This window comes from Equus caballus, chromosome 5 (genome assembly GCF_041296265.1).
Source record: "Equus caballus isolate H_3958 breed thoroughbred chromosome 5, TB-T2T, whole genome shotgun sequence".
Taxonomy (NCBI): domain Eukaryota; kingdom Metazoa; phylum Chordata; class Mammalia; order Perissodactyla; family Equidae; genus Equus; species Equus caballus.
Window position 1 is genome coordinate 46565483 of NC_091688.1, and position 71139 is coordinate 46636621.

At 45.2% G+C, this 71139-nt stretch overlaps 1 protein-coding gene, 1 long non-coding RNA gene and 3 other non-coding genes across 6 annotated transcripts in view; 2 read left to right on the forward strand and 3 right to left on the reverse strand.

Moving 5' to 3' along the window:
• Positions 1-7156: 7156 nt before the first annotated feature.
• LOC102147865 (putative neuroblastoma breakpoint family member 5) lies at positions 7157-27911 on the reverse strand. 2 transcript variants are annotated; one of them, XM_070267114.1, is made up of 12 exons: positions 27857-27911; positions 26836-27059; positions 24985-26022; positions 23966-24044; positions 23155-23369; positions 22039-22087; positions 21197-21411; positions 20110-20161; positions 19159-19334; positions 17005-17241; positions 14461-14675; positions 7157-11469 (listed from the first exon to the last, which is right to left on the reverse strand). In XM_070267114.1, the coding sequence occupies exons 3-10, from the start codon at positions 25271-25273 to the stop codon at positions 17138-17140; spliced, it is 1179 nt and encodes a 392-aa protein (XP_070123215.1). In that variant the 5' UTR covers positions 25274-26022; positions 26836-27059; positions 27857-27911; the 3' UTR covers positions 7157-11469; positions 14461-14675; positions 17005-17137. The 2 variants fall into 2 exon arrangements, with proteins under 2 accessions (XP_070123215.1, XP_070123216.1); XM_070267115.1 differs by lacking the exon at positions 27857-27911 and having other exon boundaries at positions 26836-27156.
• Positions 27912-49776: 21865 nt separating this feature from the next.
• TRNAQ-CUG (transfer RNA glutamine (anticodon CUG)) lies at positions 49777-49848 on the forward strand. Its single transcript has one exon. It is a non-coding gene; the product is annotated as a tRNA-Gln (tRNA).
• Positions 49849-51394: 1546 nt separating this feature from the next.
• Positions 51395-55549, forward strand: LOC102150405 (uncharacterized). The gene is made up of 4 exons (XR_011438716.1): positions 51395-51675; positions 52175-52239; positions 54476-54749; positions 55217-55549. It is a non-coding gene; the product is annotated as an uncharacterized protein (transcript).
• On the reverse strand, positions 53075-53238 carry LOC111773676 (U1 spliceosomal RNA). The gene has a single exon (XR_002808372.1). It is a non-coding gene; the product is annotated as a U1 spliceosomal RNA (small nuclear RNA).
• Positions 55550-70557: 15008 nt separating the features above from the next.
• The window catches only part of LOC138924092 (uncharacterized), a 4153-nt gene continuing 3571 nt past the window's right edge, over positions 70558-71139 (reverse strand). The window contains exon 4 of the long non-coding RNA XR_011438717.1: positions 70558-70890. This is a non-coding gene — a long non-coding RNA (uncharacterized lncRNA). The remainder of the gene's footprint in view (positions 70891-71139) is intronic.

A 71139-nucleotide genomic window follows, 5' to 3' on the forward strand; every position in this document is an offset into this window, starting at 1 on the left:
AACCCGGACCTGGGCTCTGGGCGACCACCAGTCTGTTCTCCATCACTCTAGTTTCGTCTTTTCAAGAATGTCATACAATGGAATAATATGATATATATGCTATTGAGACGGGCTGCCTTCACTCAGCACCATGATGTCAAGATTCGTCTCAGTTGGTGTGCACATCGACGTCCAGTCCTTTTCGCTGCTGAATAGTACTCTGTCGTGTTGATATACCAGAGGGGGGTCTATTTATTTACCTGTTGAAGGATGTTTGCATTGACTCCAGTTTTTGGCTTTTACAGTAAAACTGCTATAAACATTAGTGCAGATGTTTTTATGTGAACAGTAAATTTCTGTTTCTCTAAGGTTGATGCCCTGGGGTGAGCTTTCTGGGATGAGAAGTGTATCTTTAACTTTATAAGAAACAGCCAAATCTCATCCAGAGGGGCTGTGCCATTTTGCATTCTCACCAGCAATGTATGAACATTCCAGTTGCTCAACATCTGGATACTTGGTATTGTCAGTATTTTTTTTTTTTTTCCCATTTGAGTCATTCTAATAGATGTGTGGTGGTACCTCAGGGTGGTTCTAATTTCTATTACCCTACTGCCTAATGCCGATCGAACATCATTTGTTGAGTTATTTGCCAACATTATATCCTCTTTGCTGAAATGTCTATTCATGTTTTTTGCCTGTTTTGGGGAGAGAGTGGGTTGTTTATTGTTTAGTCTGGAGAGTTCTTTGCATACTCTGGACACAGTTGTCTTAGTCTGCTCATACCACAGACTGGTTGACTTAACAGAAATTTCTTTTCTCATAGTTCTCGAGGCTGGAAGTCAGATATTAGGGTGTCAGCATGGTTAGGTTCTAAGGAGAGCTCTTTTTTCTGTCTTGCAGATGGAACCTTCTCACTGTGTGTTCACATGACCTCCTCTTTGTGGGTGAGGGGTGGTAGGGGAGGCAGAGGAAGACAGAGACATAGAGCTTTCTGGTGTCTCTTCTTTGAAGAGCACTGATCCCGTCATGAGAGCCCCATCCTCATGACGTCATCTAGCCCTAATTACCTCCCAAAAACCCCATCTCCAAATGCCATCACATTTAGAGTTAAGCGTTCAACATAGGAATGTTGAAGGTAGGCACAAAATTTCAGTCCATTGCATTCTGCCCCTGACCCCCCAAAATTCATGTCCCTCTGCTATCAAAAATACATTCATTCCATCCAAATAGCCCCAAAGGCCTTAACTCATTCCAGCATCTCTAAGGTCTAAAGTCCAAAATCTCATCTAAGTATCATTTAAATCATGTATGGATGAGACTAGAGCTACGATTCATCCTGAGGCAAAATTCCTCTCCAGCTGAGAACCTGTGAAACTGGACAGGTATTGTGCTTCCAAAATACAATGATGGGACAGGCATAGGACAGACTTTCCCATACCAATAGAGAAAGACCAAAAATAAACATCTGTGATGCTCTAAAAGATTGGAACGACCTTGAGATTCATGGAAGGCTGCACCCAACAACTGAGGATACACATTCTTTTCAAGTTCACACAGAACATTCCCTAAGACAAACTATAGGCTCAACAATAAAATGTGCCTCAAAAATATTAAAGAATAGGACTCTGAGTGTGTTATTTTCACCATAAGAGAATTAAATTAGAAATTAATAATAGGTATCTGAAAAATTGCCAAATATTTTGAAGTCAGGCAACATGCTTATAAAAACCCTGTAGGTCAAAGAAGAAGTGACGTTGGAAATTAGAAACTCTTTTGAACTGAGAGATGATTGAAAAGCCACATATCAAAACTGATAGGGTGAGGCTGAAGAAGATCTTAGAGGAACATTTCTATCTCTAAATGCTTATATTAGAAAAGAAGAGAGGAATTTGATCAATATTTGGAGCTCCCACTTTGAGAAGATGGGAAAAGTAAAGTGAAATATGCCAAAGTAAGTAGGAGGAAGTACACCATAAAGCAAAACACTGGAATACAGAAAGTGGAAAACACAGAATCAATAAAGAGAATCAACAGAAGCCGAAGGTAGTTCTGCAAAAAGAGTGATAAACTTGACATACCTCTAGCAACACTCATTAAAGACAAGAAAGAGAGGGAGGGAAAGAGAGAGAAATTAACAATATCAGGAAATAAAGACAGGATATCACAGCCCTCAAACCAAGAGGATTATTCTGAGGCTTTGAAACCTAAGTAAGGAACTCCTGCTAGTGTTTGCCCACCTTGATTTTCAAACTTTTTGGGGTCAATGACTCATTTTTACCTTATTTTTTCTCCTTTTTTGAACTGGAATGTCTCTAATTTTTTATCCAATGCCTGTCCCACCAATTGTCTATTGAGAACAGATCTCAAGACGGAGAGGAATTGTGCCCAGGAGCTGTACCTGATAGATTCTATTCAGGAGCCTCAGCAGCACCTGATGTGGACATTGAACTGATGCTGTCATGGGATGAGACTTTAGGAATCTTAAGAAGGTGTGAATGTATTTTGTATTTGGGATCTCTGGGGGCCAAAGGGCACATTGTGGTAGGCAGAATTTCTAGACTGACCTCCCAAATACGTCTCACTCTAATCCCAGAACCTGTGAAGGAGATGAGATATCAGTCCTGTGATTATGATGTTATATGGCACAGTTCTCTTTAGGATGGGGCGATTATCTGGGTGGGCCAGGCCTAATCACATGAGTTCTTAAATGCAGAGAGTTTTCTCTGGGTGGTAGGAGAAGACAAAGCCAGAGACATTCGGAGCATGAGAAGGACTCGATGCCACATTACAGCATAGAGGATCTGAGGAAGGAGAAAGCCACCTGAGAAAGAATGCAGACAGTCTTTAGAAGCAGAGAATGGCTCCTGAATGACAGCCAGCAAGGAAACGGGGACCTCAGTCCTTCAACTGCAAGGAACTGAATTATGCCAATGCAGGAAGGACCTTGGAAAGGGACCCTGAGTCTGGGTGAGAATGTAGCCAGCCATCACCTTGATTTCAGCCCTGAAACCCTTAGCAGAGAACCCAGGCACATCCTCCCAGATTCTGACCTACGGAGTCCACGATAATAAATGGGCATTGTTTTAAACGGCTGCATTTGTGGTCATTTGTTACACAGCAATAGAAAACTAACACAGATGCTCTCTCTATTCTGCTGAGTTTCTGTCATCAGGTACACATAATCTGATGCCGGCAGGAGCAAAAAAAATCTACAACCATAGGGATAGTCCTACCTGCACGTTTGTGTGACTTGTCCTGACCCAGTGCCTCTTGAGGAACACCATGAAAGTCATTTCAAACTCTCAAGGAATGGCTTCACACAAACCTCTGAAAAAATTAAAAAGATGCAGTGCTTAATTCTAAATTGACATTATCTGAGAAGTCATCATCTATTTCTATTTCCTATGTCAAATTTATGCAATCTCCTTGTACACTGGAGCTCACCTGCCAAGATTTTAAAGCAAGGACCACTTACTGGCACAGACAAAATTCTTCCATAACAACAGAAACCTCCAGTCTTATTAAATTTCCCCAAATAAATGAAAGTGACAACAATGCAACCCCTCCACCCGTTGTCATGAAAAATAGGGAAAAAGGGAAAAGACCCATTGTTGAAAGACCCACCTTAACAAATCTTTAAACTTGAAGGCCTTGTTTTCCGATTTTTATTTTTCTCATGCCCAGTCATGTGGGCCTCGCTCCATGGGATGGATGGTTCCCAGTTCACTGGGCTCTCTCTGGGAGGAAGTCAGGTTAACCAAACAACAAGTCTCTCCTGTGAATCAGTCCCTCATCCACAAAATCCAGAATAACATGTGAAGCCAACAAACACTGTCATCCCCAGCAAGCAATGAGTTTGCAGTCCTATTGGTTGCCAGATTATCTAAGAGAACAGAGATGACAGAGATAGCAGATAACAGAGAAAAAAAAAGGTATCCTGGTTTCAGCTTTTCCAGGGTGCCAGTTAGTTGGGCTGCTTGCCCAGAGTCCAATTATATGGTAACTCCTGTGGGCAAATCTCCCAACAGGGGTTGACTGTTGGCAAAAAAAAATTGCAGGTCCTGGTACTATGCATGTTGGCAAGAGGTTGGAGAAAAGAATATTCTCATAAATGGTGAGACTGTGACTTGGTACCACTTCTTTGCAGGGCACTGAGGAGTGAGTTAGCAAAAAGGAGAAATGCACAAGTACTTTGATCAGGCAATTCCATTACAAGGAACCTATCCTAGAGAAGAGTACTAGTGATGAGGGATATATGTGTAAGGGGCTCCCCTCCAGCACTGTTTGTAACCATAAACGTTGAAACCAATTTCATGTCCATCAACTGGGAAACGTTTCAATGCATAATGACCAGTCCACACCATGAAAGGCTATGCAGTCATTTAAGAGAACACGGGAGATAATGAAAATGCTGAGTGATGGACTGACAAGAACTCCTGTATAGTGAGTATTTAGTATGTGCCAGGCACGGGGCTCTGATAAGGTCAAATTTTACCTGAGCCTTGTGATCCTGGAGAATAGGGCAGGTTAAGAAATCCTGGGACCCTTTGTGTCCCAGTCAGTATGGCTGACTGCAAAGAACTGCCCTTTCCACGTGACTCAGATGACACGCGTGGACACCTTCCTTGTCTACTTATGACAAGGCCGGACACAGACCCTCCCATTTCCACTCTTTGCTTCACACATGATCAGCTGAACTGCTGGAGACACTAACCAATTAGAACAAAACCATTGTTAATCCAACTCTGGTTAAGTCTCTCTCCTTCCTCTAAGCCCCGGAATTTTGACCCGTCTGCAGCCTGACCTGAGTGTAGTCTGGTCTCAGGATGGCACATTCCCTGATCTGCTGTCCCATCAAGTCCCCTTTCATCTTACTTGTCCACACGTGGCTCTTCTCCCGTTGCTTACTTCCCCCGTAAAAGGAAGCTCTTTTGTCTGACCCTTGAGACACTTGCAGATCTTATAGTCAAGGCTAGACTACTTTGCATGTAACTTGTTTGGTTAGATTTCAGTTGCAATCTACATTCATTTTTTTTTTTAAGATTTTATTTTTCCTTTTTCTCCCAAAGGCCCCCAGTACATAGTTGTGTATTTTAGTTATGGGTCCTTCTAGTTGTGGCATGTGGGATGCTGCCTCAGCATGGCCTGATGAGCGGTGCCATGTCCACACCCAGGATCCAAACCAGCGAAACCCCAGGCCGCCAAGGCAGAGCACACGAACCCAACCACTCAGCCACAGGGCAGCCCCTCTACATTCATTGTGACGTAGCTATAAAACTAAATGAAATTTTCAGAAATTTCACCTCTTGACATTGAAAACACAATGCAACAAATGAACCCAACTATGTATCCCTGTTGTAGAAGAACCATGTGGATTAGAACTCTTCCAAGAGACTCTCAAACACAATAATTTATCTATACTCCAAGAGAGTGACAAAACCAGAAGCCACTTTCCTCAAGCGTGTTATTAGTGGTGTTGTTGCTATTGTCTGTATTCTTTTGTTTATATAAATGAGGGGAAAAAGTAAATGAGACATTTTGGGATATTCTAATTTTATTACCCCCGGTGTCCTTTAAAACAAAAAATGCTTGGTGTTAGAGAAAGGAGATTCAGGTGAAAGATAGACAGTCGATAAAATCCCGATAGGGGCAGCCCCCATTGCCTAGTGGTTCAGTTTGCCATGTTCGGCTTCAGCCTAACCCGGGTATGGACCTACGCTACGTACCTGCCAGTGGCCATGCTGTGGCAGTGGCTCATATACAAAAGGGGGAAGATTGGAAAGAGATGTTAGCTCAGGGTGAATCTTCTTCAGCAAAAAAAGAAAAAAACCCTGTAGTTCCAAATTAGAATTGGCAGTGTTGGTGAATATACGTGAGTACATGAATACATATGAACATAAATGTGCATTTCCTAGCTCCGTCCACTGGAAACTAATGAATGGCAATGAGTACCTCTAGGATACACAGTTGGATCTGGGAAGACCATTTTGCACAAAAAGAAACCAGAGTTTGTTAAAGAAATGGTTGAGTTGAGGAAGGAGCAGTAAATATTCAAGATGAGATAGAAACACCTTCTCAAACTGATATCAGGAGAGGTCTCAGAGATTATTAGCATGTTATCAAAAGGATTAAGGGGCCAACTTGAACTCACATTCTTTGCTGAAAGGGAGGATAATTGGAGCATCAGTAAGGACCATATTGCAATGGATTGAACTGCTTCCATGTGTCTGAATCCTAGAGTTCATAGCAACCCAGAAAAAGAAAAAGAAAGGAAGCTAACTGGTGACCACCGAGGGTGCTAGGGGACCAGCTCATTAAGGTGCAGGCCTCTTTACAGACTGTTCTGTTCCATAACTAACTAGTTATTTAGGGGAAGTTTCTCTTTCTACAAGTGTCCCAGGTAATAAGACCTGACGATGGAATATCACCAGTTGCTCCACGTCATCACTGAATGGATCTGGGCCTTGCACATGAAGGGCTGCTAACACCATTAGAAGAGGCGCACAGGACGTGATGTGTCCCCGATGGAAGAGCACACACCGCTTTTGAGGAAGTCTTGTCAACTTATCAAACATGAATCTGATCAGTGTCTGCATCTGCGGATCCAACACAGTGGCCACAAGAAACGTGTGGCTATTGAACATTTGGAATGTCACTAGGGGTGCAGAGGAGCCGAATTTTAATTTCACTGAATTTATAACAGTTAAATGTAAACTTACAAACTGAAGACAGGTAAAATGTTATTTTATTAGACCCAACTGTATAACTTTGGGAGAACTATTTCCCTCAACAGTAGCAGTGTACAAGATGAGCCTTTTGTTTTGTTGAGTGCTCATACATGTTAGTTTCCAAGGTGGCTACTAAGTTTTTTTCCTTTTTTTAGAGATTGGCACCTGAGCTAACATCAGGTGCCAATCTTCTTTTTTTCTTCTTCTTCTTCTTCTTCTCCCCCAAGCCCCCCAGTACATAGTTGTGTATTTTGGTTGTAGGTCCTTCTGGTCGTGTGATGTGGGACACCACCTCAGCATGCCCTGATGAGTGATGCCACGTCCGTGCCAGGCTCTAAACCAGCAAAACCCTGGGCCACCAAAGGGGAGCGTGGGAACTTAAGCACTGAGCCAGATAGCCGGCCCTAAATTCACTAAATTACTTTTGGCATTTGGCGCTTGCGTTGTCTTTCTATTAGACAGCACTGTATGGAGGACAGAGGAACGTGTTCAAGTGTATCCGGGTACAAAATCAGCCAAATTCAGACTGCGGGAATGCTACAGAACAAGCACTTCAGTTTCATCACAAATAATTGACAAAAGAGGAGAGAACAAGAGTGAGAGAAAGAGAGAGAGAGTGAGCGAGAGAGAGAATGAGGGAGAAACTGTATATGCAAGAGGCTTAAAGACATATCCAACTGATCATAGTTTGTGGATTTTTTTTGCATATTGACTCAAAGAAGCCAACCTAAAAACAACAATGGGATAATTGAACACTGTCTATTTCATATTAAAGGTTTTAAATTATTTACTGAATAATTGTAATAGTATTATGATAATACTTTCAGAAAGAGTCATCATTTAGGGAAACATTCTATTATAATTACAGATGAACATGATGTGTGGGATTTGCTTTAAATAATATAGGAAAAGGGACGTAAGTGTGGGATTGTATTAAAACAAGTTCAGCCTTCAGGTGATAATTGTTGAAGCTGCTTGATGAAGATGGGGATGTTCTGTTGTAGAATTCCATTTCTGTGTACTATAGAAAGTCTGCGTTTGAAAAGAATGGTAGAGAGTACAGGTCCACCTAGGATGACGGCAGCTGAATTTCTCAGCATTATTTCAAAGGACTAGGAGTTGACATGGAGAGTTGTAAAAGACAAAACCCAGTTCATTCCTCCTGTGTTTTTCTTTCCCGTGTGTCTCCTTTATTCGCCACACAAAACACTTCACCTCTGACGCTTCTGGTCACCAAATGTGTGGGTTTTTTTCCCACACCAAGCAATTCTTCAGGACACCAACTAGGTGTCCCACAATTTCACTCAATTCTGACACTGTCTCCCTGGAGATAGTGTCAAATCCCACAGATAAAGGGCTCAGTCCCACAAGAATGTTCCCACCCCACTCCACATGCCAATTGCATGTAGTAGGTCCGCAGGCTACCCACAACTTCTGTCCCACTTGGCTACAAAGCAGAAGTTCCCACAACCCCTTCCTCAGGTTTGGTTAGCCAATGCAAAGCCACATGAAGACATACATAGGGTGAGGTCCGGAAGGGTCGCGAGTATAGGAGCTTCTGTCCTCGTGGAGTTGGGTTGCCTCACCCTCCTGGTGCGAATATGTACACCACCCTGGAAGACCTCCGAACCCCTGACTACTGGGATGATTTAGAGGCTTCTTCCCATAGGAAAGGTCAATTATTAACTTCATTTTCAGTCCCTGTCCCATCTCTGGAGGGTGGGGTGTGGGCTTAAAATTCCAAGCATCTAATCATGGCTGGGTCTTTCTGGTGGTCACCCCTAGCCAGGAGCCATCCAGGAGACCACCCAGAGTCACCTCAATAGAACAAAAGCTGCTCCTGGTGCTCCTGTCATTTAGGGATTTACAAGGGTTTCAGAGCCCTGTGTCAGGGATGGGGTCAAAGACCAAATATTAGCAAAAGAGATGCTCCTTTCTTATCACTGATGAAACTACCAAGGTTTTAGGAGTTCTGTGCCAGGAACCAGGAGCAAAGAAGATATTTTCCATTATCTCACAAGAGTCCGAAACACCACTCACAACCTTGCACCCAACCCACCAGGGGCCAGAGAACACTGTGGACTCGATTGGCTTTCCCTGAGCCAGGTCTGGGGGCCAAACAGCAAGGGAAGGATCAGCAAAGACCACGCACATAGAGGAGAGGACAACAGGGAGGGCCTGCTCAGGAGGGAACACAGGGAAGTCCTCCACAGAAAGGGACTGTCATAAACTCAGAGCAGGCCTGAGACCAGGGCCACCACAGCTCCGGCTGCTGGGGAATTGAAAGGAAGGGCTTCCACAGTGCAGAGGACCAGAGGTGACAATCTTGGGGAGGTACAATTGCTGGGGCCAGGGAGAGATCTGGAAGAAGACGTAGTGTCTTTGGAGGCTTGTGGTGAAGGAAAGAATGAAGCAAGTGGTAGAAATGAAAGGTCCTACTGGAAGAAAATAGATTCCCCAAATCCAGAAGACACAGCCCGCCTATCCCCAAACCTCACGTCTATTAGATGAATTGCACCAAAGAGAGAGATCCAGACCTAAGAAATGGACTAAGCCAAACAAATCACTCATCCGTTCCTAGAGAGAATGTTTGTTTCTCGTTCAGTAAACCTAAGCATGTTAACGGGAAAATCATGTAGCAGACAGGTGTTCTAAGATGACATAAGGAAAAACCAGAACTAGAGAGTCAAAGAGTTCAGCTCATGAAACAATTCCCCTCAAAAGCAATGAGCAAGCATAGGATCACTATAAAATGACATCCTTAACTGAATGAAATGTTCCTGACAGAGCATTTGTGGATACGAAGAAACAAAACTTCACATAAGAAATACTCAAAAGAGAACTGGGTACAAAACAGGAAATGAGAAGTTAGAATTGGCAGAACCAAGGAAAAAAATGAAGAAAAAGAAAATTCTCTGAAAAAAGGCTAAATGGCAAGGTTCATAAGGGCAACATATTTGTTCAAAATTATAAGAGACATTGAATAAAGAAAGTATCAAGCAGAACAAATGTGAAGAAAAGATATTGAGAAAGGATCAGAGAGAAAATCATAGATACCTGGGAGAAATAGACTGGAATGGTCAACTCCAAGTTCTATCCTCTTAGAACTAAAAGACTTGAAAAAAAGAAAAACAAATTCCTCTCAAGTTCCAGACCTTCCAAAAGTTCCCCACCCCTCAAAGCCAATTCACATACAACTGGGAGAAAATGGATTTACATTCTCCATCTCAACAGAACATACAGAGCAAGACAATATTTTTAAAAAACTGAATAAGAGTCATTGTGGGCAAGTCCTTTACATTCCGCCAAGCTGTCCGTGCATCAGGCAGCAGAACAAGAGAGTTAAACATGCAACCCCCGGGGAGTCCTGATTCCATCATGGGAAGTCTTTTAAGGACCGACTCTACCCAATAAGAGATGACTGAGGAAATTTTATTCATGGGGGAAGCGTTAGCACATAAGTATGAACAGGAGGAACAAGAATATTTCTATTGACTTAAATCCATATCCAACAAAATCAATCCTGAGTATAATGGATTATGCTAATGAATGTAAAAAATTCACGAGTCCACAGTGACAGTCACAACAGAAACTTTAACGGTATGAAAGGGGGAGGGAAAGTTCTTTTCCACAGCACTGTGCCAGCAACTACAAGTATAGAGGAATGACGAAATTAGGAAATCTCCATGTACAAACAGGAATACGATAAGTGACACACAGCAGGGCTCATTAACGATGGTAAAAAATTTTAGAGAAAGATCTTTAGAGAAGAGGATATTCATACACTCTCAAAGTACCACTCACCAAATTGCTAACGATAGAAAGAAAAAAAAAAATGCCTCTTTACAATGAACCGATCTCGTGGGCCCTCCAGAACAAAGTGACCAATGCTAGTCACACAGTAACGGTGGTGGATAAACTGGACATCCTTGGTCTCCAGGGGGCTGTGCTAGGACGCTCACAGCAGAAACTAACTGTATAGTGTTCTTGGCAGAAGGGTGAGTCTGAATTTAATCATGAGGAAATGGTCAGACAACTTCAGAATGTAGACCACTGAGCCAGACGACTGACCTGTCCCCTGCAAACAAGGCCACGTCACCACCACCACAGACAACCACAAAAAGGTGAGGAGATATTTTTGGTCCCAAAGGACTAAAAAAACACAATAACACAATCCTTTCAGTCCTTAGGAACCGAAAATATCTCTTCTCCTCTTTGTCGTCGTCTTTGTGGTGGCACTGACTGTTGGAAGAAAGGCCAGTCGTCTTGTTCAATGGTCTACATTCTGCAGTTGTCTGATAACGACCTCATGATGAAATTCAGCCTGCGCATTCTCAACAAGAACACTGCACGGTTACTGCTGTCTGCTCCTAGCACAGCCCTGGTGGTGGCAAAGAACGTCCGGTTCGACACGTTGTCTTTGCCCACTTGCTCCTGATTCTGGTTACGTAGGGGATGGGAATTGAGAGGAGCGAGGGTTAAGGTCTCTCAGAACCGTGTGTGCATCTAGGCATTGGGCTCCTTCGCGATGTACCACAACTGGAGGCTGAGGGGCTGGGATTGCTCCCATCGAAGCAGGCTTTTGGAGTAAACATCCTGGAGAGTGGTTTGCGGTTGTGATGTGGATTCTCAGCAAAGGATCCCTCTGGTGTTCTGTTTGGGCTGGAACTGGATTGGCTGTTTTAGATGTGTTTCATCCAGTGGGAAAGCGACTTTTCATAATGGGGTTTCTTCTTTTCTTGGTTTCAGAAGTACTTGGTATCTGAGAGAGAGAGCAAAAACAACCCAGTGTGAGTCTTTGTCAGGTCCTGCTGCGAGCTGAGCCTGGAGGGCTGGCTACATGGTGACAGAGGCCAGGAGCAAGCTGAGCTCCTACTGGGAGGAGGAGCTGAAGGGGAAAGTGAGATCCAAAGTTAGAAGAGGCGGCTCCCTAAACTTCCATCCAGTCTGCGGTGCAGGATCCAGGGACCCCTGTCCTCGCCCACCAGGAGCTGGTGACGTCTGAGCTCAGAGCTGCTGCAGAGCCTTAGCCAGATCCCCACCACCCTGTCCTCAGCAGCCACTTCACTCCTGAATCCCCTTCGTCTGGAGCAAAGGGATGGTTGTCTCACACCTCCCAGGGAGGGATGTGCTCAGCATCCATCACACACATTCAGAAACAGACTGCTGTCGGAAGGAGAGGACCCTTGGCAGAGAGGCACGCCCTCTTTCTCTCTCTGTCCCAGTACTCTGAGGAAGAAAGGCAGGCGATGGGAAGAGGTCGGGAATGTAAGAGCCTACAGGGACCTCAGAATATATCCAAATCCAGTTCCACCTTCTACCGATGAGGAGTGGGGATGCCAGGGGGCTCAGGCCTAACTAAAGCCACCTGAGCTGTTATTGACAACCCTGGGGCCAGAACTCAGGCCTCTCCCTTTGTGTCCATTTCGGGGAAGGTGAGAGGAAAGGCTCCAGTCCGGAGGTGTCGACAGGAAGTAGATACTGTTGGGTCACCTTGGCTGGACGAGAGTAAGGCTTTACAGAGAAATATTCTCCGGAGGGACTGAGGAAGAACCCCACAAGGGGAAACTCACAAGGGAATTAGCAAAAAAAACAGCAAGGAGTATAACCATGGATGCACTCCTTTTCCTTCAGTCCTCCTGTGGATTCCACACCAGGATACACCTTAGGGCATTGCTAGGAATATTCTCAAGGTCTAGACCAGAAGGTCTCTGAAGGGGATACATAAGGCAACTGGTTTGACTAGGTTCTCTTCCACCCACCCTTTGATTCCCCCAAAGCACTCCCTCGGGAAAGATTCCTTTTTAGGATTTACGCCAGTGTAAAGAATGGCATAAAGAAGCATAAACCTAACTCTTTTTCCTAACGTTCAATTTATTTACTATTATATTTTCTTTAGGGGAATGAATATAATGGTTCTCTTTGAGGATTTTACTTAATAACAAAAATTGATCAATAGTAAAATTTTCCAAGTGTAGTGCCAAACCCATTGGACTTGATTTCAATTTGATGGAACGTGAACTTCAAGTTTTACATTATAAATTTGAGAGAAGGGCCTGGCGTGGTGACATAGTGGTTAAGTTTGCACCCTCTGCTTGGGTGGCCCGGGGTTCCCGGGTTCAGATCCCAGGCATGGCCAGACACCCCACTCACCAAGCCATTCTGTGGCAGACTCCCACATACAAAATAGAGGAAGATTGGCACAGATGTTAGCTCAGCTACAATCTTCTTCAAGGAAAAAGAGGAAGATCGGCAACAGATGTTAGCCCAGGGCCAATCTTCCTCACCAAAAAAAAAGAAAAGAAAAAAATTAAAGAAAGTACTAAATTCTGTTATTTGTAACAGGGAGGTATTGTTATCTGTAAACTGGGTTTCTATGTAATGTTTATTTCTCATTTTATCTTGCATTCTAAAAAGTTGGAGAAAGTCTTTTCCAAGTAGAGTTCTTCTAAGTCTAATCCATTCATCTACCTCTTTTTCTTCTTGATTTTCTTGCATGTTATATGGATAGTACAGTTGAGAGAGGAATACAATTCCATCAAGGACTCACGGATACTCAGACATTTCAATGAAGCACTGAAATGTTTGGCACATTTCTATGCTGAACCTGAGGTCATAGGAGACAAAGGGTTCTTCTTATCTCTAGCTGCATAAAAACCACTTGTGAGCTTTCTAAAAATACTGAAGCTCAAACCCCACCCCAGAGCATTTAAACGAGAATCTTGAGTTGTGAGGTCAAGGCATTCATCTAAATAAAAGTCCCCAGTTGCTTATTACATGGCAGTACTACTGCCAGCTCCGAGGAGGCCCTGAGGTGGGGACACTCGGTCCCTGGAAGCCCCATGCAGACCAGCCAAAGCCTGCACACCTGGGGCTGAGGGAAAACCCCGACTCCAGGCCAGTCCAGCACTCCCACCCAGGCTCTCAGTGAGGTTTTTTCTTTTTAAAGATTTGCCCTGAGCTAATACCAGTTGCTAATCTTTTTTTGTTTTCTTCTTCTCCTCCTTAAAGCCCCACAGTACATAGTTGTATGTTCTAGTTGTAGGTCCTTCTAGTTCTGCGCTGTGGAACGCTGCCTCAGCATGGCCTGATGAGCAGTGCTAGGTCCGTGCCCAGGATCTGAACCGGGAAAACCCTGGGCTGCTGAAGCAGAGCGCGTGAACTCAACCACTTGGCCATGACCCAGCCACTCGTTCAGTTTTTATAATCGGGGCTCTTTCTCCTCAGTTTCAACACTTCCTATTCACATGGAGAAGTCCAGGGTTAAGGGTTGTCCTAGGTCGGGTTCCCTAACACACACAGGAGGAATATCCATGTGCAAGTGATCCGTTTGGACAACGCTCCCAGAAGAAAGAGGCAGTGGAGTTGGGGAAGCAGGGAAGGGAAGGCAAAGAAGCCAAGAAAGTGTGTGATTTCAGACAAAGGGCAATGTGTTCAGTGGCTCAAAGATGCTCTTGTGATGAGGAGGACCATGGGGCTGGGCTTCCCCTTGGCTAAGAGGAAAGGTGAGAGGGAATATCAGGACAGCGGCAGTGGAAACACAGCAGAGATCAGAGTGCAAACAGGAGACGGAGATGGAAGGGCCTGGCACAGTGGCAGCCCCCATGGAGGACAGAGGTGAGACCAGACAGAGGTAGCACCAGATGTTGAACAGAACAAACAAGGGAGAGAAAAAAGAGCAGGAGACTGAGCTATGAGCTTAGACAGAGAGCACTGAGGAATAAGTGCATCTGAGAGCCCCAGATGGAATCACCTCTGGACCCTAAGCTTGAAGGCCAGGGAATCTGCATGCTACTCTCCACTTGCTGAGCCGCAGTTTTCTTTTGAGAATCCGCGGTTGGATGACAATTGAGGCATCAATGTGGCCAACGACTTGACACCACTGCTTGCTGGCATCCGAACACTCAAGAGCATCACCCTTCAGCGTGGGAGGGGTCTTCATCCTGAGGGATGCGTCCAAACCCAGCTCTGAAAAGAAAACCACAGCCGAGAGGATCCACAGTTATTCACCACCTACAGTGACTTACTCCCCACCCGAGAGGGACATCGAATAAGGAAAGTGGCTCGAACAACAACGGCCATCTGAAAGTCCGTGGGGGTGAGGTGAAGCCAATGCAGACACTGATATTTTCTTTTTTGTCGATCTTTCTTACAGTGCTCAGTGGTGATGAGATGGTCAGGAGGCAAACACACTCCCATTTGCCAAAAGATATCAAGAAAAACAGAATTGATAAAGACAGTGTCTCAGTAGAGAAGACAAAGGGAAGGAAATCACATGGACAGAGGTTGTCCTACTGGCAGGAAGGAGATTGTAGAGATCACGCAGAACCAGAGTGCACGGGAAAACATAGGACAGAAAAAAACGGGGGAGGGTGAAAGCAGGGGAGTTTACAAAACTTGCATATATAGATGTCACATATGTACCCTATAAAAGGTACACACAAAATACACAGACTGTATGACATACAATATAAATACATCTATGCATATGTGTTCTTTTCTCTAATTGAACAGATGAATAAACAGGGGTTTGGAGACATTGAATATGACATTCTAATCACTATTCTGGTCAGTTGAAATTGGAAAAAATTTAGAAGTGCAAGAAGAAGGAGAAACCCTGTGGCGAGAAACCCCGTGGAACACCAGGAGGAGGCGGGTGAGGATAACACAAAGAGCATTAACGGTATCTCCAGAGAAGGATTGCTTGCGTTCCCCCAAATTCCTCTGTGGAAACAGGATCCCCAGTGTGATGGTGTTTGGAGGTGGGGCCTTTGGGCGGCAGGTCCCTCATGAATGGGATTAGTGCCCTCATAAATGAGACCCCACAGAGCTCCCTTATCCCTTCCAGCACGTGAGGGTGGCACGAGAAGACGGTCTCTGTGAACCAGGAAGGGGTCTCTCACCAAACATCGAAGGTGCCAGTGCCGTGATGTTGGACCTCTCAGCCTCCAGAACTCCAATAAATAAATTTCTGCTGTTTCTATGTCACCCAGTCAATGGAATTTTTGTGATAGCAGCCTGAACAGACTAAGAAACTATCCGTGGCCAAACAACCTGGCGTGGAGCCTGGTGTGATGCTCAGGCCCCTGTGGAAAGTGAGCAGGAAAGAGAGCGACTGAGCCAGTGAGGCTGAGTCTTGGCTGGGATTGGGGAAGCCAAGGAGAAGGAAAAGAGAGGCTAGAGGGTGAGAAGACAACTAAATAGCCCAAGATCTGACGGCACTTGTCAGGGCTACGCCTCCCCTGACCCTCACTGAGACTTTCTGTAGGACCTGTCCATGAGCGACAGGGCGCTCCTTGTTGCCCCACCTCCAGTTGAGAACATGGATCTCTCCTCCTTCCTCAGATGACACCATCACCTGAAGGATGAGCACCAGGCAGCTCCAGGGCCCAGGAGGAGATGCTGAGAGCGGTGGAGGGTGAGGAGGAACAAGACCCAGAGGAAATGGATGTCAGGGTTTGGAAGCTCAGTTGTAAGCAACCTCTCAGGATCCTGAGGAGAAAAACACTGAGGACATGGACTTAGAGATGAGTAGAGATGGTGAATTAAATAGAGTATGCTAAAAGAGACTGACTTGTGCACTTTAAGGATGAAGGTGGCCCTTTACATGAAAAAGAGGGAAAAAAAACTGAAGAATAAGGAGGAGACTGAGCCGTGCACCAGTGTTTCCATTGGGACCGATTGTGTCTAAGGCAGTGTTACTGGGGGCACCTAACAGGAAAACTGGCCTGATGATGGATCCTGAAAGGAGAGGGAAAAATGGGCAAACGTGCCTTTCTGAGAGAGAAGGGAAGATGGGGTCCAGAGAGAGTGGAGACCATCAAGACTGCTCTGCATCAGACGGAACAATGCACGTGGAATCATTTTGCAAGTGTTAAAGCACCAGAAAGATACGGGGGTATATTTGACATACTCATAGTTGTTATCAAGCAATTTTTATTGAATCAGACACTGTGGAAATTATGTCCTTAATACTCCCAAGAGTATTAATGCAGTATGAGTAAGAGTATGGAATGCAGACATAATTCTCAGGGGATTCAGATGAGGGAATTGAGATGTAAATACCTAAGAGGATAAACAACCTGGCCAAGGTAAACAACCAGTAAGATGCAAACCCGGGACGTGGGGCAGAGCTGATCCTAAAGCCCAGGCTCTCACCACCTCGCTCTCTCAGAGCATCACGGGTTTCAACCTGACCTGAAGTGAGCATGGAAGAGGCCCCATTGCCACCTTCCCCCACAACTCTGTGACGCCCAACACATGGACTACAGCTCCCTATTCTTCTTTTCTTTCTTACCTTGGAAGAGTGAACCTCGGTTTCCAGAAACACTGTTGGCTGCGAAGCTCCAGATGGTGGAGGAAAGACCAAGCCTGGCTTTGCCATCCCTGCAATGGAACTGGTCCAGCTGCAGCCCCAGATAACTGCTCCCTCAGCTGCTTGGCTCCAGCTGTGCTTGTGAAGTTTGCATCTCTGACCTTTGGAAACTCAAGTTTCCACTCAAAGGCCCTTGCTGACAAGCCTCCCAGGAAGGAGCTGAAACAAGAAGTGGTTTCAGTAGGACCAATCCGAGTTTCCATTTGCTAAGCCCTCCCAGACCACTCATTTCAGAAGTCCCTGCTTGTCAGTGGTCTCAGGAAACAAACTCAGACTTCATGTATATGAAGGAGATGTCGCCATGATGTGTGTCCCTGGGGAGGCCGAGATGGCAGGTGCCCAGGCTACAGTGTCCCTGAAGTGGACAATCACCCACTGGAGTCCAGAGGGCTTTGCATGGGCAGATGAGGTCATGCCTATTACTCTGTTACTGGTAACCTTAGTCCAGGAGCCTACAGAGAAGGTTCTAAAGAGGACTCAGGAGATGGGGGAGAAAGAGTTGCTGATGTCTACCCAGAAGAATATCAGAGGAAGGGAAGAAGTATGGTCCCAAGGCTTCTGTTTCCAGTAAGAAGGGAGTTGGGAAACTGTAGACCAAGTTTGGAATCTTTGCAAAGTTCTGGAGCCTTTTGACCTTCCTTTTCTGTAAGTTTTGGCTGCCCTCCACCCACCCACACATATATACATTCTTTTGCCACTTGGGAGGTGGAGACAGGTAGTAGCAGCTGTAAGTAATGTAGCAGAGGTCTGAGACCCTTATAAGAAACTTAGGGGCCAGAGGTGCTACAGTATGAGGCTTTGTGTGATTCTTCAGGGACGTAATATGGTGCACAGTCCTTATGTTACACACTCTTCTGGGGGGTCTGGGCTTTAGTCCCTAATCAAACATGTTTCTATTTCTTCTGTGAAATGAAAATCTATTCTCAGAAAGAGGGCTAACCAAAGACCTGAAATAGCCTCAGACCAGTCCAGCTCAGGCTAAGGCAGATCATAACCCCCAGGGCCTTCTCCACACCACTGTGGGTTCCCCTTTCTCCTCCCCTCTGCACATCCTCATTGCCACCAATGTTTGTTTTAAATGTTTCGTAAAAATATCGTTTGGGATGGTGTTACCATGTAGATTCCTGACAACACACTCTATGAGACCTCATCATTAACGCCTGGATCCATGAATCTCCCACTGCTTCTCTGATCCTGTCATCTCCACACGATCAAACGTCTGAATAATCTAATCACCCAGGAGTCCTGTTCGCATCATGGTCCAACTCTACACATGCAGACTCCTCCCCATGCCTTTGTAGTCCTTCTGTCCTGTGGCCTCATGTTCTTCTTTGCTCATAAGTAAGACAAGGGTCCTATCAGGCACACTGGTTGTTGACATTTACATGAGATTAGAACACTAAGACGTGACTCGTGCTTGAAGCTCTAACCCACACATGGAAGAAGTCACTGAGCCTACACAAAGGATGAAACCCATGGCCATTTATGGAGGAGGGGAAACCAGATCCAGAGCTTTGGCTTCATTGAAACCAAGCGGCACAGGCAGGATGCGGCATCCAGGATCTCGTTTTTAAATCTTCAGAGGGAGGTAGTCACCCCAGAGGAAGTAGAGAATCAGCTTTGAACCCCAAATCATGAGAACAGAGCTCCAGAATAATTGAGTAAAACTGTTCCACGTGTGGATGGCCAGAGACAAGTGGGAGACACTGCTCAGGAAATGCAATTAGCTAGAACACTGCGGGAGATGAGATGCGTCATCTTAAAGAAAGAGGTCTGACAAATACCTACTGTGACCCTGCTGTAGTGGTGGCTGTGAGGTGGTCATGATCCCTTCTCTCTCCCACCTGGGGAAAAATGGCTTGCAGATGCCACTGAGGGACAGGCTGAGAGGGACATAGCTAGGGATTAGGGTGACAGCACAGCTCCCAAGCCCTCCTGAAATCTGTACTTAAAACTCGGTCCAAGAGCCTGCAGAAAGTATATCTCTCTACCTGGCCAGCCGTGGTGAGCTTAAAAAATATGGAGGCTAACTGGGAGACCACTTGGATTTATCTGCTTTATACAGGGAGTACTCACTGGCTGCCTCCAGAGTCAAGCTGACTTGAGGCTCATCACACGGAAAGGCAGTGCTTCTGAGGGGCTCCCCGGAGGCAGAGAGATCACGAGGACTGGAAGGAGTCAAATTCTGTTCACCTGATGGATCTTGAAGGATTTCCTTCGCAATCTCCTTCTCCTGCAGCTCCCTCTCCAGACTGGTAAGAGAGGGAAGAGAAAAGAAGAGATCAAGAAGGATTAGACACCACAGTATCCCAGCTGGTTCTGATTGAAGGGTAGGGTCCAAGGGACTGGGGCAAAGCCTGGCTGTCCTGGAACAGGAGAGAGGGAGAGAGAGAAAAAAGAGAGTGAGCAGAACATGCTCAGTGCACTGGACAGACAGTGAGATGATGATGGGGCCTGCACTCTCCCTGTAAGGCAGACTCATCACACACGGAGAACCAATACAATGGCTTCCAGTTTGTGAATACATTGTGTTGAACTTACATATGGCAGCCCAGTGAATGCAGGCTTCGGAGGCATTGTGGACTCCCAGAGATCTTGTGCCTTCTAGGCCATTTCTGTCAATACCGTGACCTTTTATTTATTTATTTATTTTTAATTTTGTCTAGATCCTTTCTGGCTATGCTATACCTATGAAGGACCTAAGGCCAACAGTTGGGAAAGCAGACATGCATCTCATCCTTGTTTTAGCCTTCCAAGAGAGAACAAGGGATTTCTTTCAGGGCAGGAAATCCCTGAGACTGCTTAGTTCCCCTTGTCAGACTGAGGCTACAAGTACCACAAAGACAACAGACAACCTCGTTCAAAGGGCTTTGCCATCGTTGCTGGAGTGACTGAAATCAGCACCAGGGGCAGTGCTGGTTCCCCCTGGCATGTGAAACCTGGGGCTATTTGGCCCTCAGGGTCTTTCTTTCAGGTACTCTCCCCACATTTTACCCTTGCTTATTAGCCCTCCTCATTCACTGTTACCTGGGGGTCAGTGATTCTTGTTCTGCCTCATCTTCATCGTCTTCCAGGCTTTCTGCAAACAAAATTCAGAAATGTCCAGACAGAGATGAAATAGTACAGACACAAAGGCCTGCCTGGGCATGGACAGCAATGACCTGTGTATGAGGTCAGGACACACTGAGAGAATTGTACTGACAGCCCCATGTTTGACTTTGAAGGAATGGCCTGGGATGGTCTACTGACCCATCAGGCAAAATGTCCTTGATCTGCTGGATCCCCATCATGGCATGCTCTGAGTTTAACTGGGCAAAGATCAAATATCTTTTGTCTCCAGATCAGCGGGTACTTTTCCAGTTTCCCTCTGGAATTCTCTAGTTCTTTCCTCACTCCTTCCACAGAGCTGGTTCCCAGTCTCAGTGACTCTATGTCCACTCAGAACTCCCACATAGACCCTACTCCTTTCCCTAAAAGGAGGATAAAAAACCCCATGACTCACCCCTCCACACATCCCGGGACTTCAGGGGAACTCCAAATTGTCTTTTACAGCAGAAGAGGGGAAAATTTTCTTTGTGGAAAGTGTTCTATTTCAAATCAACGTATCTGCCCCCACATTTTAGGATTATAACTAAATAAACCCCAAACGGTTAGGAGTATCATCCTTTTCTGAAGTACATTCATGAGCATTCCCTTCTTTAATAGTTACAGCTACCATGCAACACGTCTTTTGACCCATTTTACAGAAATCCCGGAAGGAGAAATCAATCACTCGCCTGTGGTTAGCTCACGCTCAGTCCAGGACTCTTTTCACTCTTACAAGCTGCCTCCTATCACATCCGCCTTTCTGCACTGTGACACCGGGTGGAGGCTGCCTCCTGCCCCAAAGGGCACGGTCCCTCAGGGAGGAAGCAGACTCTTGGAGCACTATGACGTCCCTCTGTGCATTTCTCCCCTCTGCTCCCACCCAGCCAGTCGTGGTCCTGTCATGGCTCCAAGTGCCATGTGGACACCAGGACCGCTGGCGAAAGCATTATGAGGGGAGATGCGGAGGCTCTTGTCAGCCAGGGACCTTGGAGGGGCTCAGTGCAATCAGGGCCTGTGGCCGCCTTACCTGGGCTAAGCTTGCAGACAAGGCGCTCTGCCAGCCTGCATCCCTCAGCCAGTTGTTCTCGGAAGCCCTGTCCCCAGTCTCTGCCAATGTCACTGTGGGTGAGGAGGTCCCTGAGGTGCTGATGGAGGAGGACAGAGACCTCTCTTCCTTCCCGTGACGTCTGGCGTATCTGGGTCAGCTTTCGTGCATGATCATGAATTAGGAAATGGTATTTCCTAAGGTGGGAGGGAAGAGAAATCCTCAGAGTGGAAATGGGGTAATGAGAGATGATAGGGAGTTTGAGAGAGATTTCTGTGAGAATATCCCCAAAAGGCCTTCCAAGTAGAAATCTGCTCATTTTTGGTGGACCACATTTTTTCTTCTTTCCTTTTGCATTTTATACACAGTGACCCAGTAAAAGCATGCTCCTGAGACACTGGAGACTCTAGGAGATCTTGTAACTTCTAGGCCTCCTTCTCTAAAGGTTGAGACAAAATATGAATTTTTATTTAGTCTGATGACTTTCCTTGTCATGAAATACCTGCCAACAAGCTCAGGCCCACATGCAGAGAGCAGGTATGGACCTTACTCTGGGTTTTGACCCTCCGGAGGAGAAGAAGACATCTCTGAAGGGGCAGGACGTCTCTAGGCCTGGTTACCTCACTGTGAGTGAGACAGACTCCACATGCTGCAAAGAACATGGACGATCCAGATGGGGGAAGTGGAGGAGACCAGCACAATCAGCCAGTTTTGCGCCTCCTTGCTTCAGGAAAGCAGCTACTTTTGACCTCTGCGTCTGTTCTTTCCAGAGCCCTCTCTGCATTTGACTTGCACATTACCCTCCTCTGATCCTTCACTGTTACCTGGGGGTCAGTGATCCCAGTTGTTCTTCAGCCTCCTCTTCATGGATTTCTGCAAAGAAATTGAGAAAAGTCCATTTAGACATTAGCTAGTTCCACTTCACCCGTTACAAATGCAGGTGCCTCTCTGGGCCTGGAGACACGAATTATCTCTACATGAGTTCAGAAAGGTGTCATGTTTTGTCTGTAAAGAAATGGGCTGCCGTGGTATTCTGATGGATCAGGCAAAGTGGCCCTGATCTGATGGGTCCCAGGTGGCATGCTCTGGGTGGAACTGAGCAAGGAGTTAAAAATTGATTTTGTTACCCAGATCAAGAGATGCTTCTCCAGGTTTCCTAGGGGCTCCTCCCTCCTGCCACAAGGCTGGTTCCCAAGCTCAGTGACTCTGTGTCTCATCATGCCTTTCACAGAGAACCTCCTCCTTTCTCTCAGGAGAGGAAAAACAATTCTGTCCCACGAGTCTCACATGACTTGGTCCTTCGTGGGGACTTCCACGTCTGCGTCTACCGTTCACCAGGAAAATTCTCTCCTCGTTAAGTGCTAAGTATTCTAGTGTAAACCCACATCCCACTACCAGATTCTACCATACCCAGTACTGAAATCAACCCCAGTGAGTGACTCTAGCATTGTGAAAGTACACTCATAGACATTCCCTATTGGAATGCTACAGCTACCATGCAACACATGTGTTAGTCACGTTAGAGATGAAGAAACTGAAATCCAGGAAGGATACATCCGTCCCTCGCCCACTGTTAGAAAAGACAGAACTCAGGCTGGAGCCTGGGAACGTCCACGCTTAGCTCAGGGCCCTTTTCAGCCTAACTAGCTGCCTCCTATCATGTCTGCCTTTCTGTGCTCTAACACTGGGTGGAGGCTGCCCCCTGTCCCAAGGGCCATGGCCCATCAGGGAGGAAGCAGGCACTTCGAACACTATCACCTCCACCTTGTACGTTTCTCCTCTCTGTGCTCCCACCCAGCCGCTCCTGGTCCTGTCATGACCCCAAGTGTGATGTGGAAACCAGGAGAGATGGCAAAAACATTATGAGGGGAGAAGTGGAGGCTCTTGTGAGCCGGGGACCTTGGAGGGCTCAGCGCAATCAGGGCCTGTGGCCGCCTTACCTGGGCTGAGCTTGCTGACAAGGGCCTGGGACAGCCTGCATCCCTCAGCCAATTGCTCTTGGAAGGCCTGCCCCCAGAGGTTGTTAAGGTCACTGCGGCCCAGGAGGTCCTTGAGGTTCTGATTAAGCAGGACGGATAGCTCTCTTCCTTCCCGTGTCTGTAGGCGTAACTGGGTCAGCTCTCGTGCCTGAACTCGAATTAGAAAATCAAACTCCCTATGGTGGGTTAGAAGGGAAAATGTAGAATTGGAATTGAGTCAAAGGTTCTTAGGACCTCCACAGAGGTTTCTATGAGAACATCCCCCATTTGCCTTCAAAACAGAATTTTGGGACATGTTTGGCAAATGCATAAATATTTTTGAAAGTTACATCAGCGGCCAGGCAATACCAGCTCCCGAGGCATTGCCGACTCCAGCGTTCTTGTACCTTCTAGGCCACCTTCTCTCAGTATTTAACATAATACGATTTTGTGGGGTCTAGTTACCTTCCTTGCTGTGAAATACCTGCCAACGACCTCAGATGAACTCTGCAGAAAGCGGATATGAATCTCACCCTGCCTTTTAACCAACCATCCGTGAGAGGACACGTGATGTCCGTGAGTACAGGAAATCCATGAGAGTAGTTAGTTCACCTTGGTTCAGACTAACTCTACAAGTACCAGAAAGAGACTGCACAACCCCATTAAGAGGGCTATGTCGTTGTTGGTTGAGGGAATGACAGGAGTGCAATCTGCAGGTTTGGGTGACCATCACATCACAGATGTGGTCACCTTTGCACTCTTTGATCTTTCTAGGACCCTCTCCATACTTTACCTGTCCTTTACCCTCCCCTGATCGTTAATTTTGGACAGTGGTTCTCTCTCTTCTACATACTCCTCGTCTTCATGATTTTCTGCAAACAAATTCAGAAATGTCTAGTCAGACATTGACCCAGCCCTGGTAGATCATCACCCCCATATCCTCTGCCCTGAATCGAGCAAACAGTTAAATACGTCTTTTTTCACCAAAGATCACAGGGAGCATGTCAGCAGCCTTCAATAGGTGTTGCTGAAAGAGTCAGCTTGGCCTCAGCAGACACCCTGGTCTTTGGTGAGATAGGTGGGATTATACACCAAGACGAGACTGATGGATGGAATCCATACACCCCACGTCGGAAAGCGTATTTGGTGCTTTTGAGAGGCCAGGATCCTGGGTGATTCATAGAGGTGGGGGCACCAGGGCCCATGCCTTAATTTCAGCGAAAACTCCAGACATGGAAAGACAGAGGTATCTTTGCCTTGTTCCTCAGCTGACTGTTTAGCAAGGACAAGGTATCTCAGAGGTGAGAGAGACCAGAGTCCAGAGCTGAGGAACCATGGTAACAACATCTCCAAAGAGATAGGCAAGACTACCACCCTACTTGGACAGTCATTAATGCTCAGTTCAGGAACTCAATTAGGAAAAAATTACAGGAGAGATCAGAGGGCCCATCTTTATAGAAGGAGCTCATGGAAACTCCTGTTGTGCACAAGCATCAGTGGTGGCTGGAAGTGTGTTATGATCTCTTCAATCTCCCCACTCTGGTTTACCTGGTGTTCACCACCCTGTGCTTGGCATTGGGTCCCAGGGTGACAGAGATTTGATCTGGGACTTGGAAGGGTGTACAGCTACTTGACCCACCCGATGTCTGTGCTTTCAAATGAATCTTAGATTCTGATTCAAACCAAGATGGGCCTCCAAGGTCTGCCATCAAAGAGACATTTCTGTACCTGGACAGAGGTGTGAGCACAAAGAACATGGAGGCTACCTGGGAGACCATTCGGAGCTTGTCCTCTTTACAATAGAGTACTCACGGGCTCGCTCCAGCCAAGAGCAGATTTCATGCTCATCAGATGGGATGGTGGGACTGTCTGGAGGGTGGCAGGAGTCAGACAAGTCATGGTGACTGGAAAGAGTCAAATACTGTTCATCCAAAGAATCCTGACACGTATCATTCATTTCCTCCTCCTCCTGGAGCTCCCTACCGAGCCCAGAGGCACAAACATAACAGAATATTAAACAAGGAAAGACTGGACACTGCAACTTCCCAACTGGCTTTGATTGGAAGACTAAGGGAGAGGTCACAGAAGGTAAAGAGGGCATCCCTTGAAATAGGAAGAATATAACAGTCCTTCTATGACTGCAACTAAGTGAGGCTGCCGTGGTCAGGGGAGGGAGGGCAGCAGGTGCTCACTGCCCTGTCCAGATAACAAGTTAATGAGGAAGGAGACTCAGCTCTCCTCTATGCCACAGTCATGACACAGAGCACACAACGAGAACCACAGGAGTTCCTACAACTCCAAAGCATAACTTCTGTTCCACTTTTCTTACAGAGGCCCAGTGAGTAAAGGCTCCTGGGGCATTGTGGGCTCCCAGACATTTTGTGCCTTCTAGGCCTGTTTCTCTCAATACTGTAATATCACATACACATTTTTGTCTAGCTATATGTCACGCTATGAAATCCTCACCATTAAACAGGCCAAATGTGCAGACTGAAGTTATGTATCTTATCTTAGTTTTCCCCAAATGAGAGAGGACACGTGGTCTCCCTGAGTGCAGGAAATCTCTAAGATTGGTTAGTTTCCCTTGTGTCAAGCTGACTCTAGGTTCCTAAACTTGAGAAATTAATACCAAGTGGAAACTAACAGGACAAGTCTCAAGAAAACAGACAGCATTCTTAAAAGGGGTAATTCGTGGTAGTCTGATGGGATGAAATAGGTCTACTGGTACTTTCTAATTTTCCCTGGATTTGAGATCTTCAGATGTCACCATTGCTTTCACAACCAGGATTATCAGTTACCTGGGGGCTGTTGGCTCATCTCTTTCCTCATCCTTCTGATCTTTTTGAGTTTCTGCAAATAAATTTGGACAGGGCCAGTCATAATAAAAAGTTGCTTCTTGACGCATTACCAACCCAGGGGCCTGTTTAAACACAGGGATGTAAGTCTTCTCAGTGTGAGAACAGGATAGTCTCAGGATATTCCAGGAGGCCACGGGTTGTGTCTTCTGAAAAGTGACCAGGCTTCCTTTCCTGAGTCATAGGGCAGACTGTCTCTGAATTGGCAGATCAATACAACAAGGTTCTCTTCCCTGAACCTGGGCAAAGAGTTCAACATATTCTCCCCGAGGTCATGAGGAGCTCATCTAGTTGCTTTCTGGAAAGGCTGTGGCAAGATTCAGCTCTTACTCCATCAGATATGCTGGCTGCTGTTGGTTTGGATGAAGTTATACACCAAGACTAGACTGATGGATGGAATTTATTCACTCATAAATAGGAAAGAATCTATGGTGCCACCTAGAGAACAGGATTCTTGCTATTCAAAGTGGTGGAGGGTGCCAGGGTTCACACCACGCATTCAGGGAAAATTCCAGACACATTCAAGAGGTGTTTATCTTTTGACACTTAGATGGCTCCCTACTGAGGATAAACCAACTTAGAAGAGACAGAGACTGCTGCTTGGAGCGGAGCAGGCATGGTAACGGGGATGGCAGAGATTTGGCCTGGGACTCGGAAGAGTGTTGAACTACCTGACCCACCTGATGTGTATGCTTAAAACTGAGTCCTAGATTCTGATTCAAACCAAGTTAAGTCTCCAGGGCCAGACTGAAGAGAAGACATATCTTGACCTGGACAGGGATGTGGGGAACATGAATATGGACACTACCTGGGAGACCTGTTGGAGCTTTCTTCTCCTGTTGATGGGAGTACTCAGTAGCTGCAACCAGAGCAGAGAAGTCTTCGTGCTCCTCAGACAAGAAGACATTGGTGCTGGGAGGCTCGTGAGAACCAGACGGGTACTGGTGACTGGAAGAAGTCACAGGGCCTTCATCCACTGACCCCTTCAGGGCTTCATTCACACTCTCTTTTTCCTGTAGCTCTGTGCTCAGGCTAGGGGAAAAAGGATATGATGAAACCAAGAAGGGTTGGATGCCAGAGTCCCAGGTGGTCCTGATTGGTGGTAGAGAGAGTGGTCACAGAAAGTGAGGGACAGTCCCCTCAAAGAGAAAGAAAACAATCCTCCTATGTTGAGAGCATGGTCTGGCTGCCCCTGAGGGCAGGAGAGAGGGGAGTGGGCGCTCAGTAAACTGGCCAGATAGCACTCAATGAGGAAGGAGAATCAACTCTACCTGTATGGTACAGCAATGGCACTCAGCAGACACAGAGAACCAGAACAGTGGCTCAACCGTGTGCAGAAATGGTGTTGAATTTTACATACTGCCACCCAAGGAATACACGTTCCTGACACATTGTAGATGCCCAGAGACCTTGTGCCTTCTAGACTTCTTTCTATCAATATTGTGACGGGACATGATTGTTTTGGTCTAATTACATTTCTTGCTATGAAATGCATGCCAAGAAGCTAAAGTCCACCATGCAGAAAGCACATATCCATCTCATCTTAGGTTTAGCCACAGAGGAGAGAACAGATGGATTCTGTGACTACAACAAATTCCCCGAGACTGGTTAATTTCCCTTACATAAGAATGACAAGTACCACAAAAGCAAATGACAACCTTTTTAGAAGGCTATTTCCTGATTGGTTAAGTGAATGGAATAATTCAACCAGCAGTTTCTGTCACTTTTGCCTTAGAAATCTGTGGCTAGTGTTGACCTCTTGGTCTTTATTTGGGAACCATCCTCTTATTTTACGCATCCTCTTCCAGGGCCTGATCATTCCGGGTTACCTGGGGTCCATTGATGCTTTTTCTTCTTTGTTCTCCTCCTCTGCATGATTTTCTGCAGAAAAATTCAGAAATTCCACATCCAGAAATGTCCAGCAGGCACTAAGGAGTTCCATGCCACCCATTGTAAACACAATGGCCTGTCTAGTCATGAAGACATAAATACCCAAGTACAATTTCAGGATACACTGAGAGAATCGTACTGAAAGGTCTCTTATTTGTATTAAACGAATGCCCTTTCTTGTTTTTACGATCCATCAGACACAGTTTCCCGGATGGCATGCTCTATGTGAAACCGGAAAAAATGTTAGAAATGTCTTTTGTTCCCAAGATCACCATGTACTTGTCCAGATTCTCTCTGGACTTCTACAACTGTATTATTTGTCTTGACATAAAGCTGGCTCTCAGGCACAGTGGGAACTTTCTCTAAAGAGACCATAAACAATCCTCTCAGTCTCCCCTCAAGACGTCTAAGGAGACTTCCAGTTTCTGGTCCAACATGTAAGGATCTTGGAAGTCATCACTCCTGTCCTCACAACAAGAAAATAGCTGAACAAACTGAAAATCAACCACTCTTCTTAGATCCATCAGAGAATGAAGGTCAGAGAGCAAACCACTGCCCCCAAAACTGGAGATACAGACAGGCTAGGCAAACAAAGAGAATTACAACTTATTGACACAGAAACCTAGGCAGGAGCCAGGATCAGAGTAGGAAAACTTAGCATGTAATTGACTTATTGCTGGAGACTCAGTGTGGAGAAGTTTGAGTTAAAAGCATCAGGGGGCCCAGTCGTGGGAGAAACCCAAGAGTTCTGGAGAGTTTTATGTCCAGGAGCCCTATCAGTGTCTCACAGTGAAGACTAGAGAAAAATCTCCTTACGCCTCTGGCAGAGTGAGAGGAAAGTAGCTACTGGCAGATACAGCCAGAGCATTTTGTTTTCTTGACAAAGCCTGCTCTCAAAGAAACTATTTGACCAGAGCCTAACCAACTGGGATTTTACCACATCCCAACTGACCTTGGGGAAAGGAAATACCCAATCCCGGCCCCTCTAGCCTTCCTTTTCCATCGAGGGGAGGAGGAAGGTGAACCCTGAGAAGCTCTTGTGAAGGCCACAGCCCAGTGACACAGGCTGACTCAAAGACTGAGCCCTGATCATAGGACTACAGAATGTTTCCACACACACACACACACCTTACCAGCACATCCTTAGGGATCCTATATGATAACAGGGGAATATAACTGAAAGGATACAACCGAAAGAACTGCAAGTTCTCAGGCCTCATTTAAGCAGAAATCACCAGGGACACTCAAGACAGCTGAGAACACAAAACCAAGAATTCCAGAGGAGATTTAGGCCTCTCACATCTACAGCTACAATAAACAGGAAACCCAGCCTAACCCCTAGCCAGATAAAGACAAAACTTCACACTAAGGCCTACTTACCTCAAATCCTTTACCCAGTATATCATGTTTGGCTTTTAACAAAACATTAAAAGACATACTATGAGACAAAAAAAACACAGTTTGAAGAAAGAAAATAAGCATTAGAACCAGGCTCCAATATGGCAGACATGGTGGAATTACTAGACCAGGAATTTAAAGCAACAGTGATTAATATGCTAACGGCTCCAAAGGGAAAGGTGGACAGCATGCAAGAACATATGGCTAAGGTAAGTAGAAAGATGGGAACTCTAAGAAAGAATCCAAAGGAGATGGTAGAAATGAAAAACACTGGGACAGAAATGAAGAGTGCCTTAGAGGTTCAACAATACTCTGGACACGGCTGAGGAAAGAACCTGCGAGCTTGGACAAATATCAATAGAAATTTCTGAAATTGAAATGCAAAGAGAAAAAAGAATGAAAAGGAAGGGATTATGCAAGAACTAAGGAACAATCACAAGAGGCGTAAATATGTGTAATGTGACTATCAGAAGGAGCACAGAAGAAGTATTTGAAGCAATAATGACTGAGAATTTCCTAAAAAATTTTTTAGTTTTTTCCACCCAAAGGTTTTTTTTTTTTTTAATATTGGCACCTGAGCTAACAACTGTTCCCAATCTTCTGTTTTTCTTCTGCCTTTTCTCCCCAAATCCCCCCAGTACATAGTTGTACATTCTAGTTTGGGTTCTTTTAGTTGTGGCATATGGGATGCCACCTCATTATGGTTTAATGAGGAGTGCCATGTATGCATCCTGGATCTGAATCAGTGAAACCCTGCACTGCCGAGTGGAGCGTGTGAACTTAACCACTTGGCCGTGGGGCCAGCATCCCCTGAAATGAATTATAGACATTGAACCACAGATCCAGGAAGCTCAGAGAATACCAACCAGGAAAATACCAAAATGCACACACCTAGGAAAGAATATCATATTCAAAATGCAGAAAATCAAAGACAAAAGGAAAGCCTAAATGAAGCCAGAGAGAAAAATATCTTACCCAGAGAAGAGTAAGGATAAGAGGTATATCAGACTTCTCTGAAACCATGCAAGCAAGAAGAGAAGGGAGTATAAGAAAAACACCCCACCCACCACGAATTCTGTATCCGGCAAATTATCCTTCATAAGCAAGAGAAAAAGACAACATTCCTAGACAAATAAGAATTGAAGGAATTTGTCACCAGTAGGCCTGCCTTGCAAGAAATGTTAAAAGAAATTCCTCAGAACAAAGGAAAATGATATGTCAGAAACTGGGATCTACACAAAGAAAGGAAGAGCATTTTGAAGCAATGAATTCAAATACAATAATTTATTTGTCTTTTTCTTGATTGATCCAACTGATAACAGTTCAAAACCATAGTAGCAATAATGGATTTGGATAAGCAGCTTATGGATAAGTGAAATGAATGACAGTAATGCTCTAACGGATGGGTGGAATGAATTGGGAATACTGTGTTATTAGGCACTTGTGCTAGCCATGAAACAGTACACTGTTCTTTGAAAGAGCACTTGGATGATTTTTAAATGTACATTGCAAACTCCAGGGCAACCACTGAAAAAGATGAAAGAAAAAATAAAAGTACAGTTGATATGCCAAGAGAGGAGAAAAGAATGGAATCACATAAAATTCTTTTTTACAACCAGAGAAGACAGCAAATGAGTGGAAGACAAAAAAAAAGAAACCAAGAAAAAGAACAATGAATATAAAACAGTAACTAATATGGTAGACATTAATCCAAGTATATCAACAGAAACCTTCCAAGTCAGTGGTCTAACTGCACCAATTAAAAGATAGACTGTCAGAGCGGATGAAAAGATAAGACTTAATTAGACGTTGTGTATAAGAAATCCACTTTAAATAAAAAGGCACAGATATAATAAGAGAAACAGGATGGAGAAAGATATACCACGCTATCACTGATCAAAAGAAAGATGCGGTAGCTCAAACAATTTCAGACAAAGCAGACTTCAGACTGATGAAAATGATCAGGGATAAAGAGGGATATCACGGAACAAAACGGAGTCCATTCTCCGAAGACATAACAGTTTTTAAGTCACACAAGTTTTGAGTCACACAAGACATTATCTTTTCAAGGGTATATACCTGTGCATGAAATCATTGTTCTATATCCATTTTATTAAGGGCTGAAGTTGCTTACAGTTCTGGAAATTATTAAATCTTGATTTGTATAGTTGTCAGAAGTGCTCATGTTGCTGCTTTAATTCCTTGTTTGTAATATGAATGTCTTTCCTCTCCTTTCTGTAACCTGATTTAAACAATCCTTAAAGGACATTAAATTTTTTTTTTAGCTATTTAGAAACTTGAGTATACCAGTCAAAGTAAGTTCCTCTTTGCATGCTAGAAATTCAGTTTTCTTACTGTGCTAAGACCCCCTTTAATTGTAGAAATTGATTAAAGCTGAGAGTTCCTGTGGAGGGACCATGTGTATTCAGATGATCCTTATTTATAAATACTCCACTTTTTGCAGAAATTGACAACATCGCGCCCATAAAGTTCTCTCACTGGAGAGGCAAAATGTGAACAACTTCTCATTGCGACAGTCTCAAGTACCAGGAAAGAATCCACAGCACAACAGGCAATCAAAAAAGATTCACAGGGGCACCCCCGTGGTCTAGCGGTTAAGTTTGTGCAGTCCTCTTCAGCGGCCTGGGGTTCGCTGGTTTGAATCCTGGGCGTGGACCTACACACCGCTCATCAGGCCATGCTGAGGTGGCGTCCCACGTAGAAGAACTACACGGACCTACAACTAGGATATACAACTATGTACTGGGTCTTTGGGGAGAAAAAACAAAAGAGGAAGATTGGCAACAGATGTTAGCTCAGGGCCAATCTTCCTCACAAAAACAAAAAACAAAAGACTCTCAGACTGGATTAGCTGTCATCTACTAACTAACAGGAAAAGGATCCCTGTGAACCACTATTAGCTGTCCAACATATGCAGTAGAATATCTCTGTGTAATGTTCAAACATCCTTCTGTTGTGTCTCCCCCTTTGTTAAGTCAGAAGGGCACCACTCCCCTTATTAGAGTATCACAGATAGATGTATAGAAAGATTGTGGTGTTGGCAAGTAAATGAAGAAAGGGACATTGACAGAGTTGGAAAATAAATTGGAATGTAATTTGGTACCCCTTCAGTGGAAGGCAAATTTGCAGGATATACTAAAATTAGAAGCATGTAAACACTACAATATAGTAATTGCACTTGGGGTGGTCCACACTCTAGAAATACCTGCATAAGTAGCCAAAGATATTTGAACAAGAATGAGGGTTGCATCATTACTTGTAATCATAAAACCATGAAACCAACTTAATTTAAAAAGCAATATGAGGTGCCGGCCTGGTGGAACACCGATCAAGTTCCCACATTCCACTTCGGCTGCCTGGGGTTCGCTGGTTCAGATGCCGGGTTCAGACATGGCACCGCTTGGCAAGCCATGCTGTGGCAGGTGTCCCACATATAAAGTAGTAAAGTGGAGGAAGATGGGCATGGATGTTAGCTCAGGGCCAGTCTTCTTCAGCAAAAAGAGGAGGATTAACAGCAGATGTTAGCTCAGGGCTAATCTTCCTCAAAAAAAAAAAGAGAAAGAATTGCTAGCTCTCCATTGAAAAGTGGACAGGGGTTTTTAAAGGTTGGGGAATGTGGCTGCTTGTAGGGAGGGGGGTCTGTGGCCTTGCTGGTCAGCACTTTCTCACTGGCCTGTGTTTGGGGCTGCTTGCATGGGGGAGGAGGATATAAGAGATTCTGCAGATAAGTGTACTTAGTTTTCTGTCTCCATGGTGGATGGTGGATTCTGGTGCCAGGAAGACAAGGAGTTGGGGTCTGGGAAGCTTTAGTTTCTCGACATTCTCTGGATATTATCAGTTTCCCTGTAATAAACTTCAAGGACTTGTGATTAGCCACAACTTTAGCAGGAGCCCAGCTTGACACTAACCCAGCTTTAACAATTTGTAACTTCTTTGCAGTTGTAAAGCTCAGGGAGTCAAAGGTTAAAGAAACAGATATTTACATATGAGTGTAACTAAAGAGGCAGGGGAAGGGGTGAGTGCTTTTAGTTTTAACTCTATATATGCTTGGTTCAATGTAGGGGAACTGATATCAGGGCCAGTATTAACTAAAAGCCTGTAACAAATCCAATACTAAGGGCCCAGACCCTTCAGGAATGAAGGTTTTGGTCACCTCACCTGGTAAAAAGCAACAACCAGCTGAGGTGCTTGCCAAGGGCAAAGGGAATACGGAATGGGCAGGTGGAAGAAGATAATTATAAATACCAGCTATCACCATGTGGCCAGTTACAGAAACAAGGACTATAACTGTCATGAGAATTTCTTCCTTATCATGTAACATAAGACGTAGTGACTTTCTAACACAGTATCCAAGTTTTGTTCGCTTTATATCATAGTATTTAAGTTATAGGATATCAAAGGGAAGAGTAATATCATCCAAGAACTATGCATCCTTTTCTGGGGAAAAGAGTTAGTGCTTTTCAGCTGTATGCAGGATAGTTGTATCACGTTAGGCAAGAGTATGACCTTGTTATTGCCTTTATTCTGAAATTAAGTATGGTTTTAGGAGACATATATGGGTGTCAAATTGACAAGGGGTGGACTTGTGATGGTTACTTTCATGTGTCAACTTGACTGGGCCATGGTGCCCAGATATTTGGTCAAACATTTTTCTGGATGTTTCTGTGAAGGCGTTTTTTGGATGAGATTAAAATTTAAATCAAAGAACTTTGGGTGAAGCAGGTTGCCCTCCATAATATGAGTAGGCGTCATCAAATCAGCTGGAGGTCTGAATAGAACAGGAAGACTGGCCTCTTCTAGTAAGAGGGAATTCTCCAGCACCTTGCCTTTGGATTTCATCTCCACCATCAGCTGTCCTGGCTCTCCAGCCTGCTAGCCTGCACTGCAGATTTTGGACTTCCCAGGCTTCATAATTGTGTGAGTCAATTCTTTATTACATAGATAGATAGGTCCAATTAGATCTGTTTCTCTGGAGAATGCTGACTACTACTCTTTCTTCCTTTCTTTCCTTCTTTCCTTCCCTTCTTCCTTCCTTCCTTCCTTTCTTCCTCCCTCCCTCCTTCCCTCCCTTCCTTCCTTCACCTTATATTCTCGTTTCATGCATGTTATACTTTTTGTAATTGCCCCACAGCTCTTGGATATTCTGTTCTAGTTTTTCCTTCATTTTTTCTTTCCTTTTCATTTTGAGGAGTTTCTATTGATGTATCTTCAAGCTCATTAATGCTTTCCTGGGCCATATCTACTCCACTGATTAGCCCATCAAAGGCGTTCTTCTTTTCTGTTTCTGATTTATATCACTTCCTTTTGATTCTTTCTTAGACTTTCCATCTCTCCGCTTAAATTACCCATCTGGTCTTGCATGTTGTCCACTTTTTCCATCAGAGCCCTTATAACATTCAGCATAGTTATTTTAAATTCCTGGTCTGAGAATTCCAAGTTTCTGTCATATCTGAGTCTGGTTCTGATACTCGCTTTGCCTCTTCATACTGTCTTTCTTGCATTTTAGCATGTCCTGTAATTTTTTTGTTGAAAGCTGGAAATGATGTATTGGGTAAAAGGAACCAAGGTATATAGGCCTTTAGTGTGAGGTATTATGGTTATCTAGCTAGGAGTTAGGCTGTGTACTGTTTGCTGTAGCTGTAGGTGTCAGAGACTTAAATTTCCTCTAGTGTCCTTGTTTTTGCCTTCCCAGTTGTCTTTGGGTTTTCCTAGAGACTGCTTTAAACGAGTCTGAGCCTTGTCATTCTTTCCATGGCTGTCCCCCATTATTATACAGGAGCCCTAATGATATGGTGGTAAGGTGTTGGGGAAGGGAAGTGCGCTGTAGTCCTATATGAGGTCTTGATCTTTTAGTGGCCTGTGCCCCTGGACTGTGATCTTCACAAGAGCTTCTCAGGTTTTTTACCCCCTTATGTGAAATGGAATGGCTACAGGGGGCTGGAATTGGGTATTTCCTTCCCCTACACTGGTTAGGCTCTGGAAAACTACTTTTCCTTGAGGGCAGCCTTTTAAGAAGGACAGAATGTACTGGGCATATTCGTAAATGGTTACTTTCCCTTCCACCTCCGGAAGCAAGAGGGGGTTTTTCTCTGATCCTCACCCTGACAGTCTCTTGAGAGTCCTAGAGATAAAACTCATGAAAGTATGGGAGCCTCCCTAAAGCTGGGCCCCCAGGAGTTTTTACCTCTCAAGCCATCCCCACTCAGCTCCAGCAAGTGGTCAATTACCCTTTAAGTGTTAATACCCAATGCTGCTGGCTCTAGTGATGTGGTTTCTGATCCAGGCACTTTGTGATTCCTTGTCTCTCCAGTTTTGGGGGTGTTGGCTTGCCTGTGACCTCAATTCTCTGATGGAACTAAGAAGAGTTGTTGATTTTTAGTTTATTCAGCTGTTTTTCAGCTGTTTCTTTCTTTCTTTCTTTCTTTCTTTTTTGCTTGGGGAACATTCACCCTGACCTAATATCTGTTACCACTCTGCCTCTTTTTTTTTCTCCTCCCCAAAGCCCCAGAGCATAGTTGTATATTCCAGTTGCAAGTCCTTCTAGTTCTTGGGTGGGAGCCGCCACTGCAGCATGGCAGCTGACAGAACAGTGCTGTGGTTCTGTGACTGGGAACCGAACCCGAGCCGCCCAAGCAGTGCGAGCTTGGAACTTTAACCACTAGGCCATCAGGGCTGGCTCTATTCAGCTGTTTTCTTGTTGTGAGCGTGGTAGTGATGAGTTTTAAGCTCTTCTTACGTCTGTTTGGAATTCCTGGGTCATTTGTATTTCCTAAACTGTCAATAAATATCACATAAACCCTCAGTTTTATTATTTTTTTTGAGACCCCTCGCGTGGAGTTCTCCATCCTGCTCACATCTGTGATTCCTCTTTAGGCTAACTGCATACCTGTCATCCTGAAGCTTCCTTTCCCTCTTCTATTATTTTGAATCTCCTGTTTCTTGGATGTAATGTCTTCCTTTTTCTTGGTTTTTGCTCTCATTTTACTCTAAGCAAACATCTGTAATATACCCTCACACATGTTTGACAGTTTTTCTGTGAGTAAAATTGTAAATTAAAAGTCGTTTTAGGGGCCGGCCGGTGGTGCAGCAGTTAAGTTCGCAAGTTCCGCTTCTCGGTGGCCCGGGGTTCACCGGTTCGGATCCCGGGTGCAGGCATGGTACTGCTTGGCAAAAGCCATGCTGTGGGAGGTGTCCACACATAAAGTAGAGGAACATGGGCATGGATGTTAGCTCAGGGCCAGTCTTCCCCCGCAAAAAGAGGAGGATTGGCAGTAGTTAGCTCAGGGCTAATCTTCCTCAAAAAGAAAAAAGTAGTTTTACTGGATTTTTCCCCTAACATTAATGTTATCAAGTATTTCAATGACATTCTGAGACCTAACCTTTTCTACAGAGCCTTTTTTTCTCTAGAGGTGGTTAGGATCTTTTCTTAATTCCTGAAGTTCTGGTAGTCCTATCTGATGTATCTTACTGTGGTTCCTTTCTCCTCCTTTGGTTGGGCACACCATCAGCCTTTCAATAAGAGACAGTATGTCTGTAAGGTGCAGGATATTTTCTTATCATGATTAGTGAATAATTTCCTCTCCTTTGTTTTCTCAGCAGGTGAGAGAATCGGTTTCCATTGGTAGTGGTTTATTATACCCTATTCACAAGAAACCATGTTTCTTTCATGAGAAATATTCATTTGCTGTCCTATGGAAATTATTGCCAGATACCAAATTATAAAACATGCACATAGAGTAACACCCCAAAGTCTGAAGAGACAGCAAAGGAGGGATCCCAATAGAGAAGCTCATTTTCACCCTCATTCCCTAATTTTCTAGGAGTTATTTCCAGAAATGCTAACCTATCCCAATACCCTGCCAGAAGAAAGAGAAATGTCATATTTTGTTATAGATAACGAGTTTCAGGATTGTTTCTTTCACACTCTTGAGTCCTTGGAACTTGCTGAAGTCAGTACACTTGTGCACCAGGAGAGAGTGGACAGTGTTTTCTACCTTTCAAGAGATGTGGAAGAGGCTTTTTACTCGGAGCTTTTGTGGACCATCTGTCAGTGCACATTGTGCACTGGAATCTATGATATCACTGCTCCCCCTGACTGCAAATTAGCCTTAATGTGCTTGCCATTAAAGAATAACATCACTACAGGAGCAGTAAAGCAATGTGAGACTCTTCTGGCACCTGCAGCCTCTGCATATTTCAGAAAACAAAATACTTCAAACAATGGATCAAATCTCCCAGCATCTCTGACTCCTAAAATTCAGTTTGGGTGGACATAACCCTTTGAGTTTTATTTCTTCGTTGGAGTTTGAAAAACTTGTTCTAGAAATGAATCAGTTTTTCTTTTATATGCTACATGTACTTTCTCCAATTTTACACTTTCCCTGCAATTGGGTATGCAGTTTTATATGTGCATAGACACATTTTCATATAGTCAAATAATTTTCCTTAAAAAATCTTACCTACAATTTGCTTATGGGCATGTGTCAAAGGTTCATTTCAAGCCTTTCTCAAGAGAAGAAGTTTATAGCTAAGCCAATTCAAATATTTCTGTGTTGATAGATAGAAACTATGAAGAGGTTCATTGCTAATCATCGTTAAACTGAATACAGAAGAAGAATGTCTGGGTAAAGACAATTACATTTCTTGTGAAAATGCTTCAAGGCTATTTGGTTCCATCCCAAATGAATAATCAGCTGAGTAGGGTTTCCAGAAGGAACTCTTAAACTTATTTATTTTACTTAGTATGTATTAATGTTTTATTGCAAATGACAACAAACCAAATACTAATGATCTCAAGCCAAGAAATGGAATTTATTGGTTCTCAGGAGAATCACCCAGAATGCAGAAGCCCCACCAACAAGGCCCAGCACTCTGCAGGACAGTGATGTGTGATGATGTAAGCCACATCCAAAGTCCCAGTCCTGGAGCGAGTTGTCTCTTCCTGGCGGTACCTTAGAACTGACATGGAGAGGATCCTTCGTGAGGTGCCCAAGTGCAGAGAAGGTCATCTGTCAGAGAGTGGACCAGGTTTCCTGGAGGAGGTGGGAGGGAAGGCACCTAGGGTGACAAGGGACCGAGCACCAGGACCCAGGCATCTCCAAACACCAAAAGGACTCAAGGATGCAGGAATAGAGAAATGCAGGAGGGTGAACACTTTCAAGCAAGGCTTCTGGGACCCTTAACTGGATAATGGATTTTCTCCCCATGACTTGCTGCACTTGCAATTTTCCCACCTTACTTGATGCTAACTCCATCTTTTCAAGTGCTCAGGCCAATAAATCTTAGAGTTTTCCTTGACTGATGTTCTTTCTCTCACACTCTACGTCCAATTAGTCAGGGACTCCAGTCTTCCTGAACACTCAGGTGCCAACTCTGATCTGTACAATCTCTTTTTCTGCTCTCTGAAATTTGGTAAACAATTCTGATAAAGGCAAATAGATAAATTCAACTCAGGACCCTGGGTTCACTCAGCCTTTAGGGTTTGACAGCCTTAATCACAGGATCATTGGGCTGGGCCCCCTCTGTGCCTTTTCTTTGGCTCAAAGTGAAGCCTTTTGAAGCCTATCCTCAAGATCAAAGTAGAGGGCTGGACAAGATTCACCAGGCAGGGCTGCTCTTGCTCCTTCCGGAGATTTTTAGGCACTCTTCCTAAATCCTCAAGAATCTAATTTTTCTTTTCCAGACATAAAGCTCTATAGGTTTCTCCCAGCATTAATCAGTGCCAGATCTGGAAGAGATCATCTAGGAGCATTATTCGCTTGGTCCAATACACTTTTCTAGAAATAGTGTGATGACAATTTACCTGGAATCACAACTCTTTTATGAGCATACTTTTTGTTGCCTAAAATATTCCCGTTGTCATTTATTACCTGTGTGACTTACACTCTTTTCTGTATGGTCATGCTTTCCAGCTCAGGGGTGCTTTTCTAATCATAGAACTAGCGATAACAGTGGCCTTGCTAACACTTTTTGCTAACACTTAGCCCCATCACCAGGAAAATGTCATAGGATTTGACAGGTAAAGGATCATAGGACTGTCCCTGTTGCTTGATGTTATGGATTGAATTGTGTCCCCTGCCAAAATCTTATGTTGAAGGCCCAACCTCAATGTGACTGTATTTGGAGGTAGGGCCTTTATGGTGGTGATTATGGTTCAGTGAGGTAATAAGGACGGGGCCCTAATCAAATAGGACTGGTGTCCATATAAGAAGAGGAAGAGACACCAGCGATCTCTCTCCAGGCACAGAGAAAAGCCTCTGCAAGGACAATGAGAGAAGGCAGCCTTCTCCAAATACCAGGAAGAGAGGCCCACCGGGAACTAATTCTACCAGCACCTTGATCTTGGACTTCTGGCCTCCAGAACTGTGAGCAAATAAGTGTCTGTTGTTTAAGCCGCCTAATCTGTAGTCATGCCAGCCCAAGCAGACTAATATAATTGATAATTGGGCTGCGTTCACCTATCTGGCTACATAATGGGAAGTGAAAGTACCTTTAGGAATAAGCACTATCAAATTGGATGGTATAAACATTGTGTCTTTTGCACTGATATTGCCTTCCTTAGTTACATGTACATTTAAGCCTGGGCCTGGGACCACAAGATCAGGCAAAATGAAAAAACCTGGAAGATGGGAAAGATATAAATTTGCATAATTGCATCCTGTCCTCACCTTCACATCTCAGCAACTTTTTCAGTGGAGTCTGCACCTTATATACCTTCAGACTCAATCTGAGTACACAATCATTTAAACAATGAAGCCAATTTTTCCAATTTTCGCCATGACGTGCTTGGAGAAACGAGTATTTCAGTTACCCGGTCCCATTTTCATCGAGAGCACTTCTCTGAGGGTGATAAAGATGTGGTGTGTCCATGTAATATTATGTTTCTTTGTCTTTTCTCCATGCCCAGAGTGTCTTCTTCACTCTGCTAGTCCACATTTGACCACAAACTGGAATCTCAGAAAATCTTAACTGCCTCTGGAAAATCTCACCTAACTTAACCCCAATTGCCAACTTGTACAAACATTACTATGGTAGTCAAGGAGGAAGAGCCCCATTACAATAATTCAGCTAGAGCTGTGGATGATAATTGTGTCAACTGGCCATACCAAGGTTTCTCTTCAGCACTAAGTGTATAGGGCTAGGCTAATTGGCAGGGATCTTCAGGGTGCTCATTACCCCCACCTAAAGCCCTCTTAAGAAGCTGTCATCTGTTAAAGGGATTTATGTGGTGTGCTGAGGGGAAATTAGTCCCAAAGTAGGTGAAAAGATAAGGATTCTATAAAACAGAAGTGTAATTCCATATATGCTTAAGATAGGGAAAGTTGTAAGTAAAAGAAAGTTGTTTCTGCTCTAACAACAAGATAAAAGCTGGGTGACCTACAAAATAATATCTATTTTGAGCCCACCAGAGAGCTGAGGTTGTAAGACCACTGGGTAAACTGAAGTCCAAAGCATCATTAAACCCCTCCAGGGAGGAACATGCACATGAACCACTTCATCTTTGGCAGTAACTGAAAGGGAAAGAGGGTGTCCATGTAAGTTAAGGAGAAAATAACGGAAATTTTAACCATTTCTTAAAGACCAAGTGTGGGCTATCATGATAGCCCCTCTCTCTGAGAGGCCCAGATACTAGGCAAGTTTTTGCCCATTTGCCAGGTTTTCTCCTCAGGCCTCTACCAGAGGCTCACACATATACAAAAAGTGGGGCAGAGCAAGTGACTCCCTCGAGGTCGCCTCAGTGTTGCAGGCATGCAGATCATGATCAGTCACCACTGTGGCAGAGGTACAAAACCTGGTCACTTCTCTCATATGACTTGAAAGTCATCTACCATTGGTGTTGGAGCTAGGAGCCCTGCCAACCTTTGGTCCCATGCATAGGTCAGCTGCTGCTGGGGCAGGGTTAGAAGCAAAAGCTGTTGACCAATGGATAAGGGGCAGGAGACCTGTTCTTGCCCAAGTCTTGCCATGACTGAGTGGCGGAGGCCCATTACCACAAGAGGGAGATCACAGAAACACTGGGGTTCAGGCACGCGTGGCCTTAGCTTGCTACACAGGGCCTGCCTAAGACTGAGGCTAAAACAGGAGAACTGAACCCTCCCTTTTCCTCCATGAGCCTTGGACTGAGAAATGAGCAAAGGCAGTCTAATCTACTTCTAGAGGAGAGGCAAGAATACAGCAAGAGACCCCTCTATGATACAGGCGTATCAGAGCTGAGTGCAGCAGAAATGCCGAGAAAAATCCCTGCAGCACCTCAGATCTCACACTAAGCCCACAGTAAAAGCCATACACTGAAGAAGGAACTAGAAGCCTGTGGTGCACAGCAGCTAACTAGGGCAGCAATAAAATCCAACACCAGCTCAACTGCTTGCTTGATTTATTCAAATACCTGTACTAATGGCCTGACAGAAGAATAGGCACAATTACTTACAGGTGTAAATACTGTTAACATAATTCAATTGTTCTTTTTACACACAGTGTCTAGCATTCAGTCAAAGCTTATAATACACATATACACATAGAAATTACTATTGTCATGAGTTAAAGCAGTCATCAGAATGAGGCACCTAGTAGTTGGACAGGAATTGTAAAATACTGTACATTAACATCTAGAATCTAATGCTGTTCTTCTTAAGCAGGGTGATTGCACTCTTCAGCTGTACATTTGGCAATGCATGGAGACATTTTCAATTGTCATGACTGGAAGGAGTGCTACTGGCATTTAATAGGTTGACTTCAAGGATGCTTCAAAATATCCTGTAATGCAGAGGACAGTTCCCTGCAATAAAGAAGCGTCTGATCAAAAATGTCAAAAAGGCCATTGATTATAAATGCTGAGGGAGCAGAAAAGGTTGACCATGTGCATGAACAGTTGAAGAATTTCATCTGAGAGATGGAAAATATTAAAAAGAAGCAAATGCTAGTAACTTTTTCAATGACTTTAGAGATGAAGAACTTCTTCACCAGACTTACCTACAGAGTGGACACAGCAGAGGAAAGAATTAGTTACCCTAAAGATAGGCAATAAAAATCAACCAAATTATGATGCAAGGGAAAAAAGTTAGTGACAAAAAAGTAGAGAGTGCAAAAGATGTTCACCAACATTATATGGTTCCACGTTTGTATAATTGGAGTTCCGGAAAGAGAAGAGAGAAAATGGGGCAGAAAAAATATTTGAAGAATTCTCCAGAATTAATGAAAGACAAAATAAATCACACATCTAGAAAGCACAAAGAACCCAAAGTACAAAAATAGAAGGAGAACACACTGAGACACGTCCTAATAAAGCTGTGAACACCAAAAAAAAAAGAAAGAAAAAAAGAAAAGAAAGAAAAAAGAAAATCTTGAAGATTGTCACTGAAAAGGAAACATGTAGATGAACAAAAATAAGGTAGACTACAGACTTCTCATCTGAAACTATGCAATCCAGAAGACATTGGAGCAATATTGTGAAAATACTGACCAGAAAAAATAACGTCAACCCAGAATTCTATACCCAGTGAAAATATCTTTCAAAAGTGAGGATGAAAGGAAGACTTTACAGACTAACATGGGCTGAAGGAATCCACTTCCATCAGACCTTCACTATGAGAAACGTTATCAGAAGTTCATCAGCTAGAAGGAACATGATACCAGATAAAAAGTATGGATTTACCCAAGGAAATGATGAGCACAGAGATGGTAATAATGTGCATAAACATGAAAAGCACTTTTTCTTTTTAAAATCTCTTTAAAAGTAATTGACTGGATAAAGCAAAATATTTTAAAGTATAATAGGGGGGTTATACTGAACGTAAAAATGAAATATATGATGGCAACAACAGCAAAAAGGGTGAGACAGAGAGAATGGAAGCATTCTGTTGTAAAATGCTTACCCAGCACAGAGACAAAGAAGGACACTACTTTGTGATATGGAGATCATTTTTCAAGAAGATATACCCATTCTGGGAAGGTATCTAACCCAATAACAGAGCTTCAGATTATGTAAAGCAAAAAATTAATAGAACAGAAAGGAGAATTAGGTAAGTCCAAAATTATGATTGGAGACATCAATGCTCCTATCTCAGTAATGAACAGAACAAGTAATCAGTAAGCATATAGAAGACCTGAACAACACTGTCAACCAGCTTGACTTATGGAATGGCCCATCAGCTACAGAAAAATACATTTTGCACATGAACCATTTACCAAGATAGACCACATTCGGAGTTGTCCAAAAAAAATCTAAAAAATCGTAAAAGGATTGAAATCATGCCAAGTATGTTCTCTGATGACAAAGAAACAACTGGAAACCAATGATGAAAAGTTTTTAGGAAATCTTCAAATACGTGTAAATTAAACATTTCTTAAATAACTACGGTCAAAGATGAACTTGCCTTGTGGTTTTCAAGGAAAATTTTAAAATATTTTGAAGTGAATGAAAAAGAAAGCACAAACTAGCCCAATTTTTCTGATACATTCCCTAGCAGTCTTAGAGGAAAATTAAAGCAGAAAGTGCTTATGTTGAGGGGGAGGGAGGAAGAAAGTTCTCCAATCAAGGATCTATGTGTCCACTTTAGGAGACTGGAAAAAGAAGAGGAAATTAAATCTAAAGCAAGCAGAACAAAATAATAACATGAGAACAGGAAAAATGGAAATGGAATATAGAAAAACAATAGAGATAAAACTAAAAGCCTATTCTTTGAAGAGATTAATAACATTGATTAACATCTAGCTAGATTTCTCCAGAAAAAAAGAGAAACAGCACAAATAATCAACATCAGGAATGTAAAAGGGTAAACTAATAGAGATCCTACAGACCTGCATTGTCCAATACAGTAACCACCAGCCACATGTGACTAATAAGCACTTGAAATGTAGCTAATCTGAGTTGAAATGTGCTGCATGTGTAAAATACATACTAAACTTTGAAGAGTTAACATGAAAAAATATGTAAAATATCTGACTGATAACTTTTATATTGATTACATGCTAAAATGATAATATTTTAGATGTATTGGATTAAATAAAATATGTCGTTAGTTTCATCTGGGTTTCAAAAGGGTTTTCATGTAGCTACTGGAAAAATTATATGTGGCTCATATTATATTTATACTGGACAGGGATGCTGTTGACCTTAAAAAAATAATACTGGAATATCATAAACAGCTTTATGCCAACAAAATCAATGACATGAAATAGACAGATTTGTTGAAAGACATAAACTACCAAAGTTCACTCAAGAAGAAATAGAAAAGAAAAATAGTGCTATATTTATTTTAAAATTTTGATTTGCTGTTAAAAGCCTTCTCACAAAGAAAATTCCAGGCCCAGATTATCGCAGTGGTGAAATCTATCAAACATGCAACCAATTAATAATAACAGCTCTATGCAAACTCTTCCAAAACTAGAAGAGGAAGAAATACTTCCCAATTCATTCTTTGAGGCCAGCATTCTGCTGATACCAAAAGCAGACAAAGACATTACAAGAAAACTACAGATCAATATTCCTCGTAAACGTAGATTCAAAAATTCTAAACGAAATCTTAGCAAATTGAATTCAACAATATATAAAAAGGATAATGGCTCATGTGGAACTTGGGTATATCTCAAGAATGCAAGGTTGGTTTAACATTTAAAAATCAATCACTTTCATTGATTGACATATTGAAAAACAAAAAAATTACATATCTATCATTATATATACATATATAATCATTTCAACAAATGCAGAAGAAGCAGTTGACAAATTACAACATCCACTCCTAATGACAGTTTTCAGCAAACTAAGAAGACAAGGGAAATGCCTCAACCTCATAAAGGATATCTATGAGAAACCTACAGTTAATATTTTACTTAACTGTAAAAGACTAAATGCTATCTGTCTAAGATTAGGAAGAACACAGGGATGTCTGCCCTCACTAATTTAGTCAAGATTTTCCTGAAGTTCTGGCCAGTGCAATCAGGCAGGAAAAAGAAATAAAAGGCACGTAGATTGGAAAGGAAGAAGTAAAACTGCCTTTATTCACAGACAACCTGATCCGCTATGCAGATCGTCCAAAGGAATGCAGAAAACAAAAATCTACTACAACTAGTAACTGGTTTTAGCAAGGCTGCGGGATACACAATCAATATATAAAAATTAATTTTACTTCTATATGCTAGCAACAAACAATCAGAAAATGGAATTCTTTTAAATGCCAGTTACAACAGAGTCAAAATTTAAGAAAACCTATGTGCTAAACCCTACAGAACATTGCCAAGGGAAACTAAAGAAGACTTAAATAAATGGACTGATGTCCTTTGCTCATCGTTCAGAAGACTCAATATTATTACGATGTCAGTTGTCCTCAAATTGATCTATAGAAGCAATGCAATCCCAATCAAAATTCCAGCAAAATTGTTTGTAGAAATTGACAAACAGCTTCTAAAATTCATACGGAAATGCGAAGGACTTAGGAAAACAACTTTGACAAGTGAGAACAAAGTTTGAAGGCTAACACTACCTAACTTCAAGACTTACAGTGCTACAATAATCAAGAAAATGTGATGTTTGCATCAAAGAAGATAAATGAATGCAAGGAAAAGAACAAAGTGTCCTGAAAGAGACCCACACATATAAGGACAACTGATTTTTGAGAAAGGTGCGTAGGCAATTCAGTAGAGAAAGGACAATCTATACAGCAAAGGGTGCTGAAACAACTCTCTGTCTATCTCCCTCTCTATCTCTCTCTCTCTATTTACCTACCTACCTATCCGTGTATCCATCTACCTATGCGTCTATCTGTAAAAAGAACTTTGACCCGTATCTCACAATATATGCAAAAATTAACTCAAGATGGATCATGAACTTAAAAGTATAAACTCTACGATTATAAAACTTCTAGAAGAATGCACAGGAGAAAAATCTTTCTTAACTCCTACACCAAAAACACGATCCATAAAAGAACAAATCGGTAAACTGGACTTCATCAAAGCTGAAACTTTCTGTTCTTTAAGAGACATTGTTAACAGAACGAAAAGACGAGCCACGGACTGGGAGAAAAGATTTTCAAAGCATATGTCTGATGAAAGACTTGTATCCAAAATATATTTTTAGAAAACTCTTAAAAGTCTGTAGCAAGAAAAAAAACCCCACAATATTTAAAGGTGGACAAAAGGTTTGAGCAAATGCTTCACAAAGTAGATATACATGTGTCAAACAAGCACATGTAAAGACACCCAACATCATTAGTCATTAGGGAAATGAAAATTAAAACCACAGTGAAACATCCCACAAACCTACTAGAGGGGCTGACATTTAAAAGAGCGACCGTGCCGAGTGTTGACAACGCTGTCGAGGAACTAGAACTTCCCAACCCTGCTACTGGGAATGTGGCATGGCATAACCACCTGGGAAAACAGTTTGGCAGTTTCTTTAAAAGTTGATCATACACCTAACATAGTGGCTGGACTCCAGCCGTTCCACTCCTACGTGGAGAAAAGAAAGCATACGTCCATGCTAAGACCTGTGCACAGGTATTTCTAGCAGCTTTATTTTTAATAGCCCCAAACTGGAAACAAACGAAATGCCCATCAACGAGCAAAGGGATAAACAAACTGTGGTACAGCCACACGTTGGAATTCTAGCAGTTAAAAGGAATGAACCGTTATTGATACATGCAACGAAATGAATGATTTTCAAGATAATTATGCTCAGTGAAATAAGCCAAATAAAGAAGTCCATGACGTATCATTACATCTATATAAAAGCATTAATATTTTAAACTAATCTCTAGCGACAGAAAGCAGCTGAGTGGCCACCCGGGGAGAAGCAGAGGGAGGCACTACAAAGGCGCGTAAGGTGGCTTCTGGGGTGACGGACATGCTCACCATCTTGGCGGTGATGGTTTCACTGGTGTATATTTATGTCGAAACTTACCAAATGATACATTTTTAATAGGTGCAGTCCATAGGGCGCGTATTACACCTCACGAAGGTAATATTTTCAAGGAATAGGAAATAGATCGGGGTGGGAGAATGCTTTCCTTGAAAAATGTCCTCTCCTTCCTGCTCCCTCCTACTTTCCTTCCTACTACACCATGTTTTTATGTGTGCCTGTTTGGTTTTCTTTGGAACCGACCTTGTCTCGCATCCCCGGTCCCTGCAGCTTCTGCGTCTGTGCGGATCCCTGTGCGCCGTTCCCGAGGTGGCCACGAGGGGGCGAGGTGGTCCCGCCCGAGAACCCAGCGCCTTTTTCTTCCTGGAGTTAGTAGCAGGGAAGGATTCCAGCCGAATCACATTTCCGCAAACTTGGGTGGTCAGATGTAAGTGGTGCTGGAACAGAGGTTCCTTACGTTTAGTCGCTGCCGCCTCGGGGTCGTCCTGGGTCATCCTGAGGCCCACGCTGTCCGGACCCCAAGGAACCGGCTGTGGACGCTCAGTCGCCCCACTTCGGGGCCACCTCACTCAGCCTCCCAAAGACCCGCGAAGAGTCCTGACCAGAGAGAAAAGCATTCGTGCTTCTCGCGTGGGTGGAAACTGTTCCCTCTCCTTCCTCTCAACTGCGGAAACCCATCGCGAAGTTCTGGCGGCGTTCATTCCGGGCGAGGGGAGGAGCAGCGCGGAGGGGCGATCGCGAAGGAAGAAGGAGATGCGGGAGGACCAGAAGGCCGGGGAAAGGGGACGAGGGGAGAGAGAGCCAGGAAGACGGAGAGCCGAGGAGAGAGGGCTGGAGCAGTAGAACGGGAGGAGGAACAGAACGGGCGAAGGAGGGAGCGCGGAGAGGCAGAGGAGGAGCGGGAAGGGGAGGGGGAGGAGTCACATTCCCAGGCGAGTTCGGTTCACCGGCCGCCCTCACTCCAGCTGCCGCCAGCCACGACCGCCACAGCCCCACCGCTGGCCTCGGGCTCTCAGCCCCAACGTGCATTCGCCCCTCAAGGACAGTCTCTCCGCCCGTCGTGGTTCTAACGTCGTTTGATTCTCTCCCTGCCCCTCGTCAGAGCCCGGTGCTCGGTTCTCCGGGTTTCCCGGCCTTTCCTTCTGTGTGATCTCCCAGCGTCCTTTCAAACAGATTCCTTTCCTTCTTAAGTCGGCCGGAGTCCGTTTCTGTTCCTTGCAGTCATAGACCTTGGCTGATCTTCCCGTCCTGCTGGAGGAGTGCTCTGTGGTGTTTGTTACCGCTCGACGTCTTGGTTTTCCAGGAGGACGCGTCGGCGTCCCCTCACACTCTGAGGAGGACAACTTCCTCCCCAGAACCAGAGCAGCCCCTTTGCCTCCTTCCTCCTTCATTCAACCCTCACCTAGTCTCTTGGGACAAACTACCTCTTCCAGCGACGCTGGGCGTCTCTCGGACTCTGTTCTTTAGTCAGCCGCTTTCTTTTCGCTCCGGTTAATGCTAGTTTTTCTGTTCCGTGTATTGGATCAGGGGAGAGACGGCTTTGGGACACAGTGAAGAAATAAAGGGGAAGATGAAATACACAGATTGTGGTTTTGGCGTATAATATGAATTTATATCTATTACCCGTGTAAATATGTAGTGTGGTGGTATTTTGAGTACATAAAAGCTGCATACACTGTGAAGGCAACTTGGGTCCACATCCCCTACGACCCAGCGATGAAGCGCTCTTGGGTGCCCTGATAGTGTACATGTTTTAAATCCGTGCAGTTTCCGGGTCGTGATATATTGAGAAGGTGGGATGGAATTGACTTGGCCAAGCTCTCAGAAGAGAGTCTGTGGCTGTATAATTGTCAGGGCCCTGCCTCGTGGCCTCCACGGTGGGCGGTTGATTTTGAGTCACCGCAGGCGAGTATGGTCTGGTTGGTCTGAGTGTTTGATATAAACGTTAAACACGGTTGATAACTCTGTATCGTGAATGTAACAACTATGCGTTTGTTGTAAGAAAGAATTACAACGACCACAACAAATCCCCCAGAGGTGCATGAAGAAGAAAAGGAAAGCTCCCCCGCCTCCCCACCCCGCTCCACTGCGGCCACACCGTCGTATATATATATATGACGTGGAGGAGGCGGTGGCGGCTTTGGGACGTGCTGGGTGCTGCGCGGCCAAGGGACCCAGGAAGTCCCAAGTCCCGCCCTGACAACCGTCTGCCCTCTCTGGGCCATGGGAAAAGTGAGAAGGCAACGAAGAGGAAAGCAAGGCTACTGTTTGCAGAAATGTCACCTCAGGACAGGAGACTCTGGTAAACTGAGGCGGAATAGGCGGCTTAGGAGGGAGGCGTCAAGGGCTCCTCTTCCCGGGCCCGAAGCCCAAGAGTGGATCTCACCTCCTTTTCCGAGGTGCGAGTGAAGTGAGGAGAAGTCAATCAAAGGAGGGGGGCGCAGAGAGAAAGCGAGGCGGACGGCCACGCACGCAGCTCCACTGTCCCGGGAAGGGAAGCCTTGGGAGTGTGCGCGGGAGCCGCGGGCGCCCGGGGAGGACTCACCCGCCCGCTCTGGCGAGCGCGGAAGGCGCGGCTCCCGCGGGGGTTCCATGGTGTAATGGTGAGCACTCTGGACTCTGAATCCAGCGATCCGAGTTCAAATCTCGGTGGGACCTTGCCCATCCCTTCAGGATGAACGCCACTTTTTACTCTTCAAACCGCGTGCGGTGTCGCCCTCGCGCCCCGCTGTCGCAGAGGAAGGTGCGGGGCCCCGGAAAGGAAGCTCCTCGGCCCGCGCTGCTCCCGGTCCCTCGCCCCTCCCGCTCCTGCCGCCGCGTCCCCCGCGCTCTCCCGCCTCCTCCGCGGGAGTCGGGGTCCCGGACACCGGGTTCTGTGCGGGCGCGTCCACACGGACAGGGCCGGCGTGGCGGGGTCCCTCCCAGCCTGCGGTGCCCCCCGCTGGCCCCGCGCAGCTCTGCCCGTCGCGGCGCCTCGGAGGCCCCGGCCCCGCCGCCCAGGGTCCCGGCGACCGAGCCAGGGCCAGCCCCTCGGCAGGGTCGCCCTCGGGCCTCGGGGCCAAAGGCAGAGGCGGCGTCCGCTCCGTCCCGCACCACGAGGGGCCCCCGCGCGGCCCGTCTTGTCTTCGGACCCGCGGGCTCCTGGTGGGAGAGAGAGGGGTCCGCGGGAGACGCGGGGAGGGAGGCGGCGGCCGGCGCGGCCCTCGGCCAGGGTGTCTGGGTTTCGGGGTCGACGCTTCGAGACCCGGCCTGGAGGCGCCGTCTTTTCTTTAAACGACCCGTTTCATTCAGAGTGTTCATTTGTTCTAAGTCTGACGCACTCAGGCTGCGGTCAGAACGTCCAGCTCCTAAGTCCCCGCGGGACGCTCAAGGCCGCTGTCACACTCGACTTCGGAGCCCGACCCCCGGGGGTCTCCTCCCTCCGCCCCCAGCTGCGCCGGAACCAGGACTCCGGGCCGCGGAGCCCGGCGTCGGTGGAGACCAGGGGTCCCCGAGCGCCGGCCGCCCCGGCCCGGGCTCCTCCGGGGCCGCGGGTGAGCCGAGCGCGGGCAGCTCCGAGGCGCGGGCCCGCGGGCTCCCCGTGCGTCCTGCCGCCCCCTGGCTCCGCGGAGAAGACGCCCGAGGCCGGCAGCGGGCGGAGGCGCGCCCCAGCTCTCCCGCCCCGTGGGCACGCGCGGGGCGGGGCGACCGCGGGCCTCCCGCGCTGCGGACGGCGTCCTCCTCCGGGCGCCTTTCGCTCAGAAGCTCCTCGACCAGGGCTCCGGGGCACAGCAGGGCTGACGGCCTCAAGGCTGGGGAAGTCCGTTAGGCACTCTAAAAACCCAAGCTTTCCCGTCAGTAAGGCACTGAGAGTTGGCTTCGGTCTTGGTTCGGATATTCCCCTTTTGAGCAAGGAGACCTCCCGCTGCCGGGGAGAAGAGAGGTTCACGGCTCTTGTTCATCGAACCGGATCCGTCCGTAGGACGTGCCACCTCTGCTTTCAACGTCCTGAACGCTCCCTCGGCATCCTGTGCTTTTCAGTCGGTTTTCTTTGGACGCGCCCTTGTGTCCCGCCCGCACCCCGCCGCCGCCAGCCCGGCGCGGGTCTCGGTAGCTTCTGCGGCCGAGCGGGTCTGCGGGCGCCGGCCACGAGGGGGCGCGATCGTCCACCCCGCCTCGGTCCCCGCCTTTTCTCTTTGGCCGGGGAGTTTCTGTCCGCCAGGACGTTGGGGATCAGAAGCGAGGATGAGGGAGGTACGAGAACAGACACGTCCTGGGAAAGGGGTCGGCCAAATGCCCACGACTCCCAACACCGGATCTGGGGTTTTCTTCCGGATTGTAGTTCAGTTGTTAGCGAACACCGACACAGGATCGTTTCGCCACCGCACACGAGGGCCAGTCGCTGGAACGCCAGGCTTGTGGCAAGAGAAGAGGTTTATTATCCAAAGGCGGCCAGACGTGGAGATGAGAGTGAAAACTTAGATCCGTCTCCTCGAAGGGAAAAAGGTAGGGGTTTTAGGTAGGGGAGGGGGCGTGGGTGGCCACCAGCCTGGGTTTGGCCTTGAAGACTGAATTTGTCTTCCCCTAACTGTCTGGACTTTTCTGGTTAGTTTTCATCTTCAGCCTGCTTGGGCTTGTGAGGCAGAATCTTGATGTCTGGACCTTGACTTTCCGGGAAAGACAGCTCCCTGCCATACTAAGGAGGGACAGAAAGACCTGGTTGTTTTCGAACCACAGTTGATTATGCTGAGTATGCACAGCTGCAGTTAGCAAAGCTTATCTCGAAGTTTTGTTTTTCTCTCTCTTCTTCTAGGCCAGGGAAGAGTCTTTTCAACTTCTTCGTTCTCGGTTTCACAATATCCCGGCACTTTGGGACAGGGGAAAAACTAAAGTTACTTCTGACGGTGGGGTGGGCATGGGGGTGGGAGTGGGGAGGTTGTGTTGTTTACGATTCCTACTCCCACTTAAGGAGAAGGGATATCAAGGAGGATTCCTAATTCTCCAGGCTACTGAAGCATGGCAGGTGCAAACTGGAGGCTGAGAGCTCGCTCCTGCTGTGTGCCTGTGGAGGTAAGAAGAGAGGGCTGAGAGAAGAGGTGGGGGGGGGGGAGAGGAAGCTGGAGGCCGACATAGGAAGAGGCTGCTTTGGGGTGGGGAGGATGGGTGGGATGGTGTCTTGGGAAGTGGCCAGCAACGGTGTAAGGTGCAGAAGCAAGACATCAAGCACGGCAGCTGACACTCAAGAAACGAAGTCTGAGGAAAGAGTCGATATTGAAAGGGCAGGAGATGGGTAGGAAGGCTGCGCAGTTGCGGCCTCTCAGTAGCTGGGCACATGGGAAACTGGTCACGGCTCCTCCCAAGACTTCCTATGGTCCATTCCTGGGAGGATGACAGGCAGGCTATCCTGGCAAGACTCAGGTCCGACTGCGGTTCTGACTTGCGTGGCCTATACGTGCAAGGTGTCCCAGGCACCAGGACGGCGCCGTTTCCCCACACAAAACAAGCGTGTCATGCCTTCAACTCAACGGGGACAACACCTGGAACAGTTGTAGGCAGCTCCTACCTCAGACCATGACAAGGGCGAGCACACGCCCTCGCCGCCCACAGGAGGATGCCCCAGCGCCGTTCTCCTGAAAGCTTCGGCGTCGAGTAGGGCGCGGAGCAAGACCTTATCCGTCCCTGTGCGCCAACGCAGCAGAGACTCGCTGACGCCGAGAAGCGGGCCGCGCTGGGACACCAAGAGAACAAGCACCTACGCCCAGCTAAGCAAAACGCAGACGCCCTGTTCCGAAGCCGCCACGACGCTGGAGAACGCTGCAGACTGCTGAGAAAAAAAAAAGCGGAAAACCGCAGATACTTAACTCCGAAGCCTCCGTCCTTCTGCTTTTCAGACAGCGACGAAAACCAGGGGAAAGCGCGAACGCAGTCCCCCGCTACCACAAATTATGCAGTCGAGTTTCCCACACTTGGGGAAATCGCAGGGGTCAGCACATCCGGAGTGCAGTGGATAAGCCTCGCCCTGGGAAAACCACCTTCGTGATCATGGTATCTCCCCTGCCAGGTAAGTATGAGAACGCGACCTCCCTCCCCGGCCCACGCTCAGACGCCTCGCACTGTACACACAGGGTCACTTTGCTCCCCGAGCCTCCCTAGCCCTTCCACACCGCTCGCACACGCGGTTTCAAGCAACAGCCCTGGACTCGCTCCCACACCACGGGAGAGCATATTGTGTTTAAGCGGCAGATCACGACACAGCAGCCCCTGCGCTGCCATATCTGCATGGGTCCCGCCCTGTCCGTGACGTCACGACAAACAGCCCTTCCCTCCAGCCCACGCCCCGCCGCCACCGTCTCCTCCCTCCTCCCGCGACCTCCAGCCGGTCAGCCGGCGAACCGGCGGCCGGTGGGGGAAGTCACGTCGGCCTCTCCCTCCTTCCTCCCACTCCGACCTGTTGGGGCGGCGCGCGCGGCTTCCTAACTCTAGCCCTGCCCAGCGCCTGTCTGGCGGTCGGCTCAACCCCTGCGCCCTTCTGGAAGTAATGGCTTCCCGTTACAGAGGAAACCGGTTCCTTTCAAATCCACTTATCTTTGTGATGTAGCGCTGTGTGTGTGTGTGTGTGTGTGTGTGTGTGTGTGTGTGTGTGTCTATTTGATGCGGGCTCGGTGAGTCCAGGAGTCGAAAGAAAGATTTCTTGGACTCTCAAGGTCTGGCAGTAGTGCTCTTTTATTCAGAGAATAGTATGGAATGGCATAGGGACAGGACCCATGGGCAGTGAAGAGCTGCTGCAGTGTGTTGAGAGTTGGGGCTAAACTTATAAGGCATGGGTACCTGACTTATTTCTACCACACAAAGAAAAGATGACGTAAAAAGTCATTAAATGGTTTCAGTGCAGATGGGGTCTGGTTACTGTGTGGTCTATAACTTTAGATATGAATCTGGTCATAGAGATGGGCATGTAGGCCAGGATGCCCTGGGCTTCTCTCCCTGGGGCAACCCTAATCCACACCGTAAAATCCATTGGGTCCTATAGATCGGCATGTAGGCCAGGACACCTTGGGCTTCTCTCCCTGGGGCAGCCTTGATCTGTGGATCATATTGAATCATATTGAAACGCATTAAGCATCACGACTGCCAGCGAAAGCTGTTCCGTTCTTGAAAGTTCAGTTTCGTCCATCGAAAATTTCATTCAGGTTACTTTCAATCTTTAGGTGTGCAAAAGCGTTTTGGATGCTTTTTTCCCCATCCCCTTTCTGGGACACGTGTTATGGTGAACGACTAATCAGGACCCCTCTCCCCGGTCTAACAGGCAAAACTGGCAAGCAAGCCGCATAGGCTTAGAGTCAGTGCAAAATCTAGGCTGTACAGCGAGGCGGCCTTGGAGGTCATCTTAAGCCTGTGTCAGAATGACCTTGCAACCCTTCACCTCGTGACGGAAGACGCCAGCGAGAAAAGATCTGCAACCAGAAGAGAGAAAGGGTACCCAGCTCTCATACCCTCTCGCTACGTCTTTAGGTTCGGGGGGTACCTCGCCACCCTGGGACTTGCCTCCCTCCCCACATAGATGACATCAGCATTCCAGGGTACGTAACCAAGAAATTCTTACTTTATAAACGAGAGAAAAACCAGATGTACCCTGCCACGGAGGGAGGGTTTCGCCGTTTGATTGTTGGCGTATAGGACTGTTCATGAGTAAGCCCCTTTCTGCTCTTATGGACGGCCTCGTAAGAAGGCACATAAACTGTGCTCAGATCTGTAGACCTCCGTCAGAGCAGTTCCTGCAGGACGCTCTGTTGAGCTGTTTCCCAGGCTCGAGTCCTCACCTTTGGTTATTGAACGAACTCTTTCAAGTAACTTTTATCACGATTCTTTATTTCAGTTGACATTATTCATGTTTGCACCTCCTGGGCTCATCCACTTTCCTGAACTTGAACCCGGGGGCCCGAGGGTCACCGTCAATAGTCAATGTGACCTTTCGACCTTGTCCCCAACACAGACCTAGCTGAAAGGAAGTCAGTCTTGTCAATTTGCCGTTTTCTTGTTTAACCAGAGGGGTGACTCAAGGCTCACAAGGATTTATGAGCTTGTTTCACAGAAGGAAGAGAATGCCTTCAAGGAAGTTACGATCACCAATCACCAGAGATCACCACTCAGCAGATAACCGGCCCTCAGCTGCTGTTGATGCCCAGAAGTGAGACTGCCCAAGGGCTTATCAGGAGTGAAAGAAACACGCGTGACCCCTTGGTTTCTCCTGAGAAACTGCTCCTGCCAAGCCCCTTAGCTCTGTAAAACCCCCTGCTTTCTTCTCTCGTTCAGGTGGATTTGAGAGAACCTATCCTCCCGCCTTCTCCGCCAATTCGAATAAACCTTTCTCCATCTCCAAGCGCTGGTGTCTCAGTGATTGGCTTAGTGTGCACACGAACTTGAGATTAAGGGGTTTGGCATCAAACTGAATGCCTGTTTTTACTTCCTTGCTCTTGCTTTGCTTTCTGGGAAACGCTCTTGACGTTATCCTCCAACTCTAATTGTTTTGTCCTGTTTCTACTATTATGGCTTTAATAGCCAACTGTTATGTTTTTCTCTTAAGTGTTCCTTTCTTTCTTGCAACCAGTTCTTGTTTCATAGTTTCATCACCTCTGAGACTGTTAAACTATAGGGTGTCTTGTTGTTGTTGTTGTCGTCGTTGTTAAGTTGTCTCCTGGAGAAAAAAAAATTTGTTTCCAAGGAGAAGTAAGCGTCTGCTACAGCACATCCTTCCAGGTTATCAGATTCTAGCTCTGTACATTGACCTTGAGCTTTTTAGTAATTCTTTGGAAATTGTGGGTTACTGATGGATATGTAAATTTGTCCTTCCTGGCAGTTATCATAATTTACTTCCTCCAGCCAGAGAATGAAAGAGTTCAGTCTCCATTTGCAATTCCTCTCCGTAGTCCTTTACTCCCAAGCACTTTACTTTGTGTTGTTTTGACTCTCCCTTTGGACGGATTTTTAACATCCGTCTGCTACCCTCTATCTTATGAGTAAAATACATCCTTTAACATGTGTTCATCGTTGTAACTATGCGAGTCATGGTTTTACCTTTCCCTGAAAATTGCTTTTCAAACACTTCTCCTTGCATGTGTTCCCTATGTTACCAGCTGCACGTTTTGGAAAGTTCTCTCTGTCGTATTACACATACTACATTTGTACTGGATATTCTCTGCCCTTCCGGATTCCCTCTCTACCTTTCTCCTCTGATCTGAGTGCCTGAGGCTGACCCCCACAGCCAGCATTTCCTGGTCTTCCTTGTCCTCTGGATCCAGGTGCGTGCAGCCAGTGCAAGGAGATCAGAGAGGAGGGGAGAGAAGCCAGGGCATTTTTAAAGCCCCCAGCAACCTCCCTGCCAGGCCTCAGGTTGGTGTCACTCGTAGATTCCTCCTCCAAAGACCGTGGTCCTGTCTAGTGATCCTCCCTGAGATGGCAGGTCTCCTTGGGTCTGGTGGCTACTTCCCATTGCTATGGACTCAAATGTATCCCCCTAACGTTCATACAGAGGCCCTCCCCTCCCCCAGTGTAACAGTATTTGTAGATAGGGCCTTTGGGAGGTGATCAGAATTAGATGAGGTCTGGAAGGTGGGGCACTCATGATGGGATTCGTGCCCTTGTAAGAGACACCAGAGAACTCCCTCTCCCCTTGTCTCTGCCCCTTGAAAGGGAATGTTACCGAACCCTAAGGGATTGGTGACTTGGAGTCCCTGCTGCCAATAGAACTAGACCAGGTTCAGAATAGCAGAGCAGAAACTTTATTTATTGATTAATGAATGGAGGAGGCAGAGTTCATGCTCTAAAACACCTTTTCCTCAAAGGGAAGCTGAGCAGGGTTCTTATGGGGTATGAAGGGAGAGGAGGTCTCTGCATCATCACTCAGGGCGGGGGCATTTGGGGCATGGGCAGATCTTCCCTACTTGCAGACAGCACCTTTGCACACATTTCCTCTTGCTCCCGGCCCCCCATTACTATCTTGGACCTTTCTGGTTTGGACCGGTTCTGCGGTTTGGCCATCTGGCAGTGTTCTGCCTTAGCTCCTATAAGCAAGCACAACTTGAAAACACAGCATTAGACATGGAAAATGTTTTAGGGACTTCTCTGGGCGACAGGGGCAGAGTGTGCCACTCTAAAATGTGCCACTCTGGCATGTGGATTGTTTTGAGCTGAAGGCAGTTGTTGCTCAGCAGACTCAGGAGAAACCTACCTCTCCCTTAACTGCCTAAAAGAATTTAAATAGGGGCCTGTACCAGAAAGAGAGCTATTACCAGAGAGAACTGTTTTATCTGAAAGACTTATCTGTATGGCAGGGCAAACAACTGATTAATAAACATGTGCTCTTATTGTCCTCTGAATGATGCTCCTCTCCTTTGAAGCCCCAGGCCCCCTATCCTGTTCCTTAGCTGTAGATGACACGTAAGCCTCAATTCTCGACTGCCTTTAGTCTCATATTTTTATGGGGCTCCTGAAAGTGCAAAATTTATATTCCCCCTGTTAATCTGTCTTGTGTGAATTTAATCATTGATCAGCTGAATGACCTAGAAAGGAAGAGGGGAAATCTTTTCCTTCCCCCCCCCCACCATATCTCCCTCCTCCTCCACCTTAAAGAAGAGGTCCTAAGAGCACAGAGCAAAATGGCGGCTGCCTTCAAGTCAAGGGAAGAGGATTCAGAATGAAACTGCAGGGGAGACTAAACTTTTCCTCTACCTTCTCGTTGTCTGTGGCTGGGCCTGAGAATTGAGTCGACATAAGACAAAGCATTGAACAGTTGAAAAGCATACAACTATTCTTACATGTACATGGGAGCTTTCAAGGAAAATAAGAACCCAAAAGTGCATAGGCCTAAGTGCTTATGTGCTAGGTTGAGCAAAGTGAAGTAATTGTGAAAAAGTACCCAAAACGTCTGGAGAGGGTAAAGGAAGATAAGAGTTATTTCAACTAGAACCTTTTGTCATTGGTTTCTAACTATCTTTGTTATCAGAGAACATACTTGGCATGATTTCAATCCTTTTAAAACTTTTGAGTTTTTTTCGACAGCTCAGAGTATGGTCTGTCTTGGTAAATGGTTCACATGCAAAATGTATCCTGTTGTAGCTGGTGGACCATTCCACAAATCAAGTTGGTTGATAGTGTTGTTCAGGTCTTCCATATGCTTATTAACTTTTTTGATTACTTGTTCTATTCATTACTAAGGAGAACTTACGTTTCCAATCATAATGTTGGACTTACCTAATTCTCCTTTCTGTTCTATTAATTTTTTGTTTTATATAATCTGAAGCTCTGTTATTGGATTAGATACCTACTCAGAATGTTTATATCTTCTTGAAAAATGATCCCTGTATCACAAAGTAATGTCCTTGTCTCTGTGCAGGGTAAGAATTTACAACATAATGCTTCCATTTTCTCCCTCTTATCCTTTTTGCTGTGGTTGTCTTCACACATCTCATTTTTACATGCAATACAAACACCGTGTTATACTTTAAAATCTTCTGCTTTATCCAGTCAATAACTTTTAAAAATATTTTGTGTGTGAGGAAGATTGGCCCTGAGCTAACACCTGTTGCCAATCTTCCTCTTTTTTAGCTTGAGGAAGATTAGCCCTGATCTAACATCTGTGCTAGTCTTCCTCTACTTTGTATGTGGGTCACCATCACAGCATGGCTGATGAGTTGTGTATGTCCACACCCAGGATCTAAACCCGCGAACCTGGGCCACTGAAGTAGAGCGTGCCAAACTTACCCACTACAACGTGGGGCTGGCCACTAGCAGCTTTATTAGGACATGTCTCAGTGTGTTTTCCTTTATTTTTGTGCTTTGGGTTCATTGTTTAGGTGTCTGATTTTTTTTTTTTTTTTTGTCTTTCATTAATATTGTAGAATTCTTCAGATATTTCTTCTGCTCTAAACTCCTGCTTCTCTTTCTGGAACTTCAAGTACACAAATGCGGAACTACAGAATATTGGTTGACATCTTTTACACTCCATTTTTTGGGTCACTAATTATTTTTCATTTTATGTTAGTATCATCAATTTTTATTGACCTGTCTTCAGGATAGCTGATTCTTTCCTCTGCTGTGTCCAGTCTGTGGGTAAGTCCAGTGAAGAAGTTCTTCATCTCCAGAGTCATTAAAAAAATTACTAGCATTTGCTTCTTTTTAATATTTTCCATCTCTGATGAAATTCTTCCTCTTGTTCATGCATGTCGTCCACCTTTCCCACTCCATCAGCATTTATGATCAATGGCTTTTTTGGCATTTTGGATGGGACAATTCTTTGTTGCAGGGGACAGTCCTCTGCATTATAGGATGTTTTGAGGCATCCTTGGAGTCTACCTATTAAACGCCAATAGCACCCTTTCCAGTTATGACAATTGAAAATGTCTCTAGACATTGCCAAATGTTCCAACAGAGAGCATGCTCACTCTGCTTAAGAACGACAGTATTAGAGTCTTAAAATATTATTGTATAGTATTTTAAAATCCCTGTCCAACATCTAGGCATCTCATTCTAATGACTGCTTTCCCTCATGACATAGTAATCTCTGTGTGTATGTGTGTGTGTATTATAAGTTTTTATAGAATGCTAAACGCTGTGTGTAAAAAGAAAATTGAGAGCTATGTTAACAGTATTTATACCTGTAAGTAATTGTGCCTATTCTTCTGTCAGGCCTTTAGTATAGGTGTTTGAATAAATCAAGCAAGCAGTTGAGATGGCATTGGATTTTATTGCTGCCCTAGTTAGCTGCTGTGCACCACAGGCTTCTAGTTCCTTCTTCAGTGCATGGCTTTTACTGTGGGCTTAGTGTGAGACCGGAGGTACTGCAGGGCTTTTTCTCGGCATTTCTGCTCCACTCAGCTCTAATACGCCTGCATTATAGAGGGATCTCTTGCTGCACTCTTGCCTCTCCTCTAGAAGTAGATTTGATTACTTTTGCTTGTTTTTCAGTCCAAGGCTTCTGCAGGAAAGGGGAGGATTCAGTTCTCCTGTTTTAGCCTCGGTCTTGGGCAGGCTCTGTGTACCAAAACCAAGGCACGTGTGCCTGAACCTCAGAGTTTCTGTGACCTCCCTCTTGTAGTAATAGCCCTCCACCTTTCAAAGATTGGAAGACTTGAGCAAGAACAAGTCTCCTGCCCCTTATCCAGTGGTAGACAGCTTTTACTTCTAACCCTGCCCCAAGAGCAGCTGACCTATACTTGGGACCAAGGGTTGGTAGAGTTTCTTGCTCCAGCATCAATGGTAGATGACTTTCATGTCATATGAGAGAAATGGCCAGGTTTTGTACCTCTACCACAGTGGTGGCTGATAACGATCTGCATGCGTGCACCACTGAGGCAACCTTGAGAGAGTCTCTTGCCCTGCCCCACTTTTTTTGTGTGTGTGAGCCCTTGGTGGAGGCCTGAGAGAAAGCCCTGGTAAATGGGCAGAAACCTACCTAGTAGCTGGGCCTCTCAGAGATTGTAAACTGTCATGATAGCCCACACTTGCTCTTTAGAAAATAGTTAAAATTCCAGTTATTTTCTCCTTAATAACTTATATAGCCACCATCTTTTACTTCCATTATCTGCCAAAGATGAAACGGTTCATGTGTGTGTCCCTCCTTGGAGAGGTTTGTCATGCTTTGGACTTCAGTTTACCCAGTGGCCTTCCAACCTCAGCCATCTGGTGGGCTCGAAATGGGTATGATTTTGTAGCTCATCCAGCTTTTGTCTTGTTTAGAGTGGAAACAACTTTCTCTTACTTACAACTTTCCATATCTTAAGCACATGTGGAATTACACTTCTGTTTCATAGAATGCTCACCTTTTCATCTACTTCAGGACTGATTTTCCCTCAGTACACCACTTAAATCCCTTTAACTCATGACAACTTTTTAGGAGTTTCTTGGGTGGGGATAATGAGCACCTTGAAGATCCCTGCCAATTAGCCTAGCCCTATACACTTAGTGTGGAAGAGAAACCTTGGTACAAGCCAGTCAACAGTTACAATTATCACCCATGGCTCTCATTGAGTTTGTGTAATGGGGCTCTTTCTCCTTAATTACCATACTAATCTTTGTACATGGGCAATTGGGGTTAGGTTAGGTGAGATTTTCCAGAGGCAGTTGAGATTTTCTGAGATTCCAGTTTGTGGTCAAATGCGGACTAGCAGAATGAAGAGGACACTCTGGGCATGGAGAAAAGACAAAGAAACATAATATTACATGGACACACCACATCTTTATCATCCTCAGAGAAGTGGTCTCGATGAAAATGGGACTGGTTAAGTGAAATACTCGTTTCTCCAAGCGCGTGATGGTGAAAATTGGAAAAATTGGCTTCATTGTTTAAATGATTGTGCACTCAGATTGCATCTGAAGGTACACATAAGGTGCAGACTCCACTGAAAAAGTTGCTGAGATGTGAAGGTGAGGACAGGATGCAATTATGCAAATTTATATCTTTCCCATCTTCCAGGCTTTTTCATTTTGCCTGGTCTTATGGTCCCAGGCCCAGGCTTAAATGTACATGTAACTAAGGAAGGCAGTATCAGTGCAAAAGACACAGTATTCACACCAGCCAATTTGATAGTGCTTATTCCTAAAGGTACTTTCACTTCCCATTATGTAGCCAAATTAGGTGAATGCAGTGCAATTATCAATTATATTAGTCTGCGTGGGCTGCATGACAAGAAGCCACAGATTAGGTGGCTTAAACAACAGACATTTATTTGCTCACAGTTCTAGAGACCAGACATCCAACATCAACGTTCTGGTAGAGTTGATTTCTGGTGGGCCTCTCTTTCTGGCATTTGGAGAAGGGTGCCATCTCACTGTATGCTTGCAGGGCCTTTTCTCTGTGTGTGGAGGTCTCTGGTGTCCCTTAGTCTTCTTATATTGACACCAGTCCTATTGGATTAGGGCCCCATCCTTATCACCTCATTGAACCATGATCACCTACTTAAAGGCACTACCTCCAAATGCAGACACATTGAGAATTAGAGCTGCAACATAGGAATTTGAAAGGGGACACAATTCAGTCCATAACGCCAAGGAATGGGGACAGTGCTATGATCCTTTACCTGTCAAATCCTATGAGATTTGCCTGGTGATGTGTCCAAGAGTTAGCAAAAAGTCTTAGCAAGGCTGCTGTTATTGCTAGTTTTATGTTTAGAAAAGCATCCCTGAGCTGAAAAGCACGGCCATACAGAAAAGAGTGTAGGTCACATAGGTAACAAATGGCAATAGGAAGATTGTAGCCAATAAATGGTGCTCATAAATGGATTGTGATTCCCGGGAAAATTGTCATCACGCTATTTCTAGAAAAGTGTATTTGAGGAAGGGAATAATGCTCTTAGATGATCTCTTTCAGATCTGGCACTGATTAATGCTGGGAGAAACCTATGGACCTTTTTGTCTGGAAAACAAAAATTAGATTCTTGGGGATTTAGGAACAATGCCTAAAATCTCCGGAAGGAGCAAGAGCAGCCCTGCCTGGTGAATCTTGTCCATACCTCTACTTTGATCTTGAGGATAAGCCTGGAAAGGCTCACTTTGAGCCAAGGAAAAGGCACAGAGGATGTCCAACCCAACGATCCTGTGATCAAGAGTGTCAAACCCTAAAGGCTGAGTGAACCCAGAGTCCTGAGTTGAATTAATCTCTTGGCCTTTATCAGAATTGTTTACCAAACTTCAGAGAGCAGGAAAAGAGATTGTACAGGTCAAAGTCGGCACCTGAGGGCCCAGGAAGACAGAAATCCCTGACTAATTGGATGTAGAGTGTGACAGAAAGACCAGTCGTCAAGGAAAATTGTAACATTTTTTGGCCTGAGTGTATGGAAGTGTGTAATTGGCATCAAGTAGGGTGGGAAAGTTGCAGGTGCAGCAGGCTGCAGGGAGGAAATTGAGAGTCCGGTTGAGGGCCAGGGAGCCTTGCTTGAAAGCTTTCTCTCTCCAGACATCTCCATTCCTGCATCTGCCTGAATCCTTTTGGAGGTTGGAGATGCCTTGATCTCTGTGTTTGGCCCCTTGTCGCCCTGGACGCCTCCCCTCCCACCTCCTCCAGGCAACTTGGTCCACCCCATGATGGGCCCTCCACACGTGGAGGCCTCGCAAAGGTGTGTCTCTAGGGCAGTTTTGAGGTGCTGTGGGGATGTGGCAACTCGCTCTGGGAGTGGGACTGGTGGACTTGGTGGGCCTCTTGGCATGTCACTGTCCTGCAGAGCACAGGGTCTTTCGTGTGGGACTCCCTTTTGGAGAAAGCAAGGAAAGAATGGCCTGTGTGGAGGGAAGAGGGGTTGGCACCAGGGAGCCCAGACAAGCAGGATAGTGCCAACTTCTGATGCAACGGACTCAGTTTTTAGGGTTAATTTTGAATTTTATAGATAAAAACTACATGAAAATATGATTTCTTTCTCGTTATGTAAAGATCTACATAGTATCCTTGATTTTGCCTCTTGGCCCACAAGCCTGCTTTGTTCACTATCTGGCCCTTACAATCACATTTGCTGAACTCTGCACTAAACAATGCCCAACACTTCCGAGAAAGGACACCCAGGAATCTCTTTTACTCACTTCTGTGTCTTGGACCACTGACCTGACAGCTAGTAAATTCTCTTTCTTGGCTTGAGATGATTAGTATTTGGATTGCTGTCATCTGCAATGAAACATTAATACATACTAGGTAAAATAAATATGTACTTAAAGTGTTTGATTATTAGACATAAAGGGCAATATTGAGATAGAAAATCGTACTGAATCTGAGCTGGGGAAGAACTTTTGTGATCTGGTGTGATCATCTACCTCTTCTGGGAATACATCAGCATTCTTGATAAAACGCTGACAGAGTACAATAAGTTTAAGAGTTCCATCTGGAAACCCTGCTCAGTTGATTATTAATTTTGGGTGGAACCAAATAACCTTGAAGCATTTTCACAAGAAACGTAATTGTCTTTACCCAGACATTCTTCTGCTGTATTCAGGTTCATAATGATTTGCAATGAATCTTTTCATAGTCTCTATCTATCAAAACAGAAATATTTGAATTGGCTTAGGTATAAATTTCTTCTCTTGAGATAGGCTTGAAATAAACCTTTGACACATGCCCGTAACCAAATTGTAGGTGAGACTTTTTAAGGAAAAATATTTGACTATATGAAAATGGAGAATGAATCTATGCACATTTAAAACTGGATACCCATTTACAGGGAAAGTACATGTAGCATATAAAAGAAAAACTAATTCGCTTCTAGAATAAGTTTTTCAAACTCCAACAAATCAATAAAACCCAAAGGCTTATATCCACTCAAACTGAAATTTAGGAGTTAGAGATGCTGGGTGATTTGATCTGTTGTTTGAAGTATTTCGTCTTCTGACATATGCCAGAGGCTGCAGGTGCCAGAAGAGCCCCACATTGCTTTACTGCTCCTGTAGTGATGTTATTCCTTAAAGGCAAGCACATTAAGGCTAATTTTCAGTCAGGGAAAGCAGTGGTATCATAGATTCCATTGCACAATGTGCACAGACAGATGATGCCTCAAAAACTCCATTAAAAGAAATTTTCCAACATCTCTTGAAGGGTAGGAAACACATTCCACTTTCTGCTGTCTGCACAAGTGTACTGATTTCAGCAAGTTCCAAGGACACAAGAGGGTGAGAGAAAAAACACTGAAATCTTGTCCAGAACTAAATATGACACTTTTAGCAGGGTATTGGGATTGGTTAACATTTCTGGAAACAACCCTTGGAAAATTATGGAGTGAGGGTGAAAATGAGCTCCTCCGTTACAATCCCTCCTTCGGTTTCTCTTCAGAGTTTGGGGTGTTTCTCTGTGTGCATGTTCTATAATTTGGTTTCTTGTAATAATTTCCATAGGACAGCAAATCAATATTTCTCATGGAAAAAAACATGGTTTCTTGTTACGAGGGTATAATAAACCACTCCCAATGGAAACCGATTCTCTCACCTGCTGAGAAAAAAAAGGAGAGGAAATTATCCACTAATCATGATGAGAAAATATCCTGCACCTTAAACACATACGGTCTCTCATTGAAAGGCTGATGGTGTGCCCAACCAAAGGAGGAGAAAGGAGTCAGAGTAAAATACATCACATAGGACTATCAGAACTTCAGGGATGAAGAAAAGATCCTAACAGCCTCTAGAGAAAAACAAGACTCCACAGAAAAGTTTAGGTCTCAGAATGTCATCAAAATACTTGATAACGTTAATGCTAGGAAACAAAATCTAGGAATATGACTATTCAGTTACAGTTTTACCCACAGCAGAACTGTCAGACATGTGTCAGGGTGTATGACAGATGTTTACTTAAAGTAAAATGAGAGTGGGAACAAAGAAAAAGGAAGATGTGACATCTAGTGTTTAGTATTCTCAAGCCTGCTGTGTTCAGGAAATGAATCTGAGATGAACCATAGGTCTAAAAGTGGAAATTAACTATCTATGGCTCCCAGAATTAAATGCAGGATATATATTTATGATCCTGAGGCAGGAGAGATTTCTCAGAGACGAAGGCCTTAACAATAAAAGAAAAAACTGTATAGGTCAATTGGATTTCACAAAAATAATAAAAACTTACACTCATAAAAAATCATGATAAGAAAGTGAAAAGGCGGGGCCGGCTCCGTGGCCGAGTGGATAAGTTTGCACGTTCCGCTGCGGCGGCCCAAGGTTCGGATCCTGGGCGCGGACATGGCACCACTCCTCAGGCCACCTTGAGGCGGCGTCCCACATCCCACAACTAGAAGGACCTGCAACTAAGATATACAACTGTGTACGGGGGGGGGGGGGTTGGGGAGATAAAGCAGGAAAAAAAAAAAAAAGCTTGGCAACAATTGTTAACCCAGGTGCCAAGTCTTTAAAAAAAAAAAAAAGAAGAAGAAAGTGAAAAGGCAAGCCAGACTGGAAGAAATTATTTGTATTACATTTATCTAACAAATGACTCAAGTTCTGAATATAAAATATTTTCAGACACCAATAATAAAAAATCAAGCCACCAATAAAAGGAATCAGGCCTCTTTGGAGGAGTGGCTGAATCTAAGATTGGGGCAGGAAATACACAAGGTCAGCCCGGAGCATCTTGCAGTGCCAGAAAGCAGACAGAAGAAAACCAAACTCAACCAACAAAAAAACCTCTCCACTACAAAGGGAGTATGTCTAAGGGACACAGAAGGCAACTGAAAGAGCCCATAGTGCCCGAAACTGGAACAATTTGAGCAAGAAAATAAATAAAATAGTATAGATGACGAATGAAATATGCCAATTGTCCATCAACTGTAGTGTATTCACATATTGGTGTAACACTCATCAGTAATACCAAAATGAGGTATTGACACATACAACAAAATGGATGCATCTCAAAAGTGTTATGTTGCAGAAAAAGAAAAAATGAAGCCAGGCAAAAAAGCATATTCATTTACGGGAAGTTCAAGGACAGGCAAATCAGACAGAAATCAGAATATCAATTGCCTAAGTGAGGGTGGTGTGAAGATTGCCGAGAAAGGAGGTCTAATTTTTGGACTGACGTAAATCTTCTACAAATTGACCTAGATAATGGTAACTTTCATGAAAATTCATCAGGTTGTGCACTTAAGATTTGTGCACTTTACCTGAAGTATACTTCCATCACTTACTTGGAGTCAAAAACTTGCAGGAGGGTGATGTTATCAAGTTTCTATTTTACTACATTCTATTTAAAGGATTCAGTTGGAGTGCGAACTGTGTGTGAAGATTGTCTCTGAGCTAACACCTGTGCCAATCTTCCTCTACTTTATGTGGGACGCTGCCACAGCGTGGCTTGATGAGCGGTGCTAGGTCCGCTATATTTGTTATATTTTATTTAAAGTATCCAGGTTGAGTGGGAACTGTCATTTAATCTCATTTGGTCTAAAAAGGCCCTACTGATATTTGAAATATATCAACCAGAAAAATGGGTGTGGAAAGATGCCAATACAAGGTGGCACCATTTGGCATAGGTCCTGTCCATATTCAGACTTGGAGCAAGTTCAGCGTTTCTCATGAATACTCAAGGTGGGCGCACGGTGGGGTTTCCTTTCTGTTCTCAGTGCAGAGAGCCCCGGTGTCACAAGTAACTGCTCTCTCGCCTCAGGTAAACAGGTAGGGCTTTTTAAAGGTTAGGAATGCGGCTGTTTGTAGGGGGCCAGGGGGCCAGGGCCATGGCCTTGCTGGTCAGCATTTTGCCATTGGCCTGTGTCTGGGGTTGCTTCCAGCCCCAGCAGAGGAGATAAAGGATTTCGAAGATGAGCGTTCTTGGCTGTTTATCTCCATGGTGGATGGCAGACTCTGGCATCAGGAAGCTGAGGAGTTGGGGCCTGGGAAGCTTTAGTTTCTCGATATTCTCTGGACCTTAGGTTCCCTGTAATAGACTTCAAGGTCCTGTGACTAGTTACAACTTTAGTGGGGGCCCAGCGTGAGGCCACCTGAGCTTTTAACAATTTGTAATTTCTATTTGGTTGTAAAGCTCAGGGAGTCAGAGGTTAAAGAAACAAATATTTACATATGAGTGTAACTAAAGAAGCAGGGAATGGGTTGTGCTTTTGGTTTTAATCCCATATTTGCAGGGTTCAGTGTAGGGGAACCCATATCGGGGCTGGTATTAATTAAGTCTGTAATATCAGGAATTCAACAAGACCTAATAGAGTGCCCTGGTGAGTGCCAGCCCCTGTGTTCAGCAAGGGGGCCCACGGGTGACCATCACCATGACCTTTGCACTCAAGGAGCTCTGTGCTGGACCCAGGAATCTGAAGAAGGAAGCGGCAGCACCCCACTGGCCCGAAGCCCTCTGGGAAGGGTGGGCAAATGCTCCTTCTCTGACTGCTGTATGTCCTTCCCACTCATTCCAGCCCACACATCCACCCCGGGCCTGGGGAGTGCTGGCAATGAAGGGCAGTCGGGTGAAGACGGGAAGAGCCATCACAGGAGCCCACAGGGTGTTCAGATTTCCTTGGGGCCCACTCGGCTCAGTCCCGGGAGTGTCGTGGTCCTGGGTGACCCCAGGGGTGCCAGCTTTTGAGTCAAGTCATGGGCAAGGAGAGTTCAGGGGAGGCTATTCAGCTGCCCTTCTGCCTTCGCATGGTGGAAGGCACAGGTGTCAAATGAGACGAACAACGCGATTCATTATGGTAGTCTGTGTGGTTTTCTGAGCCTTGGAGCTTGAGGTTTCCCCCTCTTCCCTTCTAGGTTCTTTGGCTGGTCTAATGATTAAATTGACACAAGACAGATTAACAGGGGGAAAAACAAATTTTGTACTTTCAGGAGACCCTTAAAAATATGAGACTCAAAGGCAGTTGGGCAACTGAGGCTTATATGTCATCCTGAGCTAAGGAATGGGATGGGGCCAGGGGCTTCAAAGGAGAGGAGGCTCATTCACAAGACAGTAAGAAGAACAGATGTTTGGTAATCAGTTGTTTGCCCTGCCATACAGATAAGTCTTTCAGATAAAACAGTTCTCTCTGGTAATAGCTCTCTTTCTGGTACAGGCCCCTATTTAAATTCTTTTAGGCAGTTAAGGGAGAGGTAGGTTTCTCCTGAGTCTGCTGAGCAACAACTGCCTTCAGCTCAAAACAATCCACATGCCAGAGTGGCACATTTTAGAGTGGCACACTCTGCCCCTGTCGCCCAGAGAAGTCCCTAAAACATTTTCCATGTCTAATGCTGTGTTTTCAAGTTGTGCTTGCTTATAGGAGCTAAGGCAGAACACTGCCAGATGGCCAAACCGCAGAACCGGTCCAAACCAGAAAGGTCCAAGATAGTAATGGGGGGCCGGGAGCAAGAGGAAATGTGTGCAAAGGTGCTGTCTGCAAGTAGGGAAGATCTGCCCATGCCCCAAATGCCCCCGCCCTGAGTGATGATGCAGAGACCTCCTCTCCCTTCATACCCCATAAGAACCCTGCTCAGCTTCCCTTTGAGGAAAAGGTGTTTTAGAGCATGAACTCTGCCTCCTCCATTCATTAATCAATAAATAAAGTTTCTGCTCTGCTATTCCGAACCTGGTCTAGTTCTATTGGCAGCAGGGACTCCAAGTCACCAATCCCTTAGGGTTCGGTAACATTCCCTTTCAAGGGGCAGAGACAAGGGGAGAGGGAGTTCTCTGGTGTCTCTTACAAGGGCACGAATCCCATCATGAGTGCCCCACCTTCCAGACCTCATCTAATTCTGATCACCTCCCAAAGGCCCTATCTACAAATACTGTTACACTGGGGGAGGGGAGGGCCTCTGTATGAACGTTAGGGGGATACATTTGAGTCCATAGCAATGGGAAGTAGCCACCAGACCCAAGGAGACCTGCCATCTCAGGGAGGATCACTAGACAGGACCACGGTCTTTGGAGGAGGAATCTACGAGTGACACCAACCTGAGGCCTGGCAGGGAGGTTGCTGGGGGCTTTAAAAATGCCCTGGCTTCTCTCCCCTCCTCTCTGATCTCCTTGCACTGGCTGCACGCACCTGGATCCAGAGGACAAGGAAGACCAGGAAATGCTGGCTGTGGGGGTCAGCCTCAGGCACTCAGATCAGAGGAGAAAGGTAGAGAGGGAATCCGGAAGGGCAGAGAATATCCAGTACAAATGTAGTATGTGTAATACGACAGAGAGAACTTTCCAAAACGTGCAGCTGGTAACATAGGGAACACATGCAAGGAGAAGTGTTTGAAAAGCAATTTTCAGGGAAAGGTAAAACCATGACTCGCATAGTTACAACGATGAACACATGTTAAAGGATGTATTTTACTCATAAGATAGAGGGTAGCAGACGGATGTTAAAAATCCGTCCAAAGGGAGAGTCAAAACAACACAAAGTAAAGTGCTTGGGAGTAAAGGACTACGGAGAGGAATTGCAAATGGAGACTGAACTCTTTCATTCTCTGGCTGGAGGAAGTAAATTATGATAACTGCCAGGAAGGACAAATTTACATATCCATCAGTAACCCACAATTTCCAAAGAATTACTAAAAAGCTCAAGGTCAATGTACAGAGCTAGAATCTGATAACCTGGAAGGATGTGCTGTAGCAGACGCTTACTTCTCCTTGGAAACAAATTTTTTTTTCTCCAGGAGACAACTTAACAACGACGACAACAACAACAACAAGACACCCTATAGTTTAACAGTCTCAGAGGTGATGAAACTATGAAACAAGAACTGGTTGCAAGAAAGAAAGGAACACTTAAGAGAAAAACATAACAGTTGGCTATTAAAGCCATAATAGTAGAAACAGGACAAAACAATTAGAGTTGGAGGATAACGTCAAGAGCGTTTCCCAGAAAGCAAAGCAAGAGCAAGGAAGTAAAAACAGGCATTCAGTTTGATGCCAAACCCCTTAATCTCAAGTTCGTGTGCACACTAAGCCAATCACTGAGACACCAGCGCTTGGAGATGGAGAAAGGTTTATTCGAATTGGCGGAGAAGGCGGGAGGATAGGTTCTCTCAAATCCACCTGAACGAGAGAAGAAAGCAGGGGGTTTTACAGAGCTAAGGGGCTTGGCAGGAGCAGTTTCTCAGGAGAAACCAAGGGGTCACGCGTGTTTCTTTCACTCCTGATAAGCCCTTGGGCAGTCTCACTTCTGGGCATCAACAGCAGCTGAGGGCCGGTTATCTGCTGAGTGGTGATCTCTGGTGATTGGTGATCGTAACTTCCTTGAAGGCATTCTCTTCCTTCTGTGAAACAAGCTCATAAATCCTTGTGAGCCTTGAGTCACCCCTCTGGTTAAACAAGAAAACGGCAAATTGACAAGACTGACTTCCTTTCAGCTAGGTCTGTGTTGGGGACAAGGTCGAAAGGTCACATTGACTATTGACGGTGACCCTCGGGTCCCCGGGTTCAAGTTCAGGAAAGTGGATGAGCCCAGGAGGTGCAAACATGAATAATGTCAACTGAAATAAAGAATCGTGATAAAAGTTACTTGAAAGAGTTCGTTCAATAACCAAAGGTGAGGACTCGAGCCTGGGAAA

Coding starts and splice junctions, on each gene's coding strand:
- LOC102147865 (XM_070267114.1), bottom strand. CDS start 25,273: ATGCCCTCTTTACCTTCTGTGACCTCTCCCTTAGTCTTCCAATCAAAG. Junction 23,370..23,965: donor CAGGGGAGGGTAAAGGACAG/GTAAAGTATGGA, acceptor AACCCACCATAG/GGAGTTTGATTTTCTAATTC. Junction 20,162..21,196: donor TGTCTGCAAGCTTAGCCCAG/GTAAGGCGGCCA, acceptor TTTTGTTTGCAG/AAAGCCTGGAAGACGATGAA.